The following is a 72,089-nucleotide window of genomic DNA, read 5'->3' as shown; positions in this document are numbered from 1 at the left end:
GGAGAGAGTCAGACATATAACTCCAGGCCAGAGGGAAGCACTGCAGTGGCATGCTATTCACTTCCATCCAGGCATTCTTCTCAACTACCCAACAGTAGGCCATACTCTTCTAATATAGGAAATAAGCATTTGATTTGGATTAGTTGTGGCACCTCTGAGAGTAACAGATATATTGGAGAATGAGCTTTCGTGGGCAAAGATTCACTTCATCAAATGCATCTGATTAAGTTGGTCTTTGCCTACGAAGGCTTATGCGCCATCTATAAGGAACTACAAGTCTTCTAGTTGTTTTTGCAGATACAGACTAATATGGCTGCCCCTCTGATACTGATTTGGATTATTGACTTGAACCCAGAACTTTTACCTCTCTAGACACTATCCTACCCCCAAAACTATGGGTGTAGTATTCTGGGGTGGGCCTTCTCAGTCTGTCTTGTTGACACAATTCCACATGATTTAAAAAGCTGGTGGAGGAAGGACTGGAACAAAAATTCCCAATTGAGTTCTGAACCACCAAGCTATCAAGTCACATTTTGCATTCTGACTCCAAAAATACCACCAATATCTCATCTTCGGTGCAGGCAAGATATGATCCGAGAATGCCTTTTGGATCAGATGAAATACAAAGAGAAACGGGTAGTTTGTGAATTTCCCTGGGGTTTGGGTGCCACATAATGTAGCAGTGTCAGATTTAGGCAGTTTGGGCATGCCCATTGGCAGAAATCTGAGTACCTTGGGAACTATATTTGTAGAATTTCAGGTACGTCAGGAATAGAAGCTGAACAGGGGCTTTGAGGATCTCAGTGTTACCTACAAGTTTAATTTAGGTTCATTTGTGGGTCTAGATTTTCATCTTTAGCTGAGACTCAGGACCCAGGTTGCCAGACCAGCCCCTCTGTACTGTACTTGACTCTACAAGAAACTGAATGGGGATAGAAGGAAAGCTAAGAAAGTATCACAATGGATGATGTAACCAGCAAGGACACTTAAAATTCACAGGAAAAAAATAGTTTAAGTCCCCAAAATTTACATGTCTGACGAGGGTCCCCAACAGCCTTTCTTAATAGATATATTTTGGTTTTCAGTAGATTTGTTTAATTTTTTCACCCAAAAGTCACACCTTTGCAAAGAAAGCAAATTTTACACACAAATTCCCCTTGTCCCCATTTTCTTTTATTTACCAATCCATTCAATATAGTGCATATTCTTGCTTAGCAAAACTGAGGGCCAGTTGTGAGTGAATTCTCTTAGCATTCTTGGCATGCTAACAGTAAATCATGGTGGTGATTTACAAATTATTTCTAAGTCTTCAGGTTTAATAATTCTGTAATGAAAAAGGACATGAAAAACAGTAAGACCACTGCTTATGTTATATATTTTAAGTGAAAACTCAGAAGAAAACTTCAAAATATCTTTTATGTAACTATGGTAATATGCCTTGCCTTTATTGGCTACGTCTACACAAGCCAAAAAATTTGAAATGGCCATGCAAATGGCCATTTCAAAGTTTACTAATGAAGCGATGAAATACATATTCAGCACTTCATTAGCATGCGGGAGGCCGCGACACTTCAAAATTGACGCGGCTTACTGCCGCATGGCTCGTCCAGACAGGGATCCTTTTCAAAAGGACCCCAGCTACTTTGAAGTCCCCTTATTCCCATCTGCTCATAGGAATAAGGAGACTTAGAGGTAGCTGGGGTCCTTTCAAAAAGAAGCCCCGTCTGGACGAGCCGTGCGGCAGTGAGCCATGTCAATTTTGAAGTGCTGTGGCCACCCGCATGCTAATGAGGCACTGAATATGTATTTCAGCGCTTCATTAGTAAACTTCAAAACGGCCATTTGCATGGCCATTTCGAAGTTTTTGGCTAGTGTAGAAATGGTCATTTACGCCGTGTCTACATGTGCCCCAAACTTCGAAATGGCCATTTGCATGGCCATTTCGAAGTTTACTAATGAAGCGCTGAAATGCATATTCAGCGCTTCATTAGCATGCGGGCGGCAGCAGCGCTTCGAAATTGACACGCCTTGCCGCCGCGCGGCGCATCCAGATGGGGCTCCTTTTCGAAAGGAAGCCACCTACTTCAAAGTCCCCTTATTCCCATGAGCTCATGGAATAGGCGGGGCCCTTTCGAAAAGGAGCCCCGTCTGGACGCGACATGCGGCGGCAAGGCGCATCAATTTCGAAGCGCTGCATTTGCATGGCCATTTCGAAGTTTGGGGCACGTGTAGACGTAGCCTTAAAGAAATACAGTCCACAGGTGTTTAATATAACCTAATGTGTTGAGTTTTGCGCTGGACAAATAATGAGATAATAACTAGAATGGTGTCTACATTACCATTTTTAATATGAATATTTTTGTTCATGATCACAGTAATAACTATGTTTACTCATGTACTTTGTCTCTTAGATATGACTGAAAATATAACCTGTCTCACTGACAGTCCGCTGTAAATTTTCCACAGAAGTGTTGTGTTTCCTGACAATTGATTTTACATTGTAATACAACTTTTTGTGAATTTTTAATTATTTTGTGTATTGAATCTCTTTTTTGTTATCCTTGATCTTTCAAATTTCTTATCTTTTCTCAGTGCTTACAGATCTTTCTGATCTTTTCAGGTTTTTTTTTACAATACTTCTGTTCTTCTCTGTTTTTTTTCTTCTCACTTTACACCCACAGTGGATCCTAATGTGTTCTTTGATGACTTCTACTTTTGTTTCAAGGCTTCCTCTTGACTGAAAGGGCTTCTTTCCCTCCTTTCATTATTCAGGTCTGCAGTAAAGTGACAAGTGAAAACAAAAGGGTACCTTTCAAAAACATAAGGTTCTGATTGCAAATATTTCCCCCTCTACCAGGGAAACACAAAGTAGCATAAAAATCCTGAGTGAATACAATAAATATTTTATTCTAAATTAAATTATTTCCAAAATATGGGGATTTGTCATGAAAACTCCAAGTTCTGGAGCAAGGCACGTACATCCACTTTGACAACGCAGATGGTGTAGAAATATGATGGAAGACTTTATAGAAAGCACCAGTTAGTCAGTCTATTTGTAATTCAGTTGCAGCATCTCTAGCGATTGCTGTGTTACTGAATAGTCACTTTATTTTTAGAAGTATGAAGTCCTCTTGTGTTATTGCCTGGGATCCTGCTTGAATGTGATAACTCTTACCCCAAATTCTCCAATTACAAAAGATATAAAAATCTGCATTTTCCCATGATTAAAACTAAGTGCTCAACTTTAGTTTTCCTAGCTTTCTCTGTTTCTTTCATACACCTGTATATATCAATTGGACACAATGTTTTACATATGTATCATAGAATAACATTTATCTGAGTCTCCATTATGAGCCCCAGATAGACAGTGACTCTGTTATTATGGAACACCAGAGAATGGAGGCTCACAAAAGGGGTTCTACTGAATATGTTTGTATTTTCTCACAAAATGTAAAACTAAAAATTCCCAGTAAAAGTGCAAATTCCACATTTTTTCCATGGCAAAGAGATTTCTAGGATCCCTGATGATCAGCTAGTGTGAAGTGTCTGAAACTTCACTATAGAACTGGTCACCCTAGTGAAACTCAGAGAAAGGAGGAGTGTAATTAACAGTTAAATGAAGCAGTGCCTAAAAACTAACACAAAAAAACAGTATGGAGGGACCTAAGTATGGAAACAAGAACTGAGTCTGTACACAGGCTTGACCATAGTGGAGTGTCTGCTGAAGCCCAGGGTAGGAATGATGGCCAGGACAGAGAAACATTTAGAATGGCATCCTAATCAAGTAGCCCACCACAACAAAAGAGATGATGACCTGAGGCCACTATGCACTGGTCAGGGGGTGTAAATATTTTAGCTGCTCAGAGTTGTGGTAAACCAAACCTCTAAGGAATCAGTAGCATGCCAGATGTACCATAACTTAGAGGCAAGTGTTAAAGACAATCGGCTACTCAGCCCTTTGGGTATTAGCTGTGGTTTTCTCCTACCAGCTGTCAGACACATAGCTAAAGGAACAAGGTGTTTTATTAGTTACAATGGCTTAACCAATTACAACTCAAAGTGGAAGTATGACAGCTTTTATTTGCAACCCTGGGGATAGTCCAGTCAAGCTTAAGCATTTCCAGGCCTGCTACCTGGGGTAACATATCAGTCCTGGGTTTAGTCAAAGCACAGAAGACCTTGTATGTTTCCCATACAGGCCATGTAGGAGTTTTCCTTTTCGGGGGGACCCTCTTCCCTTGCTCCCTTCCCTGCTTCCCCACAGATCTCACACAGACATGATCAGAGCAGTAGTGTCTGAGAGTGCATATTCCATACACACTGCTCCCTGATTTCTGCTGAAGATTCTTGTGATTTTTTGAGAATATGTCTGTACAGCTTTTGAACTGTGAACTCCACATATCTCTGTCCAGCTGTAAATTCTTTTTGGTCTGTACAGCTTTTTGCCCAGTCATAATCTGTTCAGCTTTCTGCAGCTCCCATCATGCCAGGGGTTAACCCATGCCAGGGGTTAACCTCCTCTGGATTATTGCCCACCCTGCCTTAAAATGATCCTCTTCTCTCCCCCTGCCCCACTTTAGGGCTTTAATGTGTTCCTTATTTCTAGCTCATAGTGAGGACCAGTGAAAATAAAAATGGCCCATATGATGTCAAACCAATACTCCAAGTAGACCGGCATCCTGTCTTCTGACAGCGATCAGTGCCACATGCTTCACAGGGGATAAACAGGACAGTTATTAAGTAATCCATTTCCTCTCTATCATCCTGCCCCACCTCTGGCAGTCAGAGGTTAAGTAAACTTGAAGCAGGAGGTTGCATCAGTGACCATTTTCACTGATACCCATTGGTGGATTTATCATCCAGAACAGTGTTGGGCAACCTGTGTTAGGCAGGGTAAGCCAAAAGGAGTTCAAAATAACCATGCAATGAGTGTGCATAAGCAAAGTTAATGAAAAATATGAGTGGAAACAGTGACTGGTAAAATGATTTTGTTATAACATACTAGCCATTATAGAGTAATAAAAATTACCTTCTGGGATCTTTCTGTAATATCGTAAGTGAAAAACAATATTCCAAAATGTTCCAGTCTTTGTCTTCAGAGTTTTTCAGTTAAGAAGATCTATTGGCTAGTCGTAATAAAATAGATTTTAGGCAGCAGTAAACTTTCCTTCATGACAGTGAGCTCACAGCAGTGTCTAAGTCATGTTCACAGTTACCTTCCATCTTGAAGGAGTTTGAAGTTTTAGTCTTCTAGGCAACTTTCACGCAAAGATATACATCACTTCATTCAAATCCACTTTGGCAACTCTCCACGCCCAACAAGTGCTGTACAGGGATCTCCCAGCTTCCCTCATTCCCTTCTCTTTCCTGTTACTAGGGGCAAGGACATGCTGAGAAATGTAGTCTGTTCCCTGCTCCAGGACTAGTTGTCTAGGCAGGGATCTGGCCAAGGAACTATAGCTCACAGGGTGTACTGGTTTTCCCCATCACGCTCTGCAGGCTCCCCTTACACAGCACAGCAGGGAGTGAATAAAACTAGTCATGTGGGGTGTGTTTGCACCCTTCACAGCCTCCTGTGCATAGGCCTGTTCTTCTAAGGTATCTGTATCTCCCCATGCCTTGCGTAGGGAGCCCAGGTGCCTTACTCAGGCTTTGTGGTTGTCATTCCAGTTACTTTCTAGGGTTACACATTAAGGGTGTGTCTACACGGGCACAAATCTTCAAAATAGCCATGCTAATGGCTATTTCAATGATTACTAATGAGGTGCTGAACTGAATATTCAGCGCCTCATTAGCATTAGGACGCATCCAGCCACGGACCTTTGAAAATGCCATTTTCAAAAGCGCGTGGCTGGGCGCAGCACACGGGGCTCCTTTTAGAAAGGACCCCACACCTTTCGAAATCTCCTTATCCCAGTTCAGCACCTCATTAGTAATCTTCAAAATATGGCTATTTCGAAGATTTGTGCCCGTGTAGACACAATCTAAGTATTGCAATATTTAAATCACGTTGGCTACGTCTACACTAGCACACTACGGCCGTGTCTACACTATCCCCAAACTTCGAAATGGCCATGCAAATGGTCATTTCGAAGTTTACTAATGAAGCGCTGAAATACATATTCAGCGCTTCATTAGCATGCGGGCAGCTGCAGCACTTCGAAATTGATGTGCCTCGCTGCCGCGCAGCTTGTCCACATGGGGCTCCTTTTCGAAAGGACCCTGCCTACTTTGAAGTCCCCTTATTCCCATGAGCAGATGGGAATAAGGGGACTTTGAAGTAGCCAGGGTCCTTTCGAAAAGGAGCCCCATCGAGATGAGCCACGCGGTGGCAAGCCACGTCAATTTCGAAGGGCCGCGGCCGCCCGCATGCTAATGAAGCATTGAATATGCATTTCAGCGCTTCATTAGTAAACTTCGAAATGGCCATTCAAATGGCCATTTCAAAGTTTGGGGCTAGTGTAGACATAGCCTACGTCAGAATAGCCTATTTCGAAGTAAGGACATTGAAATAGGCTACTTGGACGTGGATCGTCTACACGTCCTCCAGGGCTGGTGCCGTCGATGTTCCATGTTGAAGTAGTGATGGGGAACATCGAAAGGAGACGCCCTGGAAGGAAATGTGAAGTGTCCACACACACAAGCCCTCCCCGTCGAAATAACGGGCCAGCAAAGCCCCAAGCTGCTCCCTTAAAGGGTCCCTCCCCGACACACTTGCCCTGCACAGCATGAGATCCACAGAGTCGACAACTGGTTGCAGACACTGTGCATGCAGCATGGACCCCCAGCTGCAGCAGCAGCAGCCAGAAGCCTTGGGCTAAGGGCTGCTGCACGCGGTGACCATAGAGCCCCGCAGGGGCTGGACAGAGCATCTCTCAACCCCTCAGCTGATGGCTGCCATGGAAGACCCCCCTATTTGGAAGAAACGGGACGCGGATTGTCTACACATGCCCTGCTTTGACGTTGAACATCGAAGTAGGGCACTATTCCCATCTTCGGATGGGAATAGCGATTTCGACGTCTCACCGCCTAACGTCGATTTCAACGTCGAAATAGCACACAGCGCATGTAGATGCGACACATGCTATTTCGACGTTGTGCCAGCTATTTCGAAGTAGCTGGCTAGTGTAGACGCACCCATTGTGGATTTGGGACAACCTTCCTTCTGCCCATCCCACAATTCACCCAGAGAAAGATCAGATAGAATCTGACTTTTGTTTATGTATAGATCAAAGTGCTTTGTGGAGACAGCTAGTTACTCCAGAATTTTCCAGCTAGAATCACATACAAATCAGCAGCCAAATATCTTTTTTAGTGCCTAAGTATCATCTGGCTGGACTTCAAAGGAATGTAAGAACTCATTCCCTCTTTGAGAGCTCAAGGATAGAAATTGTAAACCTTGATTCTGTGTTCAATCAAGACTTTCTGCTGATTCAATCAGGAAGAATAATCTCAACCAACACAAACTGGCAATTCCTAAGCAGCAGAACATGGTTCACAACTTTCTCAAAGAGAAAAATTGCATCCCATGATACTAGTAAGGGCATTGATAGGCTGTACAGTACGAGTTGAAAAATGCCCTACAACAATAAATTCAGGTGGCCTATAAATAAGGAATTAGATTTTTTTTTGATAAATCAAGGAGTGAGTAGCATTAAACAGCTCACCATGAAACATTTTCATTATCGGCTATATGGTAACATCTAACGCATAGGAGAAATAAGGGACTGTTCAGTTACACCTCCAAAGTAAAAGAAAAAAAAAACACCTGCCTTGTCTGTGAAGTCTCTGTGACCTCAAGGTATGCTGTCTTCAGGCTCACAAGAAATCCTTGGATGTTCACATGCCATAACACAAACAGTAATAAATGAATTTCTCACAAGCAAAGCCTTCTACTGAACTCTTATCTTTCTGTCTAGGATAAATTAAAATAGTCTTGTAACCTTTAGCTGTACAAATCTTTGCAAACCTTTGTTTAATCTTCCACTACTTTGTTTAAGACATACTGCAAAACTATAGGGACCTATAGTCAGTCCTGGATTAATGGGAGCTGAATTTTAACTGAAAACATATAAAAGAAGCAGGACTGGGACTTGACAGTGCTTGAAGACTTCCTGTGTCATTCATCTTCTCAATTGCTGGCTAAGGATGTGTGGCTCAGGGAAAGGAAACGTAACCAGGAGATTCTTATGTCTTGGTGCTTCCTAACTACAGGAGTTACTAGCAGCTGAATAGCGTTAGCAAAGCCCTAAGACAGGGACTAGCCCAGTACAAGGACACCATTAGAACTAGGGTAGCACAAAGAAGTTATGAAGCCACATTCATATCCCTTTTCTCCTGAGCTATTCTAAACAGTCAACTGTCATGTATCAGATTCTGGATTGAAGATTTTAACTGAAATGTCTGAATGCATCACCAAGACAGGAATTGGTCCACTCTCTGAGAGATATCTCTAAGAAATTAATGGTCTATTTTCTGAGGAAAATGTGTCTGCCATTTCTGTAAACAAGAGGTTAGCATTTTTTAATTTGTTTAGATTCACGTCATCTCTGACTAGGTTTTAAAATAGGCTTTCATTTGTTATTTATCCTTCAGTCTGCATAGACTATGGATCGCGCCCTTTATAGTTTAAATTGAGGACTTCATTTACAGCGTCTACTGTGACTATGAAGACCCACATGAGAGTGACAGTCCTTGCTGCATCTCTTGCAGATGTGGTGGGTGTCTGGCAAGTATTTGGTATTTGGTATGAATTTAATTGTTTTCCTACTTTAGAGTGTTCAGTACTTCAAGTGTTCATGAATGTCAAGTCAGGGAAGAACATTTTGCTTGCTCAAGAAAGTAATACACAGGGTCATCTTGCTCTGGGGCTAGTGAGTACACTTAATTATCCCTGTTATTAATTCTGATGTTACAGTGGTAATTACCATGTAACATCCATCAAATTTAGAGCATGAAAACAATTTCATACTGAACTGATTACCACCTGGACTCACCTGATTGTAATTGGTTAAGTGTTAGGCAAGGAAAGAAAGGACCAATAAGACAGTAAATAGCTTGCATCAGATTAGAGTCCCCAGTCACTGAGTAAACACAGAAAGTTTACTGTTATACTCTAGCAATCAATACACAGGTGTTTTGCTTTTCATTCTGAAGATACCTTTATTTGTTCAAAATATACTTAACAATGATCAGGAAGAGAAAGAGAAAACAGTGCAAAGCAATAGAGGTGAACTGTTAAAGGTGGCACAAAATCATGTGGGGCTATGCTCAGTCTCTCTTATTCATATTAAGGAATGCACTGTTCCTGAAATACTATCACAGGTGTCAATAGAATGTTCATGAAATAAGCCACCAACTACTCTATGGCCATGATTACACTACACAAATAAATTAGAAGTTGCTTACTTTGAAGTACAACTTTGAAGTAACAGACTTCAAAGTTGAGTGTCTACACACACCCTACTTCGAAGTTAGACTTTGAAGTAGGGCACTACTCCGTTCCTGGGAATGTAGTAAGGACTTCAAAGTTGGGCTCCTTTACTTCAAAGTTAACTTCAAACTAAGGTAAAAGGTGTGTAGACTCTCTGCAGGCTACTTTGAAGTAGCACCTAACTTTGAAGTTAACTTCAAAGTTAGTTCCTAGCATAGATGCACTCCATGTGAGTATGGGCTTTGGGCCAGATTTTGAAAACATTATGCAAGTTGATAAACACTTGCTCATGTAAATAGACCCACTGACGTCAATAGGATTGCTTGAATGAGTAAATTCCTCACAGACCTGTTCATTATATCTCTTTGACCTTTGGGTTAGTCTGATCCAAGGGTCTACAACCTGTGGCTCAAGCCACATGTGGCTCTTTAAGGACTTCTTTGTGGCTTCTGATTCTATAATTGCAAAGTAAAAAAAAAAAAAAGAATACAAAAAAAACCCCTACTGATTATCTTCAATAAACGGTAATCAACTAAATGCCCAAAAAATAACAACTCATATGTAAATACATAATCTCAAAATATTGAATAACTACCCTTAGCGTCCTGCAGAGAAAGAGACGGTAGTCATGAAAATCAGGAAGACAATGGTACAAACACACATGTAAAGTGTGAGGAATGAATTAGAATATGTAAAAAGTTTGTGAACATCCCGAAGTTTACTTGTGCTGCATTACAAATCATTATGGTTGTATCCACACTTGCATTTCTCTTTCAAAAGAGGCATGCAAATAAGGGAAATTGAAAATGCAAATGAAGTGCAGTTTTACCTATCTGGTGATGTATTTGCATATTCTTTTGAAATAGCCTCTTTGAAAAGAAGAAAAGCAGAGTAGATATGGCTCTTTCAAAAATAAATTCCATCTTCAAAGGAACCCTACTTCCCCACCACTTTTTTGGGGGGTGGGAATTATTTTTGATAAATTATGAATGTCTAAAAGTCCAAAAATGAACAACTCATATCTAAACAGCAAACAATATATGATCTCAAAATGTTGGATAACGCCCCCTAGAATCCTCCAGAGAGAGAGAGAAGCTTCAGGAATGAAAGTTGGGAAGACAGTGGTATAAAAACACATGTAAACTGTGAGGGAGTAGAATATGTAAAAAGTTTATGAACATCCTCAGTAAATATGTATCTCATTACAAATCGCTGTGTGTGTGCTGTTCTTAAAATAGGGGTTACAAAAGTATGATTTGATGTTATTTATTAAGGACCATCTCATATTTACACTTTTTGAGGCTCTTGAATTAATGATTTTTTTTTTACTAAATTGGAAAAAAGTAGTTCTTGCTATTTTGTTTGCCACCCCCGGTCTAGGCCAATGGTGATTCACAACAGGTGGTAGAGCACCTCAAAATACTCTACGAACTGGAATTAAACTCTGTGATATGTCTTATTACAGCACATTCACTATTTCATAGAAGAATAAATGGAGGGACATAAATGTCTAGGACTCTGCTCTGCTCTATTCTGATTAGGCTGTAAGTGGAGTGCAGTGTCTAGTTCTGGGTATCACATTTCACGAAACGTGGACAAATTGGAGAAGGTCCAGAAAAAAACAACAAAAATTTTTAATGGTTCAGAAAATCTGACCTATGAGGGAAGACTGAAAAAAAAATAGGTTTGATTAGTCTGGAAAAGAGAAGACTTCAGATGGGATGTGATAACAGCTTTCAAGTACCAACAAGCTTATTACAAGGAAGAGGCAGAAAAATCATTCTACTTAACCTCAGATGATAGGACAAGAAACAATGGGCTCAAACAGTAGCAAAGAAAGTTTATTTAGATATTAGAAAATACTTCCTAACTGTCAGGTATTTAAGCTCTGGAATAATTGTTTAGGTATGTTGTGGAATCTCAGTAACTGGAGATTTTAAGAGCAAGTTAGACAAACACCTCTCAGGGGTAGTTCTTGGTCCTCACTGGAGTGCAGAGGATGGGACTTGATGACCACTTGAGGTTCCTTCCAGTTCTATCATTCTATTATTCCAACTGATTTATTTCATAATTATATGGAAAAATGCCAGTATTTTATTTTGATGGTAATGCTCTACTCTGAAACTTTTTTAAAATATTTTGTAGGCAAGTTGTTTTTAAGTGAGGTGAAGCTTGGGAGTACTCAAGATAAATCAGGTTCCTGAAAAGGATACAACTGTCTGGAAAGATTCAAGGTCACTGATCTGGACTTCACCTGCAGAAAGGCAAATGTTTTGGTTTATGTTGTGTTTAGGAATTGTTTACAGAACATGGGCCCTTTCTGTGTTTAGTCTACTCATTGCAGTCCTTGTTTAATGGCTTTAAGTAGTAAAGTAGTAGAAATAGATTGCTTGCAGTGAGAAATAGGTTTCTATAAAGGCACAGACAATATTTTCCATGATTTGATATGTGCATCATCTGCCTTGTATTACCAAAGGTAAACTCTTTTAACAGTTAATTCTGTACTCTGTTTTTGCTACAGTTGAAGCTGCCCCTTCTTTTCCTTTTCAAAAGAGATGAGTACTGAAAGAATAAATATTTCTGTCTTGTATAATTAGAGCTAACATGCTCAAAGTTAATTAATTCAAATATAATAATGAATTGTCTCAGTGGTAACAAAGCTGACTCCTTTTTCCTACATCTGTCACTTGAAAACAATCTGCAGTCCAAGTTGAATCATAGGCTTTCATCTCTCATCTCTGCCGAAGTTCTCTGCAGCCTTCTTTCTGACGTGGCAAAAAGAAGTAGAAGGAAAAATCTTCCCTTGAGCCTAACATTTTAGGAGCAACAGATTGCAATTTTATTTCTCTTTGGGGGCGCAAGACATTAATTATTAGATACATAGCAGGAAAGTGGTCATAATGAGCAAGAATTTCGGAGCAGATTGGGACATGAGAGCTTCTGAAAGGTAATACTGAATGCCAAAAACCAAATACTGTCTTTGTTTTCATTTCATTTCATGTAAATTTGGTACAGACTTCTCCAGGGAAATCATAGAAGTGAAATTTAATGTTGATCTATTTTCTTAATCCCTTCTACTCAATCCTAACTAGTTTCTTGCAACCTTAAATTTGATAGTAATTAAGTCATTTGTTTGTTTTCTTAAAAAGAACTGTACAGTTTTTATTAGTTTCTTCTTTGTTTAAGTCATACTGTTGGGCCCCTACTACTTCCCATTCAGGTCAACAGAAGCAATTAGATATTTTGTGTTTCTAAATATCAGGCCACACAGCTCTCTATTGAGCACGTATTTGCATCAGTCAGTTTAGTTTTATAACTAAGTCCTGTAATCAGATTTCTAGGGTTCATTCACCCTCCTTTAGTTGATACTGTATCAAAATTCTTACAACAGTGGTTTGTGAGTGAAGGTCGTTATTAGAACTTGCTCTTTCAAATTTCAGTTTGTCAATGATTTTTGATTTTTAAATTATGATTCGTCACTAACCCCCAGAAGAGACTGCTGATGGAAAAGAAAGTGTTGACCTTTTCCTTTTGATTCAGCTGTAGAATGCAAAATATCTTATTTGAATTTAAAAAATCAACATTTTGAAATATATCATGGAAACTAGCTGCAAAAATGGTAAATAATGTTATCACACTATATATATATGGTGTGTATATATATGAGGTTGTTCATCATTTTTGCAACTGTGCCATTAAACTATTACTGTAACTGTATCTAGACCCTTCTATTACCAGGAAAAGTAGTGAAATGGCAATGACTGCTAATGAAAGGGTTGCTGTTGGAGATTACTAAGTATGCCTTCAACAGTCCAGTAGTTATATTTGCCTAATGTAAATAGAGCTCAGATAATGGGTGCAAGTATGTGTGAGTCCTGTCAATTAAAGCTCCCAAACCTTCAAGTGAATGTTTGTATCTATATTAAAGACTACTTTTCAAATGATAGTAAAGTTTGTAAATCCTATGGGAAATTTATTAAACCCCAAATTTTTAGAGGTAATTAATCAGGGCAACCATATATCCCTGTCCCAAATATGGGACAGGGAGATACGGGGGAGGGGCAGCTCCTCCCAGCTCAATCAAGCCCCGGGGTGCTGGGAAGGAGGCAGCAGCTGCCAGCACTTCCCGGGAGCACCAGAAAAGCAGCAGCTGCCGGCCTCCCCCGGACCCTGGGGAAGTCTCAGCTTCCAGCTTCCTTGCAGCTTCCCGGGAGCCCCAGAGAAGCAGCAGCCCCCAGCACTCCCTGGGAGCCCAGGGAAGTGGCAGCTGCCAGCAATCTTCAGGAGCCCTGGGGAAATGGCAGCCACCAGCCCTGCACTGGAGCCTCAGGAAAACCACGGCTGCTAGCCTCTCGGAGAGCCCTGGAGAAGCAACAGGTCCCAGCACTCCCCAAGAGCCTCAGGGAAGTGGCAGCCACCGGCCCTGCCTTGGAGCCCCAAGGAAGCAGCAGCTGCCTATGTTCTCCCTGCTTCTCCAAGGCTCAGGAAAGAGAGGAAAGGCTGTTCCTGCTCAGCTGCTTGTGGAAAACATTGGGGGTGAGGGCCCAAATACAGGACAATTAATTCCTTTTAAGAAATAAGTCAGGCTGCCTTTTTGGTGTCCCAAATATGGGACTGTCCCACCTAATACAGGATAGATGATCACCCTATAACTGATGATTGAAATGCTTCACTTTTTAGTTGACTAACCTGTGGCTCCTTTATCTCAACACAGGCCACTTTAAAATATTTCTTCATAGCCACCCAAAAATCCCAAATAACTAGTCACTTTAGAAAATTTAAATCCAAATCTGCACTATGGTCAAACATTGAAAATAACTGTCCACTTGTACTTTGGTAATCTTGAATGGCCACATGGTAACATAGGTAATGACATCAAAATTCCAGCGGACATTTGGTTGGATAAATCCCAGACTTGTTCACTTTGCAGCCAGGCTATAAAGTCCATGTTTATTCTTAGGTTTCTTGGCCAGTCAGATGGGGGCTGAAAGGTGCAGGGGTTTCTTATAAGGGTTATGACATTTCTTGCATATATAACTGTTTATTTTTACATATTTCTGTAATGACCGCACAGAGTGCAAGATGGTTGCTTATAGAATTCTATAAATTGAAATGAATGATTCATTTAAATGCAATAAACATTGTGATGGATTTTCTAGTACCAGGAGCTTGTCACCCTAATCAGGTGAAAAGTCTACCTGTATTGCAGCAAACTGTAATCACCATATAAGCTATGTATGGAGCTTAATTAAAAAAGAGAAATTAAAAACTGGGGGGTGAGATTAGTGCTTATAAAAATAAATGACTTTTGTAAGAGTATTAACTAATATTAGATATTGTTGCAGTATTAGCTAGAATCAGGCATGCTGGAAGCAGTGCTCTGCAAGTTTCCACAATTCACCTCTGTGTTGACCTGCAACACCCTGGCTTTTCCATTCTTGCTCATCCCTTAAGAAAAGATTGACAACCATGCCAAATTATGACAGATTGTGTTGTTGATTTGAAATGTGCACTTTTCTTCCCCCAGGGAGTGTATAATTATAAGCATAACATAGCAATAACAGAAATGAATTGGCAACCAAATCCTAAGGATGAAGGGTATTTTAAGAGTATTGGAGTTCTAAATAGAAAGTAAGGGTTTATAAATACAAAATGAGTTTAAAGAATTAACCCAAAATATGAAGGCTCTCCAGCTTTAAATGATTTAGCACAAGTAATCAAAATAAAATTCACCATTACTCTATTATAAAAGCTAAATTAACAAAAATGTATTAGTCTCACTTGCCCGAGTTTGTTTATTTTGTGTGTGTAGTTTTCTAGTGTTTTAGCTTCCTGTAATTGTCTCCTAACGTCTGTTTGTCTCTATGTGTCACCTAATGCAAGTTAAATCTGTCTTTACATGCACTGTTTCATTTTAGCTTTCATATTTGCTTCTTAGTCTCTCTTTTTCACTCTGTACAATTCTTTTTCATTCTCTACATTAGTGATTCATTTCCTTTTCATGGCTCCCGTGCCTCTCACCTCCCACCCCCTTTTTTTTGTGCGTGTGTCTCTCTGCTATGGTCTTTGACAACTGTATCTTTCTGCTCTCTGTCACTCCTACCTATTTTAGTCTCTTCTGCTTTTCTTTTCTCCATTGTGCTCTCATGTTCATTTCCAGTCATTTTTCTCGTATATCCTGTTTTTCCCCTTGCTCCCACCTCCTTCAGTTTCTACCTCCCTTCATCTTTCAATCTCTTCATTTTCCTTCACTCATGGTTTGTTTTTCCTAATGGAAAACATCTAGCAAACTAGTTCTGAATATATCATAGTGTCTTCAGAACATAAAAGGTGTCTCATTAAACTGTTTTTGTCCTAATACAGTTTTGCCAAACCAAGTAGAATTCTTATTGAAAGGACTGTCACATGCTGTTTACAAGAAACTATAGTGAAAAACACACAATGTGAATATTTTCCATTTTACTTTAATGTGAGATGCGTGTGTGTATCATAGGAGTAATAAAAGCCAAAACACCATTGCTCAGTGAAATCAGATGATTGCCAGTTCATGAGTTTGAGCATAAGTAGAAGAGCCAGATAACAGGAACAGGGCTGGTTCAAGACAATCAGTCAGCACAAATTCTTCAAACTTGGCCAACTGACTGCTAACCACTGAGACAAAGGATTCACTCTGTGACCTCCTGCAATTACATCTGCTCCAACTTCTTTTGCTCAGATGATTATAGACTTAGGCCTTTGCCTATATTCCTTCATGGCAGCATTATGAGAAGAAAAAAAAATATATATATATATTGGGAAAGGCCAACAGGGGAGCAATGGATGGAGGTTTTTTTTTTTTTTTGGTTAAAAAAAGAAGATGGAAGAAAATTGGCCTCAGGCAGGAATGAGATAAAAGGGAAATACACCCTAATTAGCAACCACCAAGTTTGACCTTAACACTGTGCAGCACCACAACATGATTAGGAAACCAAACACTAGAACTGCAGCCTTCCCTGATCTCCATGATACTATGGATTTGACTTCATTGTCGGAACCATCCATGAGTAGGAAAGTCTGTTTTTGTTTGTTTGTTTGTCTTTTAATTCAAGTAAAAGAGTTGCATAGACTGTACAGCTGCAAACACATCTGTGGCTCAGAAGATAATGTTAGCAAAAGTAATCACCCCATTTAGTTAAATAGAATGAAATTAAGAAAATCTAACTTAGGCCCAAAACCGAGAGTAAAATTACATGCTGGTAGGTGCTGTTTGTTTCTTGGAATGCAGTTGACCTTTTGCATAATAGATATAGGAGGGTAGCTTGGTATTTTCTCTATGGCATAATTTAAGATGCTTTATTGACACCTGGGTACTTTCATTCTTTGCCTTTGATGGGCGTTACTGATAACTAGACTATAAGAAATGCTAAACTATTTCCTTCAGGAAATTTGAAAGTACAGATCATTGAGAACACGTGCTCCACACAGTCAAAGTACTGACCTCTAGGAATGATTAATAAAGATGATTGGCACTTAACAAGGAAGATAAGGTAACTGTCTGGTTATCACGCTGTAGGATTTCTCCAGCAATGGGGAAGACTACTAGATCTGGTCTCTCATCTAGTCCACAAACATATATTTTCCCTTTGGTACCAATTATGTCATATGTCATGTCGTGATATTGTTGCTTCATAAGTGTGCAAGATAAAATTTCTATATAGGCATCCTGCTCTTCTGGCTCTAACCCATTGTTTGCTCCTCAGCAACTCCAATATTAAATATAACCCCCCATTCTTGTCTAACCCCCTTCCGTCCAGCTGAACTAGTTTAAGCTCCTTCCATGAGGAAAAAAAAAAAGTTTAACATCTTTACAGTAATTTCCATGAGAAAGAAATAATCTCTCTCAGATGTACACTATGAAATCGTTTGCGGTGCATTAAGTGATTTTCTAACTAAACACTTTCTCTATTTCTCAAGTATAGTGTATTGCCAAAGAAAGAGCATGTATGAAAAATCACACTGAACAGATCAGCAGCAAAAGCAGAAGAGTGACCACATGGAATGGCTTTAGCCATTCTCTGTGATCACTCACCTTCTTGCTGTGCACCTCTTATGATTACATTAATGCATTGAAGTGTATTACCAGAAAAGCTTGTGGTTTATCATGAGTGATAAAGGGATATAAAAATTACTTTGTGAGGGACCTGATAATGAAACAATTTCACCCCAATATAAGCTCCCCTTTTGGAGGATTAAATGCAATCCCCACAAGATGGCTCCCCAGCTTCTCCAAATATGTTTTTTTTTTTTTTTATTTTTGAGCTACTCTACAGTGAAGTCATTGATTATCTTTAAAAGTCTGGAGTACAACTGAGCATATTGTGGATGAGAGCCTTGTCTAATGAAATAATAGCTATTTTTATATTAAAGCCCATGGGATCTCTTTGAAAAGTAATTCTCATACTTTAATTTCTATACCCCATAAAAGGCTGTCATCTAGTTTGTGCCTCTGTTCATATTTTTTATAACATACAAAGATTGCTTTAGAGAACTCAAACTGATTTGGAGTTTAAAGCTTCCTGCTTTTAAAGGCTAAAGCAGATTATTCTCATAAGATTTCTAAATTTTTAAAATACTGGGAATTTGAATGTCATTTTTTTATTATTTTAACTTATCCTAAATTTGTGGAAAGTAGATAAAAAAGGGCATGAGTCATGTTGTATGATAAGCTTTGGGTAGGATACAAACAATCAGAAAGCAAAATAGATATTTGCTATTCTAAAGAAAAAACAATACGATATGCATATTTTATCTATCTTGAGAAAGTAGGGTTTTGCAATCAAAACAGATTAAGATTATGTCATTATTGACTTCATTACAAAAGTGTATATACTTTTAAAAACTAGATAGCAGTTCTATGTAAAATAGGTTCGGAGTATCTCTATAGCTCTCCTTCCTGTTTGGCAGAATAAGAACTAGAAAATTTATCATTGCATAAGAAGTTGATAACAGCAAAATATCATAGTTTTGCTTCTCATTAGAAAAAGACAGATTTTATTTATTCAGTATAACACTTTGTTTTCCTTAGACAGTGAAGAACAACAAAAAGATCTTACAAATCAAGATGACTGGCCACAAAATGGCAGATGTAATTGTTAGCCGATGGCCAGGTAATGAGTGGTCTGTGAACCTTATTACATCTGAGTCTTTAACTGCTAGGACCAACAGTCCCTTTGCAGCGGGCAGCCAGGGTGGCTGATGGATGCCCCAAAGGTTGGTGCAGAGAGCTTATTCCACCCGAGTCTTTAACTGCTAGGAAAGACTGTCCCTTCGCAGCGGGCAGCCAGGGTGGCTGATGGGTGCTCCAGGAATCTGTCCCGTGGAGGCAACATGACTCAGCACCCAGCTCTCACTGCACCTTACCACTGACCAAGCTTATATAGCCAAACCAGCTAGGGTTCTTTGTTTGTGTTCGGCCGAGTTACAGTAACTGGAAGGAGTTGGGCTGAAGCTTAAATGGTTACTATTTATTAAAAGGCAGAAATAAGAATCTTAGCAGTTACAAGGTTATTGCTCTGTCTTCTTAACTACGAGTAGGATGATACATATGGCGTACCAATTAGGTTACAAGTTACACGTATAAGGACAAAACACCTTAGCTTACAGAGCTCTTACTATTAAATGTGCACAAAAGTACATTGCAGGTATAATTCTCGCCCCTGCGTCCTCCGACTCCAGTGTAGTCAATGTCGTTTACTCAATCCCTCGGGAAGAAGAGCACAAGGGTCCCCTGGGTCCTCGGGAGGCAATGACCTTACCCGACCAGCAGGTATAGGTAATTGGAGCTCAGTTAGAGTGGTCTGCCAGACCCTTCTTTATACCCCTTGGGTCACGTACACTCTTCCTTATCTAAAGGTGCCAATTGTACTGGTTCACCTTTGTGATGCCAGTTTTTACAAGGGAGTTGAGACTTAATTAACACTTGTAAAACAGAGAGAACTAAATCGTTAAGACAGAACATTCTTTTCGAATGGGTGTGAGATTCCTCTCCTGGGATGATGTGTGGGCGTTGCCCAGAGACTTTCTAGCAATGCTGAGAAATTGACGGCAATGCTGGGCCTCCAACAGGTGGTGGGAAGACGCTAAAGAGCAACCCTTCACCAACTTTTAGGTCCCGGAACCCGCCCCCACGGCCTTTGTCGGGGTGCACCTCCAGGAGATATGCTGGTAACCCCTTGGGAGGACTAGGGCCGAGGAGAACAATAAGGCAGGCAACAGAATTTTATGAACCACAAACAATTAATTTATTAATACTCAGGGAAGGAACAGGGATATTATTGCTAGTTCTTATTTTAGTAACAGTACACACTTACTTGTATTAAGAGAAAGATGATCATATTTAACACAAGGCTGTAACAAGGTCTCAGATAAGTTTGGGACAGAGTTAAGTTTAAAGGAAAGAAATATATGTGTGTGTGTGTGTGTGTGTGTGTGTGTGTGTTTGAATTAAAAGGAGGGAGATGGCACTACTCCTCTTACTGTTACCGGGATCAGGTCGCTACTCTGATCAAAATAGTTTTATAAAAGGCTGATGGAGAGTTTACCTCTCTGTCAAGCCTAGAAGGAAAATGAGGAAAAAGGGAGGCCACGCCTTCACCTTGGTATGTATTTCTCCAATAAGTTGCTAACAAGTTACTAACAATTCCTCTCTAACTAAGTATTAATAACTAACAATTATTATCTATAATTAACTACTAAATAATTTAACAATCTTATCTATTACTAACAATCCTACTTATTTCTAACAACTCAACTATTAGCTAACATTAAAGACACTATTTATGAAAACAGATCAATTAAAGTAATAACAGTTCCAGATTATAATTATAAATAGTCTTAGTAAATGTCTTTTTGGATTAGAGCTCAGCCAGAGGCCAGCAAGGCCCGGCCTAAGGTCGGTCCTTGGGGTGCTGCACCTGCCCTGCCAGGCAGGCACACAGCAGGGGGATCGGCCCTGCTCCCCCACTAGGGGTCCCTTAGCTACTGGCTGAAGCGGTGATGCTTTGTCTGTAGGCCCTGCGCAAAGCACAGGTCTGCCGGTGAGTTAGGATACTTCTCTGGAATCTGCGTCAGGTCCGGTGTTTAGGCTGCTCTTGGCAGGCCCTGGGGTTCACTACGCCAGGGACGCAGTACCTGCGCGGACGCAGGCCAGTTCGACCCCTGGTGAGCTTCCCCACAGAGATACCGCCTTGCTGCTGAAGACACTGCCTCAGGGACGCTGGGTGGTGACAGTCTTGCGCGTCACTGGATGGTGACAGTCTTGCGCCTTGAGTCTTCAATCTTCGCCCAAAGGGTTGGCCTAGGGACTTGGCAGATGCTCTTTCAGCCGTGCCTTCCTATCCAGGGACAGCCAGAATGGGCTGCGAGCCCTGCTTATATAGAAGGCCCTCATAAATAAATTCATGAGACCATTACCATACAGGTAAAGTCCTCAACTAGGTCCACCCTCTGGTGGAAAGTTCTGGAAAACATCCACTCTCACCCAATCAGATTGCCCCTATGCAAATCTGGATACCCCTGATTCATGAATATGGATGAGCACATGGAACAATTCAAATTCCCAGGGGAGCTACCGGTCAAAAAGAACCATTACAGTGCTGCCAACGGGCAAGCAATAACAATTTAAAGCTTCATGTATCTGTGGGGATTTTTATCATACAGCCCCTTCCCACAAAAATCATGCTGTCTCTGACTCACGGGGGCGATAATGCCTGTACAGATGGTTTTTACACGACAGGCGTATTAATTATCAGTACCAGCCAAGAGCAGTTTAAGGCAGTTTAAGGCTGGCCTGTTAGCCCTCTTATCTGTGTTCTTCCGTCCAGGGTCATCATGAGGCAGCACATCTGTGCTCTGAGGCATCAAAGACTGTGCTTGAGATTAGCACATCTGTGTTCTCAGGCATTCTAAGACTGTGTTGTTTTCTTTGTCCTTTGTACTCTGGGGCACCTGAGAGGGGCAAGATGGAGCAGAGCAGGGGGATTCTGTCTGGCTACAGTAATTCAGGGTTGATAGATGTAAATGTAAAATAATGCACATTGGAAAACATAATCCCAGCTATGCATTTAAAATGATGGGATGAAAATTGGCTGTTACGATACAAAAAAGAGATCTTGGAGTCATTGCTGATAATTGTCTGAAAACTTCCACTCCATGTACAGTGGCAGTCGAAACACCAAACAGAATGTTGGGCATCACTAAGAAAACAAAAAATAACACAAAATGTCATATTGTTATGATGGGGTGTAGTCACAGAAGTCCCTTTAGATTTGTTCCGCAGTGTGATGATCATGCGCCTGCCTTCTTGCTTTCTGGGGCTCCCCACCACCCTGTCTTGCTAGGCTCAATCCTCTGGTCTCCCCTAGACAAGGCACAGAGTTTGAGTTATCACCCCCAGGCTACTGACACTGTTGAAAAAACTCCACATTATTCTGAGATGCATTAACAGGAGTGTCATAAGCAGGCGGAGAAGTAATTCTTCCATTCTACTCTGCACTGATTAGACCTCTACTCGAGCACTGTGTGCAGATTTAGGCACCAAATTTCAGGAACAATGTGGAGAAATTAGAGAAGGTCCAGAGAACAGCACCAAAAATGATTAATGCTTTAGAAAGCATGATTTGTGAGGGAAAAGTGAAATAATTGAGGTTTTTTGCTTTTTGTTTTATTTTGGAAAAGAGAAGACTGAGAAAGAACATGATAACTGCTTTCAAGTACCAAAAGGAGCATCACAAAGAGGAGGGAGAAAAAATAACCTCCTTCACCTCTAATGATAGGACAAGAAGCCATGGTCTTAAACTGCAGCAAGGGAGATTTAGGACATTAGGAAAAACTTCCTGTCAGGATGATTAAGCATTGAGATATATTGTCTAAGGCGGTTGTGAGATCTCCATAATTGGAGATATTTAAAAGCAAATTAGTTAAACATCTGCCAGGGATAACCTAGATGGTGCTTGGTCCTGCTGTGACTGCAGGGAACTGGACTTGATGGTTTTGTGAGTTCCCTTCTAGTTCTAGCATTGTAATATTCTATGATTCATTCAAATGTGCTAGAGGAAGGGTGTCCAGTTACTTCTTTGTGAACATGGAAGGGTTCCCATGCATGCCCAAAGACTGTAAAAAATGCAAATTATTATTAGATTACTATATCACCTGGTATGAGTCCAGAAAGACCTCAAAGGTGAATTAGATGTGCATTCCAAGATCTTTCCCAGTTTTGGGGAGGAGTCTAAAAATATTTGTAACAAAATTACCTATAGCAAAACAGAGTGATGTCATATATTTTTAATTAAAAAAAAACATCAACTTTGTGATTACACTAAGTTATGGTATATCCTAAGTAACTAATAATGTGCCAGCTTTTTAAATGTGGATGCAGTGGATGCATGAAGTGAAACAGATAGACCAGAGTTAGTATATAGACGTGTATATGTGACTGTGCATTTATGAAATTTGTAACTCTTGTATTTAAAAATTTTGAGGAATAAAGGGACTTCAAAGTAGTGCAGGCACGTTGAAGTGCCTGTGGCTACTTGTATGCTGGCACTTCAAAGTTTGAAACTTCGAAGTTGCTGTGTGGGAAAATTAGCTTAATGAAGAACTACGTATTCACCGCAGCACTTCATTAGTAATCTCCAGTGGCCCTGATTACCGTGCCCCCTTCACACTTGGGGGCAAGTATAGATACAGCCATTTATATACTAAGCAGTAGAACTGGGAAAGAAACAGGTTTTCCATCTCATGAACATTTTCAAGATATCAAAAAAATGTTCCTAGCCCACATCAGCAGAAAGATGTTTTTTATGCATTTTTTTTTATTATTCTGGAACAGAAGAAGGCTTGGTTTTTATGGTGCACCATAGCTCCTATAGGTTGAACTTCTCTCCTGACTGGTGCCAGACAAGAGAATTTGCTGGACGACAGCAGGTAAATATTTTCTAGCACATTACGAACATTTTCACTGCTTACTGGGCTCTTAGAAAACATTAGGGGTAAATTATAGCTAAATAATAACACAGAACACTGACAGCCAGGACTGATGGCTGTAAACATACTTTATGAGACCATGGGAAAGTAGGCCACACTCATAAGTGGTCATCCAGCTAACTAAAATCATGTAAGATTACAGAGTTTGCCGGATGAGAGAGTTCCGAATTAGATAGGTTCAATCTGTACTACATTCCAATCTATGCAGAAATATGCTTAGTCAAGCTTGACTAAGTATTAATACTAAATGATTTATCTAACACACTTGGCTTCTAGTCTATTAATTAACTTTGAAGAGATGCTGATCTGAAGGAATTCATTTATTGTAATTTTTCAATGGGCTTTTTATGTGAACACATTTCTGCAGTTGGTTGTCAGTGAACAGACAAAATTAAAGTTCGCAATTAATTCTTCATGTTTTATTATTGGTCACTTATATCACGTTGCATTTTTCTTTTCCCTCACTGACTGAATGAAGTTTGTTAACTGTCTGAAAAATGAATAGTATAGCATAAGTTTTGAAAAGTGAATACCAAATGATTTATTGTATGCAGTATTTCTGTCACCATATCAGAGTCAGAGATTGAGGACATTAATGAGTCATGGGGAGACAGTGAGGTATAGTTGATTATTGGACCAACTTCTTTTGGTGAGAGAGGCAAGCTTTCCAGCTTACTTAGACCTCAGGTCCTAAAGAAAAGCTCTATGTAAGCCTGAAGCTTTATCTCTTCACAAGCAGAAGCTGGTCAAATAAAAGGTATTGGCTACGTCTACACTAGCCCCAAACTTCGAAATGGCCACACAAATGGCCATTTTGAAGTTTACTAATGAAGCGCTGAAATGCATATTGAGCGCTTCATTAGCATGCGGGCAGCCAGGGCACTTCGAAATTGACGCGCCTCGCCGCCACACGGCTCATCCCAATGCGGCTCCTTTTCGAAAGGACCCTGCCTACTTCGAAGTCCCCTTATTCCCAGATTTGACTTCTATTTCTACTGAAAGTGGATTTCTCTTTGCATGAGTCATGGAAATTTACAGGAATTCCTACAAATCTGTTTCAAGTCGCGTCTACACTAGCCGGCTATTTCGAAGTAGCTGTGCCAACGCTACACGTGGCGAGTGCTATTTCGAAGTTGAAATCGATGTAAGGCGGCAAGACGTCGAAGTCGCTATCCTCATCAGAAGATGGGAACAGCGCCCTTCTTCGACGTTGAATGTCGAAGTAGGGTACATGTAGACGATCCGCATCCCGCACAATTGAAATAGCAGGGTCCTCCATGGCGGCCATCAGCTGAGGGGTTGAGAGACGCTTTCTCCAGCCCCTGAGCTCTATGGTCGCCGCATGTAGCAGCCCCTTAAAGCTCCCCGCCCCCTTATTTCCTGTGCAGAAAGCTGAGAGCTCGTGCAGGCAGCAGCACAGCCACGTGCCCAGCCTGCACGTCCCTCCACAGCCCCAAGCCACCATCCTACACCCCATGGCAGCCAGCCAGCCAGCCACCCAAGCACCCACAGGACACCCCCCCAAGGGGAACCAGGGCTCCCAGCCTGCCAGCCAGAGGGGGAAGAGGCAGCGGGGCCCCTCCTGGACGGAGGCTGAGATCCGGGACCTGCTGGGGCTCCAGGGCAAGGAGGAGGTGCTCCAGGTAATGGGGAGCAAGAGGCAGAATGCGGATGCGTTCACTCGGCTGGCCGAGGGCCTGGCTGCCCGGGGTCACCCTGCCCGCACTCCTGACCACATCAGGAGTAAGGTAAAGGAGCTGCAGCAGGGTTACGCACGGGCCCGGGACACGGCCAGCCGATCTGGGGCCGCCCCTGCCACTTGCCCCTTTTACAGGGAGCTCAGGGAAATCCTAGGCCCCTGGTACACCTCCTCCCCCCGCCACTATTGACACATCGGCTGATGAGCCCCAGCAGGCCCCGGAGACGGAGTCCGCCCGGAGGCCAGCCCTGCACCCCAGGGCCCCCCCCAGGAGCCCACCCCTGGGACACCGGAGGAGGAGGAGGAGGGGGCCTCCAGCAACAGGGGGCTCCAGATCGCCCTCCCCTCTCGCAGCTCCAGCAGGGAGTCCACCTGATGGCTGTCACCTGACCGTGGGAGCAGAGCATCAGGTATGTACCCCCCTGGTGCACACCCCCGGGGTTAAGGGGACAAGAGACATGACCAGGGCCCACCACACACCCAGATGACCATGGCCCCGAGGACAGCAGTGGCACATCCCTCAGAAGAGTCCATCAGCCCCTGCCCCGCAGCAGGACAGTGCCATGACCCATCCCTGGGGATGGGGGGAGCAGAACCTAGGGTCCCCCGGCGGGGGGGTTGGACACCCATCATCATCTGTAGCAGCATCTCTGGGGGATGGGGATGCTGAACCAGCAGCAGAGGGGTGGGGGGACAAGGGCCACGGGTCAGGGCCCAGACTAACGGTTGTCTCCACTCTTATTCCCCCCTCTGTTCCACAGCTGCACCATCGGAGGACCCAGAGAGCACCAGCACGCCGTCTGTGGTCCCGGAGAGCCCACCGGGGCCATCCCACCAGGCCAGCCCCTCAGTGGAGCACGGACCAGCCCCAGGACGAGGCCGACAGTGGTGGGGCCATCTGCGGTTATCCATGGACCCCCAGCTGCTCGCCACCCTCCGGCGTCAGCTGGAAGTGTCCGAGCTGAGCCTGCAGGTGGAGGAGTGGAGGCTCCATCTCCAGGAGCGAGCACTGGCCTGGTGCCAGGAGGCTTGGGGGGCCTTCATGCACATGTTCCAGGACATAGTGCAGCACTTGGCCCCCACTGGCACTCCGTCCGCCGCTCCACCCGCCGCTCCACCCGCCATCCCTCAACCATCAGCCGTCCTGGGTCCTGCCACCGAGGGGGACCATGGGCCTGTGGACACCGCATGGATGTATCTGCCGGTTCTCCGGGCCCCCACGCAGCCTCGACCAGGCCTCTGGCCGAGACGTGGGTCGCACCCTCCCCAACATCAGGCGCAGGACAATAGGGGTGTGTGGCCGAGGACGTTGTCCCCCGTGGCCCCCTCCTTTGGACTCATTCCCCCATGTTGGTGTAAATAGTTTTTGTTCTACCCCTGTTTTGTAACTGCCCCCCCATGTACATAGTTCCCACCTTATTCTTTTGTTTTCATATTATTAATACAAAGGGTTGCAGGGTTTTGTTTAAAAAAATTCCATTTTTTATTGTACAGAAGTGTGGGGGGGGTGTGCTTTCGGGTTCTCTGTGGTGTGGGTGTGGGGGCAGGGAGTGTTGTGGAGGATGGGGGGCTGCAGTGGGTGGCTCACCCGCAGCTGGCCCTGCCAGTGTTCACTCCGCAGCCTGGTCAAAATGGGCCCTCAGGGCCTCCCGGACCGGATCCCCTCAGGGTTGACCTGGCGACTGGGGGCAGCGGGTGGCTGGACGTCAGCCCAGCCAGCCTTCACAGCCCAGCCCTGGAAGAAGGCCTCTCCCTTGCTCTCCACTAGGTTGTGGAGTGCGCTGCATGCGCCCACAACCTGGGGGATGTTGGTGAGGCCTGCATCCAGGCGGGTGAGGAGACACCTCCAGCGCCCTTTGAGGTGGTCGAAATTGCACTCGACCACCTGGCGGCATGGTTCAAGCGCATGTTGAACAGCTCCTGGCTGGCTGTGACATGGCCCGTGTAAGGGTGCATGAGCCAGGGCCGGAGGGGGTATGCTGCGTCTGCAACGATGCAGAGGGACATGATGGTGTCCCCCCACAGGGATCTCCCGCTGGGGGATGTAGGTCCCCGCCTCCAGCCGGCAGCACAGGCCCGAATTTCTGAACACCTGGGCGTCATGAGTGCTGCCAGGCCAGCCAACATAAATGTCCAAGAGGTGGCCCCGGCTGTCCACCAAGGCCTGGAGGACCACGGAATGGTATCCCTTCCTACTGAGGAAGCGTCCTCCACTGTGCTCTGGGGCACGGATGGGGATATGGGTCCCATCCAGAGCCCCAAAGCAATTTGGGAAGCCCGGGCTGGCAAACCCCACGATGGCAGCATCCGGGTCCTCAAGCTGCACGAGCCTGTGGAGGAGCAGGGCATTGATTGCGTGGATGACCTGCAGGGGAAGGACATGAGAGAGCACCGGTGAGGGGTGTGCAGGGTGTGTCTGGCCCTCCCCCCAGGGCTCCCCCCCAGGGCTCCCCACCGGGCTCCCCCCTTCACCCCAGGCTCTACCCTGGGCTCCCCCCAGGCTCTCCCCCACTCCCTGTGGGTCCTCTTACCTCCATGAGGACAGCCCCGACGGTGGCCTTGCCCACGCCGAACTGCTGCCCTACGGATCAGTAGCTGTCTGGAGTGGCCAGCTTCCAGACAGCGATGCCAACCCGTTTCTCTATGGTGAGGTCACGTCGCATGGGGGTGTCCTGGTGCCATAAGGCAGGGGTGAGCCACTGGCAGAGCTCCAGGAATGTCTGCCAGCTCATTCTGAAGTTCCGGAGCCAGCGGTCATTGTCCCATTCGCCAACCACCAGCCGCTCCCACCACTCCGTGCTCGTGGGGTATCTCCACAGCCAGCGGCATGTGCGGCGGGGAGGGCTGGGAGGGCAGCAAGGTCTGGGGCTGCTTCCTCATCCCCTGGGGCCAGCTCATCTTCCTGAAATAAAAGATGGTCAGCTGCCTCCTGCATGGCACTGAGCAGGGCAAGCACTGCTCCTACAGGGGCAGGTGTGTGGGCCTCTGGCTGCTGCTGCTGCTGCTGCTGGGGGTCCATGCTGCTTCCGCGGGGTGTGCATGCCTGTGGCTCTGCAGACAGCGTGCAATGCAGGCTGGGTGTGTCTGGGAGGGGCCCTTTAAGGGAGCGGCTTGCTGTTGCCCCGGAAGTGCTAGTCCGCCCTGTGACCCTGTCTGCAGCTGTTCCTGGCACCCTTATTTCAATTTGGGCCACTTTGGTGTGTAGATGCTCCCCTGCAGCGCCTACTTCGAAGTAGTGCTGTCCAACATCGACGTTGAACGTTGACGACGCCAGCCCTGGAGAATGTGTAGACGCTATTCATTGAAATATCTTATTTCGATTTCGCTACATCGAAATAAGGGATTTTGATGTACCATACCAGTGTAGACGTAGCTTCGGAGAGGTAGCTGTGTTTGTCTGTCTCCGAAAAACAATGAGGAGTCCAGTGGCACCTTGAAGACTAAAAACATTAGGTATCAACTTTTGTGACTGCAACTCACTTTATCAGATGCACAAAATGAAAGAAAAAGAAACAGGTAGTATGGATACGTAAATTGGAGCATTACATCAGAGCTAGCTCTATTATATTGGATATGGATGAGAAGGCAAGAATACCTAGAGCGAAAAATTTCTTCCAATTAAGGGATTCTCACCTTCTTATCCACATCCATCCTGATTGAATTAGCTGTGATGTAACCCTCCCATCTCTGCATCCCCTCTATCTATTTCTTTTTTCTTTCACTTCCTGCATCTGACAAAGTGAGTGGCAACTCATGGAAACTTATAACTGTTGTTTCTCTACCCCTGTTCCTATAGAAACAGAGTACTGAGTATGGAAGCTGGTGCTTTAAAATAATCACCGTCTCATAAAAGGGAAACAGGTGTTTGTAAAATGATAATTATCTTAAGGCACCTTATCCTATTCCAGGGACTCTGACAGCAGTTTCCATCAATATGGGAAGAAGAGTGCAAGCAGGCAGCAAGACAGCTTGATTTTTTTTTTAATATATTCCACGCCTAAAGTTCAGTACTTCAGTCCTAGTTTCCAAGGGGTTCCTGAAGGCTTCACAATCCAATAAGCTCCTCAAATTTCAGCCTTTGTCGTAATGCTTTCCTCTGCAGCCACAAAGTGTTTTGGCATTCATCTCGAGTACAATGCTCCCTCAGAATTTTCACTCATCTATGTGACATACGCTGAACATATGGTAGTACTGAAAATAAGTTTTGATGAATTCACCTAACACCTCATGCTGTTTGCAGTTGGTTAACTTTGGTTAAAAACAATATTGGGCCTGAACATTCTTTGTTATTTTAAAATTCTCATTTGGCTTATATATTTATATAGAATTTGTTCATCCTGTATGAACTGAGGAACAGCGAGTACAAATCAAACTCCAGATAAAGCTAAACATTAACTCTTAACATTCTTATTCTAATTAAGAATGTGGTTGATAGATGTCTGGAAGATATATGTACATTGATGGCGAAATAAGAGCTTTTGTATTTTATCTCCATGTCACTAGATTCAAACTACAAAAAGTCATATCTGCATGAGCAGATAGGAATAAGGGGACTTCGAAGTAGCTGGGGTGCTTTTGAAAAAGAGCCCCATCAGGACGAGCCATGCGGTAGTGAGCCGCGTCAATTTCGAAGTGCCGCGGCCACCCACATGCTAATGAGGCACTGGCCATTTCGAAGTTTTTGGCTAGTGTAGATGTAGCCGGTATGTAATACATGTTTAAAACTATATCCTTTTACCTGTGCATTGTGGGCAAAATTTACTACCCATCCTGCATTTTACAGGAAATTCACTCAGCCTGCTAAAACTGCCTGCAGACCCGTGTTATCAACGTGCCTATTCCCAGCTCATGTCTCCAGCTCTCAGAGTCAGCAACAAGGCGGAGGAGACTTTTGTGGAAGTTCTTTTGCTTCTTTCATTCCTCTGTCAGGAAACTGGAAGAATGTCCATGAGGTGCTGGTGGACATTTCACTGGGATTTTTTGTACCACCAAAGATATCTAAAGTATTTTGTGATGGAACAGGAGGGAGAGCAGAAGTAAGAGGCAGAGGAGAAGGAGCTACAGTGGTAGAATACTGGTTAGTAAAATTGCTATAACCACTGATGTAGTCTGGCATTGCTGATGCAGGGCCACAAGCACTGAATGGTGGAGTCACATCACCCTATAGAGCTGTACTGGCCAGCAGTGGGTCCAGAACATTTCTGGATCTTTGAGCAGGTCTCCTCGCCATGCATAAAGTGACAAAACTGAGGTCAGCCTTGCTATTCAAGAAGCAGTTTGCTGTAGCCTCCTGGTTGCTGGGTAAGCCAGAGTGCTAAATAGTCTCAGAGGGGTAGCCATGTTAGTCTCTGTTTTCACAACAAACAAACAGTCCTGTAGCACCTTAAAGACTAACATATTTATTTAGTAGATAATGATCTTTTGTGGGTAAGACCCACTTCATCAGATTTCTTTTTCCAGACTGTTGAAAACAGTTTGGCTTTGGAAAGTTGATTTTGGGTAAAGTGTTTGCAGAGGTTTCGGAGGTAATGTGGTTTACCCCAAGTTGGCAGGCACTAAATATATAAAACCACTGGTTTTTGCAAATTTACCATCCTAAATCTCTTATTGGGACAGTCTGTATCTGAAGCTTCAGAGAAAGGTAATCTTTACTCCCACAAGCTGGCAAAACATACCAGACTGATTAGCACAATGCTGTCATGAGGCAAAATTACTAAAGGATCTTTGCATCATTCAGCTTATGCCCTGATGAATGGAACTGTTAATCCCCTTTTCAGTAAGTACAATTAAAAATGTTGCTATCAATTTTAGAATAAATCCAGTATTATAAATTCAGTTAGTCAATTTGAATCTATGCTGGTGAGTTTTCCAGACTGACTATATATTTGCTTCTTTTTCTTTAATTTGTTATTTCCATCTAGTGATCCATTATTTCATTGCATGACCTCATATCAGTATTACATATGCATATGTAATGTGTTTATATATGCATACCCACAAATGGGATGCGAGACTGGTTTTATTAGTTTCAGATACCAGTGACCACCTCACCTGTACAAATCTTTCTCCCCTGGAACTTCTTCCAAATTTTGACGTCACTGATCAGATCCCAGCAGCTACCAATTTTGTTTTTACATCAACAAACAGAATTGGTTTATTCTGTTTTTCTCTTCAAATGGAAAAAAATTGGGCATGGACTGTATGGTGCAAAAGTTAAAAGCATGTGTGTAAAGAAAGTTAGTATTGATCTTCCTTATGAAACATCATTTATGGGATTTTCAGGATCTGGCCATGTTAATTTCCATGAATGTGTCTCTGATAAATGAACATAATGTTCCTTATGTATAAGATAATGATCATCACGTATATCAATGATACAACTGTCTCATCTATATGAGACTCCTGAACTGTTTTTTATAATGCATTTCTGGGGGGAAAACATACCTCTTCCATGGTATGCCTAGTATATTAGTACTCTCAATCCTCAGTAGCTTTTGGAAGTAGTTGACTAATATCCTATTGGTCTTTGAATAATTGTTCTGACTCTTATTCAGGAAAGCAGTTCTTAAATTTAAGAATGTGCCATGGTCCTGGTGACTTCAAGTTAAGTAAATAAGCTTAAGTGCTTTCCTATATAGGGATGTTCTGCTGAATTGGACTGAGAAGTTATATGGCAGAGACTGAGTTCCAGTTCACTCATTCATGTCATATTCCTCATCAGGAAGCTAATGATCCAACCAATGGACTAAATTTGGTGATGTATTCTAGTCATGTGTCACCTGAGACACATAGTACATATGTTAAGAAGAGGAAAGTACTATGATCACATATGCCTTTAAAATTCTGTTCCCTGTACCTGTTTTTTATTCCTCATTTCTCAGCCTTGTGACCTATTCTAGTTCTGGAACAAAATGAGAAAAAAAAAATCATAAATCTTGAGTTACGGATGAGAATTCTTGTCCTATTGGTAGGGTTGGTTGAAAGTACTGATACTTAGATCTCAGTGGTTCAGCAGCCAAATTAGCAATCAATATCATCCAAAAGATCCACAGTAGTGTGAATTATTTGATTAATTTACTTCAATACAGTGGATTCATATTTAAACAGTCTGATGGAGAAAATATTTAGTGTTATATATTATTTTTACAGAAAAAAGTTTTTTTTTAAAATTTAATCAGCTACAAATGGTTAATAACATAGTGAACACATCCTGATTAGTTAATAGTTGAATTACATTGTTTTGTGTATCACATGCTGCAAACAGCCACAGGAGAACCTTAACTGGTGGCTCACATTCCTCAGTCTGATGATCAATGGTTTAAAGTATAACTGTAGCAGAACTGCAGTGCCTAATGAAATACTGAGAAGACATGCACAATGTGCTGCCTCAAGTGGTACCAAGATGCCAGACTATCATTTGGAAATAATGATGACCTAGTCTATATACTGTTATAAAAGGAGAGGTGTCTGTCTGTTTGTCCATCTATCTATCCAATTCCAGTCGGGTCCCTGGGGCTGGAGCTGCTAGTGGCTCTCCACATCATGGCTGGCTCTTGACCCCAGGGGCTGCCAGGGTTTTGCTGTCTTCCCACCTGGGGTCCCTGGGGATGGGGCTGCTGGGGTTCTCTCGGCCCTGGCTGGATACTCAGGGCTGGAGCTACCAGTGGAGGTACACACCCCTGCAGGTTCCCATCCCCAGGGCTGCCGGAGTTCCTCCAGCCCTACCTGGATGCCAGTGGCTGGAGCTCCTGGCAGGGATCTATGCCCCAGCCAGCTCCCAGCCCTGAGGCTGCTGGGCTTCCCCTGGCCCTGGCCAGATCCTCAGGGCTAGAGCTGCCAGTGAGCTCCTGCCTTGGTAACCATCACAGAGGCACAGACCCTGTTCGTAATGAAAATAGGTGTTGCTGTGGGAGAACTGTTCTTCCATTATTCTGTGAAGACACTGGCTATGTCTACACTCGCCCCCCCAGTTTCGAAAGGAGGATGCTAATGAGACACTTCAAGATATGCTAGCGAGGTGCTGCAATGAATATGCAGTGATTCATTAGCATAATGGGGCTGCAGCACTTCAAAAGTGCTGCTTTCAATCGTGTGTGGCTCTTCTACATGGGGTTCTTTACGAAAGGGACCCCACACACTTCAAAGTCCCCTTATACCTTATACACACTTTTAAAGTGCTGTGGCTGCCATTATGCTAATTCTCTTCAAAAGAACAGGCCAGAAAATTGCACAGACAGGGTCGCATGGCTGGCAAGCCTTCCCAGGATCTCCAGCCACAAGCTCCCTTAAAGGGCCCCTCCGAAAAACCCCTTCCCTGCACACACTGAGGCCTGTCCTGCTGCACACAATACACACCATAAACAGTCCTGAAGCTCAAAGCCAAGAGCCATGGACTGACAGCAATCATGGACCCACCATCCAGCTTCTCAGGTGGCTGAGACCTGGCCCCAGGGCCTCCAACCCACCACAGCCGCACCCTCCCCCACTGGCCATCCAGCACCTCTGGAGCTACCCAATCAGCTCTGACTGATGGCACCAGCTGGTCCTGAGTGAGTGGGACAACGTGTGTGAGGGAAAAGTGGGGGTAAGGGAGCTCACCAGGGCCAGGGCACCCCTTCACACACTCACAATTGTGCTCACTCTCCATCCCCTGCAGGTCGTGATGATGATCAATGCAGTACTGCTCCAGAGGTTTGTCCATGTCGGGGAACTGGATGTGACCATTACCAGGATTGCTGTGCTCGGCTTCCCTTACTGCTTCAGCACCATTGGTGGCACACACATCACCATCCAAGCCTTGGATCACCGTGCAGGCTGCTACGTTAATTGCAATGGTTACTATTCAGTTGTGCTATGAGCACTGGTGGACCATTGGGTATACTTTATGGACATTTAGGTGGGCTAGCCAGGCCAGGCCCATAACACTCAGGTCTTCCAGAACTCCAGCCTCTGCTGGAGGATGGTGAGGGGGGCTTCATCCCCCAGCGGTAGCTTGTACTCAGGGATGTCACCATGCCCCTATGTAGCCAAGAAGGCTAACGGCATACTGGGGTGCATTAGGAGGAGCATTTTGAGCAGATCTAGAGAAGTAGTTATTCCTCTTTATTCAGCACTGGTGAGGCCACATCTGGAATATTGTGTCCAGTTTTGGGCCCCCCAGTATAAAAAGTATGTGGATTTGCTAGAGCAGGTTCAGCGAAGGGCAACAAAAATGATTAGGAGGCTGGAGCACAATATCTATGAGGATAGGCTGAGGGATTTGGGCTTGTTTAGTTTACAGAAGAGAAGACTTAGAGGTGATTTAATAGCAGCCTTCAACTTCCTGAAGGGGAGCTCTAAAGAGGAGGGTGAGAAACTGTTCTCAGTGGTGTCAGATGGCAGAATAAGGAGTAATGGTCAGAAGTTGAAGAGGGAGAGGTGTAGGTTAGATATTAGGAAAAACTTCTTCACCAGGCGGGTGGTGAAGCATTGGAATGTGTTGCCTAGAGAGGTGGTGGATTCTTCATCCCTTGAGGTTTTTAAGTCCCGGCCGGACAAGGTCCTGGCTGGGATGACTTAGTACGGGTTGATCCTGTTTGAAGCAGGGGGCTGGACTAGATGACCTCCTGAGGTCCCTTCCAGCCCTATGATTCTGTGATTCTGTATGGTGGGTGAGGTCGCCTACCCCCTGCAGCCCTGACACAGGCAAACCTGATCCCACTCAGGAGCTGTTCAACGGTGACCTTGGCTGGGCACTCTATCCAGTTGATTGTGCCTTTGGCTGCCTGAAGGTGTGGGTCTTCTGTCTGCTCATGCGCTTGGATATCCAGGTGCACAGGGTGCACATCCCACAGATGATGGGGACATGGTGTGCCCTCCACAACCTCATGGAAGCCAAGGACAAGAGCTTCCTCACAGGGTGGATGCCCAAATCTGGCCCCAGGGACAGCCAGCCCACCACAGCCTCAGATCATCAGACCCACTGCAACAGATCCAGAGAGTCCCCTGGGGGAGTTTCTCCCATAGTCCCCAGTGACCATCCCTTGGGCACACCACCCCGCCCTCCCACACAACCTTTTCTGCGCATCCACCCCTTACCCCATCCACCCTAATAATAAGGGACATGGGGGTGTTGAAAAAATAAATGATTTACTTAAAAATAAACTTTTGAAACAAGCAAAATAACCCTATAACTATTTACAGGTGGGAACTATATACATCAAGGGAGCCTTGGCCAGGGAGTGGGGGAACCTGAACTTGGAGGGGGGCTGGGGACAGAGGGTGGGGTTTCACATTCCTCCAAGGTGGGGGGCATGACATAAAATGGTGATGATTGCCCCTCCCACCTCAGTCCCAGGGTCTCTATCTGAGCTGGGATGGGACTGGGACCACTGGGAGGTAGGGGTGTGGGAGGGATGCAGTAGGCTCAGGGTCAGTGGGGGTCAGAGGGATGGGGGCAAGGCCCACCTCATGGCCAGTATCCACAGGGTGGGGGCCCATAATATGGCAGTGGGGACCTCAGCTGGAAGCAGGGCGGTGAGGGCAGCAGGGGAGCAGTGGAGGGTCAGTGGGGGAGAGGGGAGGCAGCTGGAGAGTAGGGAAGTAGTGGGGATGGACTGGCTGCTCCGTGAGAGCTCTCCAGATTGTACGGATGCTGACCAGCAGCTTAGCCCAGGCCTCCTGATGCCAGGCCAGGTTATCCTCACCCAGCCTCAGCTGCTGCTCTGCCAGTTCATTCTCGTAGTGGAGGGTAGCTGTGTATGCTGTGGCTTCATTGTCCCTCAGGTAGCCATGTGCCCAGCAGCCACAGGCCTGGCCGGGCATTGATGGTGGGGGTGCCTCAGCCCCCCTCCACCGCCACTCCCTGACTTTCTACCTCCAGTCTCTGGATGGGATTGGCCAGCTCCAGGGGTGTGCTGTGTCTTGCCCAACCCTTGGATGGTGCAGCTGTAATGATCGAAGGGGTGAGAGAGATGGGACCTTAGACACACCACCCATCCCCAAGGGCCATGCCCCACCAGTCATTATGGGCAGCAGCCCTCACCCCCAGGGCAAGGGACAAGGATGTCCCAGGAGCAGTGGCATATGTGTCCTGCATGGAAGACCTTGCTGCACAAGGACTCCACAGTGTCTTTGGGGTGGGGCTGACTGTTGTCGGCCCATCTGTGCCCCCTCAAGGAATGGGCTAGTGGGCAAGGGGTGTGTATCAGGGCACAGAGATTAAGAAGGGCCCCCAGAGAGTCTACACATGCTTCTGAAAAAGCCATTGTTCCTGATCTGGAAATGGAAGACAGCCCCCAGAAGAATAGCCTCATTCTTTTGATTTCTGATCAAAACAGTGCATTTTGTGTGTAGAAGCTATGCGGTTCTTTCAAAGAAGGCCCACCTTTTTCAAAAGAACTTGCTAGTGTAAACACAACTATAGTCTATTAAGTGGCACAGGACTTTTTGGTGTTTCAACCCATAAAGTTTAAACATGGTAAAGATGGAGAAGTGAAAAGTCCCTCTCTTCAGGAGTTTGATAGGTCACCATAATGGCTTTATTGAAGCAGGGTTGCATCATCCAATCAAGCAACAATGCTGTTAGGGTGAAAAATAGTATAACCTGTTTTTCATGGTAGGGGTACTGAGTTTGATTCTACTGTTTTCATTGAGATTCAGATTTTCTAATTTATCTGTTCTATTTGTATAATATAAATTAATTCAATTTGTGCAGACCAGACCTGTGCAACTGGGGTTTTCCACTGAAAATATTTCAATTTCCCAATAGAGCTGTGGTGCATGACAATGACATTTTTAAAATAAAAGGAAAAATACCTCTTCCCAAAAGATTTGCTATGCACAGAGTTGCTACTCAACCAATCAGCAAATTCATAAAATGGAGATTCTAGGTATGATTATTATTCAGATACATTAAATCTAATACTTCATCAGTTATTTCTTATTTACCCTAGCTTCCCAACCATAAAAAAAAATTGTCACGCTCAAATTTAGGAGTACTCCAATGCAACTTGCGCATCTATATCATAGGTGCTAGGCACATGTAGAAAAATGAGGCATGATGAAAATTTATGTATAAATCAGTAAGTTAGCAAGTGACATACATATATCTTTTAGTTTTTATTTTTAAATATTGGAAAAAATAACTTTGCTTAATTTTCCTTTTGCAAGACAGTTTACATCTAAATTTAAAAAAAGTCTTAAAATACTTTATGACGTCCTTTGGTGGTCATGGAATTAATGCACTTTAATTGTATTCACATTTGATCTCTTTCTATGGCTCAAATTTATTTGGCCACACACATATGACATATTGAAGGACTTTAACAGAATATCCATTTCGGGTTAATAATGGTACACTGACAGATAAATGTGGCTATGTAGAAAATGTTAAGACACTCATAACCTGTGATACTTGTCAGCTGAGCACTTGGGTGGCCACCTCGGGGAATTCAAGTGACACCCAGCTGATTAGCAGAGCACCCACAACCACCCACATCCAGCAGCATCTGTTATTATGGTGGTGCACATCTGTGTATGCCTTGGAGCACATAACAACATTTATTCCACTCATGGATGTAAAAATAAGAGGGTGCTCTGCCCATAATTCTGGTATCTGAGTTGTTGATGCTTTAAGCAGCTGTAAACTATTGTTATAGTTCAAACTTGCTTTTTACTAACGTTGCTATTTTAAAAGAAAATTAATGATATAAAACAGATACTTGGATGATTTCTTTTCAGAATACAATATCATGTTCACCAACGTTGTCTTCATAATTTTAGAACTTTTAAAAGCTAAGCCTTTTGAGGCATAATTAAATGCATGCTTTGTTACTTTCTTAATTACTGATTGGCTGATTTTTTTTAAAGAATGGCTATCCAGCAGCATATTTTAAATTAAATGGAACTGGGTAAATTTGATATTTGGTGGGTGGTCTAAATCATACAAAGTGAGAGTGATTGAATGAAGGATTACATGTATCTAAAAAAACAGATGGATTTCTTTTTGCTTTGTAAAAATGCATTTGGTCACATGCAGTGAAGCTTTGCCAATCTTCATCAGCTGAGGACCTTACTCTTACAGGGGAATTGTCCTTTTAAAAATAGAAGCAAAACATTTACTGGGACTACTAGGCTAAATGTTTTGTGTCTGCAGGGCTAAGATTTTCCGAGTTTGTAACTAAAGTAGATATAGAGTTTTCAGACAGAAGTCTTACTTAAGTACAGAACTCCTCTAAATATGAGTTTCTAATTTCAGAAATGGTGCTATACTAAAAGAAAAGAGGAGATTTGACTAATGTATGTGTTACGTATGCAAATGCTCATTTTCTTTTTTCTATTATCTCTATGTCTGTCAGATTTTTTATCCCTCTGATTTTATCATGCAATGATTTATTTTCAGTCAGTGATTTGTGATGCGAACCACCACTTCAAGAAAGGAAATTACAAGCAGGCGATGAGATCAAACACTCAGGTATTATGCTGATGGGTGCTAATGTGAAAACTGAGAGAGAGAGAGAGAGAGAGAGAGGTAGTCCCCACCTCATCCCCATTCCTACCAAAAATGAAATTGTGTGGAATACATTAAAATATTGAATTGCCAGTTATATATTATTGTAATATACAAAATGAGTGAAATTTGTGCATTCGTTGAGTTATACCAGGGATCCATTTTCTGGTTTCTCTTTCCTCTGTGAGTGTACATAGAGATTTTAGCTGACAAGCAGTCAAAAAAAGGTTTGTCTTGCTACTGATATTTGTGTCAGTGGCTTATGATTTAGTAGTGATTCAGAGGAAAGTTACAACCAAATATTATGAATAGGGCTCTATCAAATTCATAGTCCATTTCGGTCAATTTCATGGTCATAAGATTTTAAAAATTGTAACTTTCCTGATTTCAGCTATTTAAACCTGAAACTTCACATTGTTGTAATTAAAGGGATACTAACCCTAAAAGGAATTGAGGGAGGGAGCTGTGGTGCTCCTACTATTACTTCTGCACTGTTGCTGTTGGTGGTAGTGTCTGCTGACTGGGACTCCAGCACTGAAGGCAGAGCTACCGCAAGCAGCAGCACGGAAGTAAGGATGGTGTGGTATAATATTGCTATCCTTACTTCCGGGGTGCTGCCTGAGGAGTTGGGGCCTTGGTCAGCAGCCAGCACTCTCCAGCCACACCGCTCTTAAGGCAGCAGTTCAGAAATAAGAATGGCAGTACTGTTACCCCACTAAAATGACCTTGTGACCAATGTTCTCTCTATTTATTTCCATCCATGGGTGGCATAAATTGTGTTATCTGCACCAAGACATGTGTGGCTGTGCACAACCAATGGAAACAGATGCTGCCACCCGTGTTTGGCTGTGGGGACTCCACCAGTCTTCTAGGTGGCTGCCCGAGTTCTCAGCTTACGGGGAACGCTGCTTGTGTACCCCACTGCTGCAATTCTTTTTTTGGGGTCAGGTCTCCTAATGTAAGAAACACTGATCCCCTGTGAAATCTGCATCAAACAGGTAAAAGCACACAAAACATCAGATTTCATGGCTGGGGAGATGAGATTTCATGGACTGTGATGCATTTTTCATGGCTATAAATTTGGTAGGTCCTTAATTATGAATCTGATTATGAATTGTGTTGCAAGTGTCATGGGGCAAAGGGAGTGTAAATTAGTTTGGACCATCCTACGAACATTGGTTAGCTAGAAAATATGAAACTGTGTAATTTTGAAAACATGATGACAAAATATCAGTTTATAATACTGACAGACAGAATTTAGATCCTAACTGCAGGTTTAGAAATACCATCCGCGCTCAAAGCAATTTGGGAATGCTTTTCTTTGTGAGGATTTTGTTGCTGTTGTTGTTGTTGATATAGACTCCTCCAGCTCTGTGAATAAATAAGCATTTTAGAGTTCTATAAAAAGGCAGTGAGATTTGACAGGAATTGTTCTTTTATAACCAGCAAAGACGGATACTAATTTTTAGAAGCTTTGAAATTCTTGATTCAGCACATGGCTGAGATAGGGAAGTGCTCTAAAGATTTGTATGCCAGCTAATAAGTAATATTTGAATTGTATGGTTTATAAGCATTTTAGTCAGGAGTAGAAGCTAAGTATAATTGTCCTACTTTCTCTCAGCTAACTGATATATTTTTCAGCTATAATTTCCTACATCTCTTCCAGATGCAATATATAATTTTACTTTTAAAGCAACATAACCCAGTTTGTAACAATGTGTTTGCAAAGCCTCAATACTGTGAAGAATAATGCTTAATGTGGATATTTTGATTCCAGTTATTTTTTTTTAAGGAGATGTGTTTCATTTTTATGTCTGTGAAGCTTAGTTGCCTTTTGCATTGGTCTTTCTTCTTGGGGCCAAGAACACTTAGGCTACGTCTACACATGCACCCAACTTCGAAATAGCTTATTTCGATGTTGCGACATCGAAATAGGCTATTTCGATGAATAACGTCTACACGTCCTCCAGGGCTGGCAACGTCGATGTTCAACTTCGACGTTGCTCAGCCCAACATCGAAATAGGCACAGCGAGGGAACGTCTACACGGCAAAGTAGCACACATCGAAATAAGGGAGCCAGGCACAGCTGCAGACAGGGTCACGGGGCGGACTCAACAGCAAGTCGCTCCCTTAAAGGGCCCCTCCCAGACACACTTTCATTAAACAGTGCAAGATACACAGAGCCAACAACTAGTTGCAGACCCTGTATATGCAGCACGGACCCCCAGCTGCAGCAGCAGCAGCCAGAAGCCCTGGGCTAAGGGCTGCTGCCCACGGTGACCACAGAGCCCCGCAAGGGCTGGAGAGAGAGTATCTCTCAACCCCCCAGCTGATGGCCGCCATGGAGGACCCCGCTATTTCGAAGTTGCGGGACGCGGATCGTCTACACGTCCCTACTTCGATGTTGAACGTCGAAGTAGGGCGCTATTCCCATCCGCTCATGGGGTTAGCGACTTCGACGTCTCGCCGCCTAACGTCGATTTCAACTTCGAAATAGCGCCCAACACGTGTAGACGTGACGGGCGCTATTTCGAAGTTACTGCCGCTACTTCGAAGTAGCGTGCACGTGTAGACGCAGCCTTAATGAGATAGTGTACCCAAATTGCAGTAAAGTTTCTTCTCTCTCTACTTAAAAGGAGAACTGAATGTGAAAAATTAATATTTACATTTACTTTTACTTTTATTAAACATCAGTAGAGAATCTAGCTTTCTTTGGCTTGCTCTACATAACAAACTCGTATAGCCCTGTTTGTTTAGGGATGGAGCAGTGGGGGCTTTAGCAGACATGGATCACAAAACTGAAAAACTTGAAATCTGGATGGTTTGTCTATGTTCTGACTATCATGTTAGAATGATAAGGTTTTAATAAACTAAAGTGCTACTTGACCGCTTTTTGTTTTAGTAAACTGTTCTTCTTTGTCTCTCTCTGGAAGGTGTATAAATAATCTTTTACCATTCCACAGAGATTTCCATTCTCTTATACTATGTCTAGATTAGAGGGTTTTGTTGGCAAAACATCCATTTTGTCAAGAACACACACAGAGTGTCCAGACTCCCAATCAGGTTATGTTGACAGTAAGTCGACAGATTGCAGCACTTTTGTTGACAGCAGCACCCCATTTGCCATGAGGAAGAATGCTGCTGTCAACAGACATATGTCGACAAAACACAAATACAAGTCTGGACATTACAACATGGGAAAGTTATGTGTATATCGACCAACATACAACTGTGATAGTCTTTTGGATTTCTAATAAAACAACAACTAACCAAAGCTCTATTTTATTATTCCTCAAGTTCCATTGATGTGTATTTGGGTGAGAATGTATTAACTGGACGAAACAGTTCTTTTTGCTGTCCTATTTCTGAAAATAGCAGACACTGCAATATATGTGTAAAGCTCATGCCCCTGGATGGGTTGCCATCAAAGTCTGGACCTTGGGCTCTGACTGAATGAGACTGTATCTGTGTGAGCTAAAACCCCAAGGCCGTGTCTACAGTAGCCCCAAACTTCGAAATGGCCACACAAATGGCCACTTTGAAGTTTACTAATGAAGCGCTGAAATGCATATTCAGCGCTTCATTAGCATGTGGGCGGCTGCGGCGCTTCAAGATTGATGCGCCTCGCCGCCGCACGTCTCGTCCCGACTGGGCTCCTTTTTGAAAGGACCCCGCCTACTTTGAAGTCCCCTTATTCCTATGAGCAGATGGGAATAAGGGGACTTCAAAGTAGGCGGTCCTTTCGAAAAGGAGCCCTGTCAGGACGAGCCACGCGGCGGTGAACCACGTCAATTTCGAAGCGCTGCGGCCGCCCGCATGCTAATGAAGTGCTGAATATGCATTTCAGCGCTTCATTAGTAAACGTCGAAATGGCCATTTGTGTGGCCTTTTTGAAGTTTGGGGCTAGTGTAGACATAAGAACATAAGAACATAAGAATGGCCATACTGGGTCAGACCAAAGGTCCATCCAGCCCAGCATCCCATCTGCCGATGGTGGCCAATGCCAGGTGCCCCAGAGAAGGAGAACAGAAGACAATGATCAAGTGATTTATCTCCTGCCATCCATCTCTTGCCCTTGTTCTGAAGGCTAGGGGCACCATACTTTATCCCTGGCTAATAGCCATTTATGGACCTAACCTGCAAAAATGTATCAAGCTCTTTTTTAAACCCTAATAGAGTCCTGGCCTTCACAGCCTTCTCGGGCAAGGAGTTCCACAGGTTGACTGTGCGCTGTGTGAAGAAAAATTTCCTTTTATTAGTTTTGAACCTACTACCCATCAATTTCATTTGGTGTCCCCTAGTTCTTGTATTATGGGAAAAGGTAAATAATTTTTCTATATTCACTTTCTCCACACCATTCATGATTTTATATACCTCTATCATATCGCCCCTCAATTGCCTCTTTTCCAAACTGAAAAGTCCCAGTCTCTCTAGCCTCTCCCCATATGGGACCCGTTCCAAGCCCCTAATCATCTTAGTTGCCCTTTTCTGAACCTTTTCTAATGCCAATATATCTTTTTTGAGGTGAGGAGACCACATCTGCACGCAGTACTCAAGATGTGGGCGTACCATAGTTTTATATAGGGGAAGTATGATATCTTTTGTCTTATTATCGATCCCTTTTTTAATAATTCCTAACATCCTATTTGCCTTACTAACTGCCGCTGCACACTGCGTGGATGTCTTCAGAGAACTATCCACTATAACTCCAAGATCCCTTTCCTGATCTGTCGTAGCTAAATTTGACCCCATCACGTAGTACGTGTAATTTGGGTTATTTTTTCCAACATGCATTACCTTACACTTACCCACATTAAATTTCATTTGCCATTTTGCTGCCCAATCACTCAGTTTGCTGAGATCTTTTTGTAGTTCTTCACAATCCCTTTTGGTTTTGACTGTCCTGAACAACTTGGTGTCATCTGCAAACTTGGCCACCTCACTGCTTACCTCATTTTCTAGATCATTGATGAACAAGTTGAACAGGATCGGTCCCAGGACTGACCCCTGGGGAACACCACTAGTTACCCCCCTCCATTGTGAAAATTTACCATTTATTCCCACCCTTTGTTTTCTGTCTTTTAACCAATTCCCGATCCATGAAAGGATCTTTCCTCCTATCCCATGACCACCTAATTTACATAAAAGCCTTTGGTGTGGGACCGTGTCAAAGGCTTTCTGGAAATCTAGGTATATTATGTCCACTGGGTGCCCCTTGTCCGCATGTTTATTAACCCCTTCAAAGAATTCTAATAGATTAGTTAGACACGACTTCCCTCTGCAGAAACCATGCTGACTTTTGCCCAACAATTCGTGCTCTTCTACGTGCCTTGCAATTTTATTCTTTACTAGTGTTTCTACTAATTTGCCTGGTACTGATGTTAAACTTATTGGTCTATAATTGCCAGGGTCTCCTCTAGAGCCTTTTTTAAATATTGGTGTTATATTGGCCGTCTTCCAGTCATTTGGTACCAAAGTGGATTTAAAGGATAGGTTACAAACCACTGTTAATAACTCCGCAATTTCACATTTGAGTTCTTTCAGAACCCTTGGGTGAATGCCGTCTGGTCCTGGAGACTTGTTACTATTCAGCTTATAGTATAAGCCCAAAAGTATAAGAAAGGGGGATTTTATTCCAAAAAGACAATAGGATTTGGAGGAGGAAAGGGTTAGTGTTTACTAATAAGTACTCATCATTAATACAAAAACCAATTCCCCTCCTCTCAAATTATCAGTCTTTCTTTTTATCTTTGAAGCCTTGTAGTCTGGGTGGAACATGTGTCACCTATAAGTCTCCTCCACTTCACTCTGTCCCTGGACAAAACTTCTAGCTGACCTCAGGAGCACCCCAATTCTTGTCTTTCACTGTCAGTAGACCTTCATGTTGTAAAAGGTCTTTCTCTTTTTCATTTTCCTTCTCAGTTCCATTTGAGAGCTTGACAGACTATGCTGAATGATGGTTTTCTGAAAGTGTGGCCTTGCCATCCCCCCTTACGTCTCTTAATTTGAATGCCAAGTGGTTCTTGTCCTGTTCCGTTCCAAAGCGCTCCATTTGTAACCAAGTCTTGTCATTTGATGTGAAGGATGTATTTTAGGCATCTGTTTATGAATATTTGTAGCTTGTGATTTGAGGAGTTTTTAGTACGCCAGGTCGCTCATCCATAAAAGAGCACACTCTTCACATTTGTATTGAAGATCCACAGTTTTGTCTTCAGAGATATTACCTGTGAACTCCATATGCGATGGAGAGTCTTGAATGCAGCTGTAGCTTTCTGTATCCTGGCAATGATATCTTTATCTGTTCTTCCATGTAGGTCCATAATACTCCCCAAGCAGGTGAACTGCTCAACATCTTCCAGGTCATCTTCTCTTTGTTTTAAATCCCTGGCCTCAGTGTTTGCAGTGGAGAAGCAGGTGCCAGAAGTATATGTACTTCTGCCAGTTTTTGGTGTTCTTGGTCCAGCTGGGTTTTGGTTTCAGAAGAAGCCTCAAGAACATTGAACAGCGATTAAGCAAATGGGCTGAATTAATATTAATTAAATTGTAATTAGCAAATTACAGGAAAAAGCAAAGGTCATCAAGTGGAGGGGTTAATTAACTAGGAAAACTAAAGATGATATGACTAAAAATGCTGAAAGCTAGATTCACAAAAAGACTTAGGCACCTAAATATGACTTAAGATGGCTAAACATTATTGAAAGGGCCTACTGGGATTCACAATTACCTCTCTCACATTCAGCTGTTTTGGAATGCTGTGGGTGGCTAAACTATATATTACCCGAAATTTTGCAGTAAAACTTCCCTGGGTGCCTACATTTCTGCTTCTGTGCAGGCATGCTGCTGTGCCACTCTAGAAATCTGGCCCTTAATGAAAGCATGGGCTATCCAAAGGTAGAAGCAGAAACGGTGAAAGCAATGAGCAAGATGCATTATTTATTTCAAAATAACATGCTAGTACAGTCATATAGCAATAGAGTGAATAATTGCTTAACTTAACCAGATGATTTCATAAAGCCAAAATAAAAAAAAAGATCCTCTACGTTTATTCCTCAACTACCAATTCCTAATAAAGAAATCAGCATTCTGTATGGAAATCTAGATTGAGTTATAAAAAAAGGATAATATATTTAGCATCTGTATGGTCAAGAAATAGCAAAACAACAAAAATGTATAGAATAGTTAACTACAGAGCTGCATGATTAAAAAAGGAACTTTCTGGAATTTGTTGAAAACAAAGACTGTGTTCTTCATTAAAAAATCAAGGAGTTAGAGGTGATGAACCCCTCAAATATGAATGGCACCATTTATACTGCATCTAAGTTCCACAGTGTAAATATTAGAAGTGATCATAAGAAGTTAAAAGTCAAACAACAGTTCGGACATTAAAACAGAATAGCAGAAACGTATAAGAGGAAATAATTAGCATGTATCTCAATGAGAAAAATATTATGAGTTAGTGCTCCATAAAGAAATAATATGTGTGAATTAAACAAGAGCCAATACTAAGGAAGAAAGAATAGAAGCCATATGCAAAGCTGATAAAAAGTGAGTGAGATGAGAAAAAAAATAAGGTCCTCCCTGAAAGAGCAAACAATCAAAAACTGTAACGCATGGAAACTTATGAAGATAGCCAGTGCAAGATTTGCTCACTGTGTATTGATTGATACCATAGGGCCCATCTTTGATTCTGTAAACTAGTTCTGAGTGTTCATTTGTGTCAACTATGTTTACTCACTTTCAGAGGTCCCTCCCAACCTCTGAGCTAAAGATAAGCAGAAAAATGGAAAACAGGCTCGATGAAATCAGCATAGAATCCTAGTATGTAGGTTCTTTAGAGGTAGGGATTAGCCTTTGCATGGGGCTGTTCAGAGCCTCAAAGAATGGTACTTCATAAATAATTAGGCTCTCTTGGAACATCTGGAATATAATTATTTAATAATAACAATCTTAGCTATTAGAGATAGAAAATGCATTGAACTATGACAGAAGAAACTAATAGTGGGGAAATTTATGCTGAATATCCTGTGACTGTGAAAAGTTATCTGCAGCATGTCAGAAACAGACATTTTCTCTGTTATCTTTTTTTTTCCCCCTAAAGAGAACATATATAAAATGGCTGCTGATGTCCTATTACATTAAAGATAGAAACACACATCAATTCTATGTTTTGGTACAAAACAACACTAATTACAAAACATACGATAATATTTCCTCCAAAGCGGTTTAACTTAATTTTTCATACAAGATTTTGTGATAAACTGTATGAAACACACATACAATATATCAAAGTATGTAATTTCTGAAGCAGAATAGAGAAAGATTAAAGGAGTTACACCTAGTACAAGACATAGGTATTAATTAATTGACAGGGCAAAGAAAAAAATAGAGAAAAAGAGTTACTCAGCAGTGTATCTGAAGATATGTCCAGTATCTCCTCTAAAGTAGTCCACTAAGTATTATTTTGTACACCAAAAGAAAAAAATATTTTTAAAAGTCAGTAGACAGTGTGTATTGTTGAAGGTCTGAGAGGTAGTCAGCGTGACAGTGAGAACATGCTGCATTATAGGACAAGTTAGTATTCAACAGAGAGAGACTATCGCAAGGCAGTTGCTAGAAAAGTACTTGCAAATGTAGGTAAGTTAGTTTTTTTGTTTGCTTGCTTGTTTGACTTTATAGATTTCAATTTTATGGGATTTAGCCATATGTCTGGATCCACTATGGAAAAAATAATCTCTCTTGAGAAATGTATTTTTCTTAATATTTGGGTAAATGGGAAAAGGAGGAAGGAGAAATAGAAACACATGGAAATCAGCTTGTGTGCCACTCTTGCACCCACGCAGAGGGTTGCTGACCCCTGTAATAATCTATCGGTAAATGAAACTGAATTATACTCAATTACCTTTAAGGGGTTTGTTCTAGGGTTTGCAGCCATAAAATGCTAATGCTAGGAAAGTGTGGATGTGCAAATCCTGAGCGTCAATGGCAGAAGAAATTTACACCTGGATTGTGAAGGCTGGCATAATGCCCCCATTGGAGCTGATGAGGAATTTGGTCAGTATGGGTTCTTATGCTTTCTTATTACTAGGCACTTCCCACAAGCATTGGTTTCTGAAAACTAATCAGTGCACTGGTGAGCCCTTACCCTCTTACAGTCCATCTTCTTCTTTAGAACATAGCACATAGCCTTAAGTCTGCTATTTCATTCTAACTGGCTGCTATATCAGTCTGAAAATGGGGGAAACCCTGGGCTTTCCGCTTCTCTGTTGCGCACCCCTACAAGGAATGTCAAAATCTAGGCCTATGTTTCCAATCAGAAAGGGAATGATTAATTAGGAGTACAGCATTACATAGGAAAACAAAGGCTCACTAAAATATTTAAGCCCCTACTTTACAGTGGAGTTGGAGACATTTAAAGGTTGCTAAGTGAACCTAAATGATTCAGATACACTCAGAGCTAATTGATGGTAGTGGATAAACTTTGGAATATTGTTTCCAAATGCAATAGGGTAACTAGGTAGCTTTGTGGTCCTTGCTGCCAATCAACATCAATCATTCAAATGTTTTGGAATCTTCATCTCATTCATTTTCCCATCCCTCCCCAAGCCTGTTTTCCACCTCCCTGTCCATCAGCAAGGCCCTTCTGTCCTCTCCAGAACAAGTGAGGAGTTTGTATTGTGTCTCGAAACTGAACGGAGGGTCGGGGCTGGGTTTCTCAACAGATTCCTGCAGAAATGAAAGCAGATACCTGGTAGCTGTTGTGGGCACAAGAGGCTTGTTGATTAAGTATGGGGATGGAGAATATGGAGATATGCAGGGTGGGAGGGAAAGTGTTTGTGGGGATGCGATTAAGCCCAGGGATTGTAGCTGGTTTTAGGTGCTAGTGCCATTTTTTGAGGTTTTGTTTGTTTTTAGAATGTTGTTCTTCTCTTTCCACCAAGTTTTACTATGTGTCTATATCAATTGAAGAGAATGAGAAGCTGAAACTGCATCTTTGTTGCTGGTAAACAGCTTGAACAGCTAGAACTATTGAGATATAACTGTACAGTGATTATGCAAATCAGATAACCACAACCAACCAGTGTGCAGAGAATTGCCTAGCTAAGGGAAAAATATATGGTTATGCATCAATAGCTGTACATCTTCTTTGTGCTCTGATTGGCTAAAACAATTCTATTTCTCTATAATATACTATAACTGGCACACACAAAGATCATTTTCAAACGTGTGCAAAGTTAATTTGATTGCCTGCAGAATTTGGTTGTTTGTTCAACAGGCCAGTTTAGCTATCAAATTTAACCTTTTTAGTGGATTGGTTACAATAATACAGTACTTATTTTAGTCACTAACTTGTGTTTGGTGCTGGACCTTAAAGTCAGTATTACCTTGTAAATGAGACAAAAGTTAGCAATTAATACACAATGAGCTTGTGAAACTTAACCCATTGTTATGTTCACAAAATGGCCACAACCAGTTTCACAAATGTATTCAGCATTTTGAGTTGTTTGAATGTTTAATGTGAGCAAATATCAGCTTATGGAATTCTCGTTAGCTGTTTGGTGTGAGGTTTTCTATTAACATGGGCCTGGCTCTGCTGCTTGGTTGACTTCTCTAAGCCTTTTTCAATCACTTCCATTCAGAACATAATACAATCAATTTGGGAACCTACCTTCCAGTTTCAAAAGTGGTGCAGTTAGAGGCAGATTCCCAATGATACCCTTGGCATTACACCACCTACCTCCTATGGTCCTTGTTGCCCAGTGGAATTCTTCCTTCTCACTTAGGTGCCCAGTTTCCTCACACTATTCATGGGGAGATGTAGATTCCTAAGGAATAGAATCTTACAGAACTGTAATATAAACAAGGAGGTACTTAAATTAATCATTTGGAAATTAGGGATGTTAAAGGTTAACTGGTTAATCAGTATGGGCTAGAGCAACTTCCTGCCCACTATGACCAAGGGGTGGGGCTGGCAGGGGTGCTCCAAGCAGGGCAGAGTACCTTTGTCCATGATGTCCCCAGGGGTGCTTCAGCCTGGATGGAGTATCCCAAACCATGGTACATGTGAGGATACCACTGGTAGGGACACTCCAGCTAGGCCGGAGTAGGCCTTGATCCAGCAAATCATAATTGGGGACACTCCAGCCTGACCAGAGCAGACCCTGTCCACAGCAGGGGGGCTGCTCCAGGCCAGGTGGGCTACAGTGTCCTCCCCAGCTGCCCCTACAACCTTTTTAACTGGTTCACAGGTTTAACCTAGGTTTTAACTGGTTTACTAATTAAACAGGATTTCACATCCCTATTGGAAGTACAAGGAAAGGAGTCCAGTCCCTTACAGTTATTTAGGTGACTAATTCCTGTTGATCTGAGCCCTATGCTCCTAACTGATGGCTTCAAAGTATCTGTATCCCACCACTCAGGATCTACAGCTGCGTGCCCTTTTTTTGGTGTTAGGTACCATAGTCAGGACATCCTTTTCTCATGAAAAACCAGGGAGAGATAAAGACCACCAACCCCTAAATAGCCAATAGCACAGTGGGAGAGGAAGGAGAGTGAGCACGAAAGCCTGACCCGCTTTTACAATAACAACACAGTCTCTGGAGCACCCTCATGTGAGAGACCCACATTTAAATCTCTGATCTGCTTCATTTAAAGCAGGGACTGGAAGCCAGGTTTCTCCTGTCCCATGAGTGTTAGAGAATGGTTTCTAGACTGTTCTGGAATCCATCTCTTAATTTGTTCCACCAGATCTTTTCCACCTTGTATACATAATAAGTTATTGGAAACAGGACTCTCCCACAGTCCAGGTGAGTGCCCTAATCACTGGGTTTTACACATTGCTTCAGCCTGGCTTAATTATAATTTTTGCAAATGTGGTCCTTAGGTTCCTAAGTTCCCCTATGAATTGCATGTGGAACCTAAGCACCTAATGTGGGGCTGAAAAGTCCTGATGGTCTGGGGTGCCCAGAGAATAGGAATTGCAACAATGAGCATTTTAGAAACTTAATTGTTTTTGTGGACTCTCCCTATTTTCTAAAGGGTAGACTTTAAAAGGCATTCAGGCTCCAAAAAGAGACAGATAGGAGCATAAATACCTTGAAAATACCAGTAGGTGCAAAATTCTTATTGAAATCTAATGCATTTAAAAATCTAGTGAAAATGAACTGTCATCAACTTATTGCAGTGGTTTTAAAATGTTTCCCTTTGTGCTTATGTAAATCTTGGACATAGGCAATAATTTGCATGCTGTGAACACTCACGCAAGCAAATGCTTACATGAATATTGAAAAAAGTGAATAAAAGGGACATAAATATATATGAAGTAAAATTCCGTTCAGACCTCTCCAACATGACACAAATTATTTTGCTTGCTACTTGCTAGAGCTTTGTGAAAAAGTTATTTTTCATTTTGATGGCTAAACTAAAAAAGTATTTTGAAATGAGGGCAAGAACGTTGACTCAAAACAATTTTAAAACTCCTTTTAGTAAACCAAATATTTTGTTTTGTTTTTATTTTCCCGCCACAGCTTAAACATGAGTCTGCACAGGTAAGTTAAAAAGTCAACTTCTCCATAGCTTGAAACTATAAATCATACATTGACACACAGGTTGTATTTTCTTCTAGTTTTATTTTTATAAAGTTACTACTATAGACCATTGAGCTGTTCACTTTTCCTAGCTTCCTCCTTCCCACACTGATGTCATGGTTTATTGTTTTTGTGTTGATTAGAGTTTGTCATGTATTTTCTGATAAAACAATTTTTATCAAAAATGTTGATTCAAGATAACCAAAACTATTCATGGGAGGAGGTGGTTTTGATGAATTACCTATTTTTTTCAAAAAAATGCAAAATTTCAAATTTCAGAACAAAGAGTACCATTTCTGGATTAACACAATTTTTGTGTGCAAAAAACACAGTTGCTTTATAGTTAAAAGGTAGAAAAAATAAAAGGCCAAAATGAATCACTCTGAAATTAGTTCAAATGTTTTGATTGACCTAATCTGATTGTTTTGCCATGAATACTTTTGAGATTATGACTTTATGAAATGATTCGGACCAGAAATTATTCTAAAATTTCCAAAAAATCTTGTACGAAGCCATTTTCTGTCCAATTTTAGTAGTAAGGGCATGTCACCAACACCATTTTCTTTGCTACTAAAACGATCATGACATTTCATAACCAAAGACATTCTAGTTGCTCAAATATATTTATACGTATAATAGCAGAAATGATGACTAGGCAGTTTTACCAGCCATAAACTGTCAGCTGGCAATGGCGTATGATAAAGAATACTGGATTTATTGTGGGAAAAAAATAATTCTTTCAAACATACATCATAAAGTCCATTGACTTTATGAACTGCCCTAGCAGGATTCTGCTGTAAGTCTGAATATCCTGAAGAATAGCTGTAATTTATCTCATTATTCTTTACCTTATCAATTACTTAGGGTTAGACCACGGCTAGCTTTCATGTGACCACATGTGGATGGAATGTACCTTCATGTGTCTGTGGAAGGGGGATTAAGTCTTATGGTCAGAATAAATCCTAATGTGATTTTGTTTTGTTAACAAAAGAATTTCCCATATCCGTATTCTGATCCTTTCACTTGCTTTGATATGCCTATACCTTTTGTAAGCCAGAAACACTGATAACTAACATCAAGGATGTATTGCTCAAAGAGTTAGTGGAGACTATACCAGATCATATACCAGAGAGATGTAGGAACACCACATTTAAATGAATGACCTTCAAAGTAACTTTAGGAAGCTCTACAAGATACCAAAAAAAAAAAAAAAAAAAAAAAAAAAGAAAATCCAAACATTTTATTGTAGGAGTATTGGTATGAAGATTGATATATTGGGTACATGGCCTTTATCCAGACAAGAAATTTGGCAACAATATTTTTTTTCCTATTAATTCTCCAGAATGAGATGCTTTAACATACAAAGTGTTAACCCTTCGTAGGTAAAAAGCAATAAGGAAATTCTACTTATCCTTATACTCCCTGCGCTGGATTCAGGGTTTCGTTCTTCTCTCACAGCAGAAAAATGTGATTTTTGCCTGTGATTACAGAGAGAGAAGAGCTTTATGGTATGAACTCCTAAGAGCCAAAGTTAGAATTCTATCCATATTTGTTTTGTATATTGCTGCAGGCACCCATGGCATCCCATAAATAACTAGAGATAATGAAATTGGTAATTTATTAATGAGAGTTGAGGGTGTTCTCAGTGGGATAACTCCTGTCCCATTATGGTATGACTGATTTTTTTTTATCATTTTCTTATTGATTGATTGATTGATTGATTTTGGTAAACTATTTAATAATAGAAGAGTCTTAGAAGGTTAGCTGTATTAATGTTTATTTTCACAAAACAAAGCAAGCAGTCCTGTAGCACCTTGAAGACTAACAATTTTATGTATTAGGTAATGAGCTTTCCTGGGGAAGACCCACTTCTTCAGATTCAGGAGCAGAACTATGAAAGAACTGAGGAATCAGCTAAATATAAAAGGCAAAAAGTAAGGAGTGAGGGGGAAGAGCAAGGAGGGGGAGAGTCAAAAAAAGAGAACCTCTGTGAAGAGTAAATTAAGTTAATTCATGCTATTGGAATGACATAGTATTTTCTGAAACTTGTGTGGCAATGGTGTATCTCCCACCATAGATTTACCCCTTTACTATAAGAGCGTATGACAACTTAACCAAAATTAATTCACTATAAGGGAGAAAGAAATCACTTGACTGAGCATTTATCTATTCAACTTCCCTGAGGCATCTAAATGTACAGACACTTCTAGAATAACTTGCAAATTATTGCAAAATTTGTTCTGGGTCCTCCTAGATATTAACCTGAATCCTGTGATAATTTCCTGCTTCTTTCTCTTTGAGCCTTGCTAACATATATTGATTATAACAAAATTCTCTTTTATGTCTCCAGAGCTGGAACACTACTTTATGGGTTTGTTTTATTTTCCCTTCCTAGAATGTGATGCATTTTCTTGCTGAGTTGCAGAATATAACAACACGATGCACAGCACATAATAGCAAAATGCAAAATATGCATAGAGGCTGTTTTTGTTTTCTGTATGTGTTTTCTACATGGCTCTTGGAGGACATATTATCAGTGTTCAGGAGGCTGCAATCATAGATGTTTTTCAGTGGAGTTAAAAACCTAAATTAACCTATTTGAAACTGCTGCAAAATCAACAGTAAGCCCATTTCATTTCAATTGATTATGAATTGGAAATGGTTTTACATTTGCCTTCATATCCACTCTATAAATTGTTCCAAAACAGCTAGCTCCAAGATTATAGGCATGGAGTAACTACTCTACTATTTCCAGTAACCTGTGGTAAGCTCCCTTTTTTTACTGCCCAGCTTAACAAACTGGCCCTTAGTGCCTCATGCTAGAGCAGACTGTTGCAGATCTATTATAATACTTCAAAAATTGCTGATGTTGTATAAAGTGTCAATGCAGTACGATGCAGATGTAAGTCCTGTAGCTTTCAGTCATCAGTGGTTCTAAGCCCTGTAGCTTTCTGTAAGTTTGTAAGCTATTACATGGATAAGTTTTGTAACATTCCATTATACAGAAACTTTTGTATTGGTCTTATGTCTTATAGAAATTTTGGGTTGATCTTGTAATGTAACAATTTGTTAGTAGCTTGTTAAGAAGTACCTTGCAAGAATTTGTTACTGTAACTGACACTCCATTTTAAAAAAGTTAGGCGTATCTGCAATTTCATTTAGAAGTATGAATGTGAGTGTTGTGCATGTGTGAAATGGAATCAGTTCCCAAAGCCAGCCTGTCTGGATGACCAGCTATTTCCCCATTTTCCTTTTATCCAATGGTGATATTAAATAAAATACATATCAGTGTAACGCTGGGGTGATCTTTATTGGAAGCTAGGTAAACACATGTGATCATGGTAAACACTGTGGAGAAGAAATGTCATATTTACAGAGAACTCTGCTGACCTAGCCTATATTTTTCTTTATTTCTCATGTGATTTTACAACTGGAGATAATTCCATGAAAATAGGATTCTGGCTACTTGGGTGTTCCTTTATTTTGGCTTCTTAGTGCTTGCTTGGTTTATTAATATTCGGATGATGGAATCACGATGGTAATCAGATCACAGTTAGTTCTGTGAAGATGCTGCGGGTGTCACAAAATGAGGACTATGAATTAAAGTTTCAAAAGCACCTAAGCATCACATCTATAAAGGGGACTCAGAGCTAGCATTGCAATGTCTTGCTTTGAAGAGTCCTACTGTCCAGCGGAATGCACAATGATCTAGGCACCTAGGCTCTCTCTTCAATGGATGGGGAGACAGGACATCTAAGACTGGGAGTCACAAAACCCCACAAACTAATTGGGGCGGTGCCCATGATCTCTGAAGGAAAATGCTAAAGAACGTGAGATTCAACTCTCAAAGGGAATTCAGCATCTAAAAGGAGGCAGCACCCTCCTCTTTGAGCTCACAATCCTCCTTTTGTACCTAATACAAGGCAATCTTCTCTCATGAGGAAAAAAAATAACTGAGAAGAAGTCAACCTCACTAACACAGTAGTCCAGTAGTTAGAGCATTCACCCAGGAAGTAGGACATCTAGGTGTAGACCCCTCTGTATGTGGGAGGCTGTAGCTGTTGCTGTGTGTGGCGACCTGGCTCTAGAGACTACAACTCCCATGAGGCTTTGGGAAAGAAGGGGGCTTTTTGGCCAGGCTGTAATAGAGAAGTTGGTGGTCTCCTGTTGTGGGACAGAGAATGCTGTTTGAACAGACTGCTTCCAGGCAAGAGTGACGTTTTCTCCCAGCCAGGACTTGCACTGGAGAGCTGCAGGCTGCTGATGAGAGACTCTGCAGGAAGGGAACTTGATCTGTGTGTGTTGGAGTGCTGCAGAGGCCAGCTCCAGGCCAGAGGCCCTGCTGAGTTGGTTGCTTTGCCTGGATTGAGACACAGAACCCTGATCAAGCTGTCTGCAAGCTAGTGAACAACAGATGCATGCCACCGCAAGCAAGTAACCAGAACTTTCATAATGAGAGTGTACACTCTTGGGTGGGAGAACTAAGGGCAATGTATATGCCAGTTATGTTTCATCTATTGGTTGTGTATATAGCTAATTTGTTTTATTCATGTTTAGTCTGTAACCCTGTCTCCTCAAGTTGTTAAGTAAAGATGTGTGTTGATTCATATGTGGTCTATTAGACATATGCTATTAATAATGTTTGGGAGTTAAATCCAGATTATAACTGAAATAAGTTTCCTGGAGGCTTCCAAGGCACACACTGAAGTGTGTACAGGGGCTAGTGAGATGGAGGCCCTACTATTTTACACAGCTTTAGAAATCAGGGGTGGAACGGGGATTCCCAACTATCCGATATCACCACTGGGACTCTCAGGATCTCCTTTAATATTGAACTTCTCAGGCACCCTGACACACAACTGAGTGCTGCCTGCTCCCAAATAACCCAAGGAAGAGAGAAAAGGGGTTACATAGATTTAAATTCCCTCGCTGCCTGAGGTTGGGCAGGGCCTTGAACCCAGTTCTTCCCCCACTACAACTGGGCTATGAACTAAACTAGGGTGGATTTTTCTCCGTCTCTTTTTGAATCTGATCCATTAAGATAGCAAAATAGACACAGGAGGTAGGAGTAGAATCTGGGTCTCCTAAGTGAATGTCCTAATGACCAGGCTGGGATGCCATTAAGCTGGCGTCTCTGTCTTATTATGTAAAAATGGAACAGACTGAATGGCTGAGACCCACCAAAGTACCATTTAAAACATGTCTTAAAGGGTCAACTTGACAGCAAGCTCCCTAGGTTAACTGTGCAGTGTGTGAAGTACTTTCATTTGTTTGTTTTAAATGGGCTGCCCATTAACACCATTGGGTATTGTTGGTGCTTGTGCTTCCCATAGCTCCCATTTGGTGAGAAACAGAGAACCGCAGCAGCTGGGAGTTGCAGGGGTTGTGCCTGTGGATGATCAACATCAGCAAAATGTCTCACAGATTAGAACAAGAGTACCCTGATGCAGACTACAAGCTGCAAGGTTGCTGATCACTGTTTTAGCACCTCGAACATTCAGTAGTCCCACTGATTTTTGGCAGGCCTCCTGCTTCTCATATACTTTGAGATACTGTTACTGCTTGTCAAGGTTTTTTTGGCAAGTCTAATTATACTTGACATACCAGAGTGTATGCTCCGTTCTTGTAGGCATCCTTCAGTCTGCATAGACTATGGATTGCGCCCTTTAAAGTTTCAATTGAGGACTTCATTTACAGCGTCTATTGTGACTATAAAGACCCACACGAGAGTGACAGTCCCTGCTGCATCTCTTGCAGATGTAGTGGGTGTCTGGCAAGTCCTTATTGTGCTTTCTGTGCGCTCGCTTCTCCTCTGCTAGCTGTCTGATCTTCAACTCGCCCTTCTGAAGGCCCTTGTGTAACCCCTGCCTCCATCTGCTGCGGTCGTCTGCTAGATCTTCCCAGGTGTCCAGCTCAATGTCCACCTCTCTGAGGTCTGTCTTGCAGACATCTTTGTAACGCAACTGGGGGCGTCCGGGAGGTCTTTTGCCAGAGGCTAGCTCACCATACAGGATGTCTTTTGGAATCCTTCCATCATTCATCCTGTGGACGTGGCCAAGCCAGCGAAGTGGACGCTGCCTGAGGAGGGTGTGCATGGTTGGGATTCCAGCTTGCTCGAGGACGACAGTGTTGGTCACTCTGTCCTTCCATGATATTCCAAGGATGTGCCTGAGGCAGCGCAAGTGGAAGACGTTCAGCCTCTTTTCCTGGCGGGCATACAGGGTCCAAGTCTCACTGCCATAAAGGAGGGTGCTGAGGATGCAGGCTCTGTAGACTTGCATTTTGGTGTGAGTGTACAGCTTGTTGTTATTCCACACTCTCTTGCTGAGTCTGGACAGAGTTGTGGCCGCTTTTCCGATCCTCCTATTTAGCTCAGTGTCCAACGACAGAGTGTCAGTGATGGTCTACCCGAGGTAAACGAACTCGTGGACAACCTCTAACGTATAGTTGTCAATGCTGCTTGATGGGGATTCAGCAACATCCTGACTGAGTACGTTCGTCTTCTTTAGGCTGATGGTAAGCCCAAAGTCCTTCCACGCTTTGGAGAACCGATCCAGCAGTTTTTGAAGCTGGTCTTCTGTGTGAGACACTACAGCAGCATCGTCTGCAAACAGCATGTCTCTGATGAGGACTTCTCGCACCTTAGACTTAGCTTTCAGCCTTGCAAGGTTAAACAGTTTCCCATCAGATCTTGTGTGCAGCAAGATGCCCTCTGTTGAAGATCCAAAGGCATGCTTCAAGAGGAGTGCGAAGAAGATCCCAAACAATGTCGAAGTAAGCACGCATCCTTGTTTGACGCCACTCCTGATTCTGAAAGCATCCAATAATGCACCATCATATTGGATGGTTCCTCTCATGTTTTTGTGGAACGACTGGATCATCTTCAGTAACCGTGGAGGACAGCCTATCTCGTGGAGCAGTTTGGACAGACCATCCCTGCTGACCAAGTCAAAAGCCTTGGTCAAGTTGATGAAGGCTATGTAGAGTGGCTTTCTCTGCTCCCTGCACTTCTCCTGCAGCTGCCTTAGAGAGAAGACCATGTCAACGGTAGACCTCTCTGCACGGAATCTATGCTCCGTTCTATTTTCATCAATAGGATGTGGGTTACAGTGCCTAAAGGATGTCATTTTTTTTTTGTCCCTCACTTCCATTTTTACTTTTTCTTCTTTGTTTATCTATGGTGGCATTGTTTTCATGCTATTACTTTTATACTATAATAATTTTAATTTGGAGAATACATTTAGTTTGACTCTCTCTTATGGTGTGTTTTTTTTAGTGTCCTTGCATCTTGCAGTTCACTCTAGTTCCTTCTGATTTCCATTTAATTAGCCTGCCCACTTTTGCAGTTTTCTCCTTTCTGAGGTTAAATGCTTCTGTGCTCCATTTCTTTGAGATTTTCCCTCCTACAATGATACTAAATTAATTTACTTTATGGTTGCTATTGCTGAGCGGTTCAGCTATAGTCACCTGTTGGACTAGATCCTGCATGCCTGTTCAGACTATATCTAGAGGAGTCTTTTCTCCCCTTGTGGGTTTCAGGACAAGTTGCTCCATTATGCAGTCTTGCCTTGTGTCTAGAAAGAGCACACAAACAAACGTAGCTAAACCTAAGCCTTACAGTGGTAGTCAGAAAAGTTTTTTTTTCAAATACCAGGCAGCGTCATGCAAGCAATGGTGTGACAGTTACAATTTAGAGTGTGGGAGTTCTTTACATAAAAGTGTGGAGAATCTCATACATGAGGGCCTAGAGTATTCAGCTAAAGTTAGGATCGGTGGGTGGAGGTCAGCAATACCAGTGTTGCATGTGTCGGTACAAATCCCTTGCTGTATTTTCAAGTTAGGAAGGGTCTGTGGCCAGCTCTGTTCCACGTAGCTCTGCAACACCAAACTTGTCCCCACTCAGCTATTTGTTCTAAGCTGTTTTTTTTTTAGCATGATCGGTGCAATATCCATCAATAGAAGGCCTGATGACTCACAGCCAGGAAATGCTGGCTTTTATTGCAATAACTATTTCTATGCAATTATTGAATGCCAGATTATTTCATTAGTTGTAAAAAGGACCAAATACAAAGTTGAATAGAGGCTGTGGTGGAGGGAAATGAGTTAACTCTTCAAACATTAATGTGTTCCAGGGAGAAAATCTGGCTGTGGCTCTCTCTTATTTCAAAAATACACTTGTGGCCCTTTGCTTCAAAAGCATTTGATGAGATAAGCTCTAGGATGGAACAGAAAGAAAGTAAAAAGAAAGAGGGAAAGAGAACTAACCTCAGTATGCTGGAACTGCCATTTTCAGAGAGCACCACATAAAATCTACGAATGGAGGCAATCAGTTTGTCAAAACTGCTTCCCTATGGTCTTGTCTACACTAGCCCCTTCCTTCAAAGGGGACATGCTAATCAGCCAGATCGGAGAATAGCAATGAGGTGCTGCGCTACATATGCAGCACCATATTAGCATAATTCCCATCACATGAACTTCGAAGTCGCTAACTTCGAAGCAGCAGCGAGCAATTCCCTAGGAACATCAGAGTGGCATGGGTACTTTGAAGTGCCCATGGCTACACTGCTTGCCAGTGCTTCGAAGTCAGCAACTTCATGGTATGCAGGGCAGGCATTATGCTAATGAGGTGTTACATATGCAGCACAGCACCTCACTGCTATTCTATGATCTGGCTGATTAGCATGCCCCCTTTGAAGGAGGTGGCTAGTGTAGATGAGCCCAAGTTTCTGGAAGTTTGGCAGAGTTCCTCTACTGGTAATCTAAAGTTTCAGGAGAGACAACAGCTCTCCAAGGTGTCAGAATCTTTCCAAAGCAGCAAACATCTTGGCTATGTCTACACTAGCCCCAGAACTTTGAAAGCAACATGACAATGAATCTAATCAAAAGATGCTAATGAAGTGTGGCCATGAATATGCAGCACCTCATTAGCATAATGGTGGCTGGAGCACTTTGAAAGTGCCACTTTCGGTCTTGCGTAGCTCATCTACATGGGGTCCTTTTCGAAAGGACCTTGCACACATCGAAATCCCCTTATTACTATAACCAAATAGAAATAAGGGGGAATACGGGGATTTTGGTGTGTACAAAGTCCTTTTGAAAAGGAACCCATTTACATGAGCCACGTGATTGGAAGCAGCACTTTCGAAGTGCTATGGCCGCCATTATGATAATGAGGCACTGAATATTAATGTCAGCACCTCATTAGCATATTTCGATTAGTGTTCTTATCATGCCCCTTTCGAACTTCTTGGGCTAGTGTAGACATAGCCCTTCAATGGCAGTGGACCATTCCATCTCTGTGTTGACTTAATTAAGAAAAAAAACCTTTGTATATTTCAGATGCTTCTGTAGGAGTAATAGATTCATGTGTCTTCTGCCTTGCTGATGCTTATCTCTGGTCATATGTCATTGATACATGCACAGAATTAAGCACACAGTGATTATGCAAATCAATCACCCACAACCAGATGGGGTTTAGGGAATCACATAAATGAGAATGCACTGTGTAGTTATGGGTCACTAACCATCCAGCAGCCATACATTCAGACTGCCTCTGAGACAATTTAATCTCTACATATTTCCATTGAGTAAAAACTATCTTTCATCTGCTGCATCTGCAAAAAAGTTGTTTCAAAAATACAGCAGGGTCTAGAGAGACCAATTGCTCCAAGATATTTAAAACCTATTTTATTTAATTCCAGAGGACTTGATAGAATAACTTATTTGGTGAAAAAATATTCTACCTACAGCAGACTATATTCTCTCTTTCTGCAGTAAATACGTTCTGATTGTTTTAAAGAAATACAAAGAATTGCAAATACATGCGCACTAATTAAAAGGGAATACAGAAAGGCCCATTTATGCATAAGTACCCCATTTAATATAGCACTTTCCAGCAGTTCTGCACTGTGATATGATGTCTTCCTGCAGGATCAGCAAACACAGCAGCAACTCACATGGCATAGAATAGAATTACAGCTTCAAATGCTTAGCAATTCTCATCTTAACTTCCTTGCTTTTATCATTATTTTAATTTCAAATGGACTGATTAGGATAAAGTAGTAAGGTTTAAGCAGATGGCTGTCAGAATCTTCTTGCCACAATAATGCAATTGAGAGTTTGCAACTTTCTACCATATAAAACATTTCTGCATTAAGATGTCAGATGAAAACAGGCTTGGAGAATATTTTACGATCTTAATTCCATTTTTATCGTTTGTATTTCAGAAATATCAAATACATAAAATACACATACAAAGGGATCTGCAAAAACCTATACATAGTCTAGACACTAAGTACAAGTCAGAAGCTTCAAATCATACATAAACTCTCTAATTAACTTTCTAAACATTCTGGAACAATTGATTCTGCTGAATCAAAAGAATCAAGATTAATTATATTAGAAAAAGCAGAAGAATATCAGGCTAAATACCCAGCCAACTGATGTTTGATTTGTAAGTGTTTTCTGCCAACATACTGTACTATTTCTTTTTCACAATCCCAGGGCTATTGTTTGTGAGTGAGTGACACACTTAACAAACACATTGAATTTGTGTGAATAAATAGTATGTTTTAAGCCCACCAGAATCAGATATTGCACATTTCTAGTACTTGGAAAAGGATTGTCATAAATACAACAAAAGGAAACATATAGGCATTCATATTTCAGAAGTAGATATATTAAAATCATAGACATGTCAATCTTAAAAATGGCACAAAACCCATGCAATAAATGTTAAGTAGAACAGACAATGGGTACGTCTGCACTAGCAGGTTCTTTTGAAAGATATTTCAAAAGAAGGGGGGCTCTTTCAAAAGAGCCCATGGAGCATCTACACACAAAAGGCATTCTTTCTTTCAGTTTACTTTTGAATGTGGTGCTCCTTTCGAAATCACTCTTCCCTTCCTGGTTCAGGAAGAGCAGCCCCTTTCGAAAGTCTCTTTAGAAAGAAAATATGTGTAGATGCTCTGCAGGGCCCTTCTTTCAAAAGAACAGTCTTCATTTTCACTCCCTGGCCCATACTTTCACAAGAGCGGAGAGAAGTGTGGATGCTCTCTTTTGAAAGAGCAGGTCACTCCTTTGACCTCTTTTTGGCCGTTTCTACACAGGCCACTTTCTTTGAAAGTGGCATAGTAATACACAGCCCGAAATATGCTAATGAGGTGCAAATGCAAATTCCCCACACCTTATTAGCATATAGTCACATGATTTGCAGTCTGGAAAACCGTTCTTCCAGGCTCCAAAATGACGTTTAGAAGCACGGCCCCCAGTGGCTCTTCCAGAAGGAAGTCCTTCTTCCGGAGGCCCCTTCTTCCCAAAAAAATTTTAACACTATTATTATTATTATTATTTTATTATCATTATTGCTTTTTAATTGGAGGTAAAATTAAAAATTTTTTGGGAGGAAGGGGCCTCCGGAAGAAAAACTTCCTTCCAGAAGCTCCCCCAGGGCCACGCTTCTACACAGTGTTTTGGAGTCTGGAAGAACGGTCTTCCAGACTCCAAATCACATGACGTTATGCTAATGAGGTGCAGGGAATTTGCATCCATGCCTCATTAGCATATTTTGGGCCCTGTATTACCATGCCACTTTCAAAGAAAGTGGCCTGTGTAGAAACAGCCTTTGTGTGTGTGGATGCCCTCTTTTGGAAGAAATTCTTTCAGAAGAGATCTTCTGGAAGAGCTTATTTTGAAAGATCTCTGTAGTGTAGATTTAGCCCTTGTCTACTTCTGTTCTGATCCCCCCACAAAGAGCTAGGGTTAACTATAAGAATGGTGTGTATATGTGTCCACTCAATAGCCTCTGGCCCACTGGTGCACAGCATAAGCGGACATTCATTAGGAGCTGTGATACCCTAAAATATCTATTTTCAGTGATTGGCAATGGACCCACGACTGAGACTTTTGTCTCCAAGGTGAAGAACCTCCTGACACATGCATACTTGCATTACTTATCCTGACTTTGTTGTTATGGAGGCCTTCTGCTTCTTATCTCCAAGGGCCCCTTCCCCAGTTACCAAATGTCTTCCATCTCCCAAACCAGATCTTTGGTAAGAGTTTCTGTTCTTGCTGCTGGTGGCCACTGCACAGAAAGCAGGGCACATGTGCCACACAAGCTGTGGAATCATTATCTACTCCCTAACTGTTCCCCAGGCATCTCCTATGGATCTGCAGAGACCAGGCAAGAGACATATATTCCTCTTCAGCTGTGGGTTTGATCACAAAAGATACATCTAGGCTACGTCTACACGTGCAGCCAACATCGAAATAGCTTATTTCGATGTTGCGACATCGAAATAGTCTATTTCGATGAATAACGTCTACACGTCCTCCAGGGCCAGCAACGTCGATGTTCAACTTCGACGTTGCTCAGCCCAACATCGAAATAGGCGCAGCGAGGGAACGTCTACACGTCAAAGTAGCACACATCGAAATAGGGATGCCAGGCACAGCTGCAGACAGGGTCACAGGGCGGACTCAACAGCCAGCCGCTCCCTTAAAGGGCCCCTCCCAGACACAGTTGCACTAAACAACACAAGATACACAGAGCTGACAACTGGTTGCAGACCCTGTGCCTGCAGCATAGATCCCCAGCTGCCGCAGAAGCAGCCAGAAGCCCTGGGCTAAGGGCTGCTGCCCACGGTGACCATAGAGCCCCGCAGGGGCTGGAGAGAGAGCATCTCTCAACCCCCCAGCTGATGGCCGCCATGGAGGACCCAGCAATTTCGACGTTGCGGGACGCGGATCGTCTACACGGTCCCTACTTCGACGTTGAACGTCGAAGTAGGGCGCTATTCCTATCTCCTCATGAGGTTAGCGACTTCAACGTCTCGCCGCCTAACGTCGAAGTTAACTTCGAAATAGCGCCCGAGGCGTGTAGACGCGACGGGTACTATTTCGAAGTTGGTGCCGCTACTTCGAAGTAGCGTGCACGTGTAGACGCAGCTCTAGACTGCAGGATTTTGTCAATAAAAAAGTTGTTTTGATAACAAAACCCACAGAGCATCCAAATTGCGAAGCACATTCTATAAACAGTAAGTTGATAGAAGGGAGTATTTTTGTTGGCAGCCGTGCACTACTTGCCATGCAAAAGAACAATGCTGTCAAGAGAGACCTGTTGGTAAAACATGGGTCTGGAAGTTCCAGGGGAGCCTTCTGTCAACAGTGAAGACCTCCAGAACACTGCACAGGTGCCCCACTGGGCACCCTGTCCACAACAATCAGCACTCTATGGTTCCTGCCGCCAGACCTCCTTAAAGCCACAGGGAGCCCGGTGAACCCTGTGGAAGGAAGCTGAGAGTGTGGTAGCAGCAGAGCTACATCTGCAGTCCCCCATGCCCTCATAGCCTCACCTGTCTTAGAGCATTGACTAAGGCTGAGCAGCAGGGAGCCCAAGACCCCAATGGGACCTCATGGGTCTAGCTTCAGGACTCCAAGGACCCTCCCCAGGGCTCAAAGATATGAAGTCCCTCCTGGTCCAGCCCAGAGATCTAGGCCCTCTTGGAGCTCTGGGCCAAGGGGCAGACCCTCCAGGACTCCCCGTGTCAAGTGGCAGAACACTGAGCTCTACCCCCCGCATGGCTGAGGTCCTGGCTGAGTGGGGCCACCCCCGCTGCACCCTCAAGCAAGTGAGGGCTAAAGTAAAGGAACTCAGGTAGGGGTATGTCCAGGCATGGGACACCGCAGGCCAGTGGGGGGCAGAACCACCCCCCAGTCCCTATTACTGGCAGCAACAGTTCAGGTCTGGCAAGCATATGGATCCCAACTAGTGTTCAGGATGGCATGTAAATTTTGTGCACAGTCCCATTGTTAGTACTCTGCATGAGTGTGTATGTAGTTACAGAGACACGGTCATATGGAATATACTTAGAAATACAACCTTGTCTAACATTGTTCACCATAAATTCAGCAGAAGTGATGTTCAGTGAACTCTGTCCTCTCAGGAGTGAGCCAGGGAAGACAAAAATTACATTCCACCTCCCTGCATTAGCTGTATTTTTACCTCCAATTAAAAAGCAATAATAATAATAATAATAATAATAATAGTGTTAAATATTGTTAAAAACAATACTAATAACATTTCTGTATTTGTAGGAGTGAAAAGTTCCATGTCTGAGTGGTGCCCTGAGCCTACTATATTCTTCACTTGCGCAAAACATGATACGGTCACTAAATTCTAAACTTTTACAATGTACAAGACAGTATTTGCCACCCCTTACTGGGACAAGTCATAGAATAAATTGCTACTCAGCATGAAAGAAAATGGCAATATAGTAAAAGTTGTGTTTTTCAGCAGTTTGGAGGAATGGGAAGTGCCCGTTAATTGAATATTCTGCCTAATTGAGAATTGTGCTTTACCAATGGAATACCAATTTTTGAAGAATTAGATACCATAAAATTAATAAAGTATAAAATAGTTTGCAGATACCCACCAATTCATTGCAGGTTGCACCTCCTAAAACTGGCACTTCTCCTAGCAGCCCTGTTGTGCCATTGGGCAGCCACAGAGGGCTGGTGCTGCATCCCTGTCAGCCCTGCCAGGCCAGTGCTGGAGCCACTATCCTCTAGCAGCCATAGCAGCATGATTAGGGACCCCTGCAACAGCCTAGGCCAGGGCACCCACACAGTGCCAGATGTGTGAGCAGCCCAGTGGGGAGATGGGAGTGGGGTTGGTGGCTTAGGGGCTGGTGAAAGGAAACTTTCTCTGGTCCAGCAAATTCTCATGTTCAGGACTGGTCTGGTTGTACTTCCCTGGTCACCTCCATGACAGACCAGGCATGTGCAACCTGTAGGAGTGTTGCACTGAAAAGTGATTGTTTTCTTGAAGCACTTTAGTATATACATGTAAAGTTTTCTATACAGTAGGTTATCACATGACACTGAATATCACTGTGGGCAGTGCATGGTGTACACACAGATCAATTAAATTCATTTAGAACTGAAACTATACTGAACATAATTTAATCTTTCTCTGATGATTCAAAGGCACTTGCAGTACTTCAGGATCATCATCATCATCATCATCATCATCATCACCATACTAAATTGTCATTGTAGATGTAGGAAGTGTAGGGGATTTGGGTGAAATTATGAGGACTCTGCTGTTTTGAATAAATTCCTGATTTCACCTTCCTTGCTTGTCTTCTTCCTCTTTTGCACAAAAGTAAAGAACAGAATATGCAATTGCATAATGTGGTGGGTAGTAAACCAGTCCTTGTTAGTAGACTGAAGATTCGTATTGGAATATATCAGAAACCAGTTAATTAAGCTCTGTAGTAAGTTGAGTGCTGGATAACAGAGCTTGCAATGTCTCTGGCCCTAAGAAATGTGGAAAAGGTGCAGATTTTTTCACTGCTTCCCCTCCCCCGTGGTCTAGAGTTTATTTCTGTTGTTCGTTGCCTAGGAAATGACTGTAGAATGGAATTTGTTTAACTGTGTCGTCAGGCTGATTGTCAGAGTTTTGAGCTGGGTTATAAGTGTAGGACAGTGATGATGCTGAAAAAAAGTGAACACAATCTGAGTTTTTTTTTTATTTAATGTATCAAAGAAAAATCATAGTTTGCCGAGCATTAAGTAGTTTTACTTTTAAAAATCTTGCTTGGAAATAGATTATGTCCTGGTGGCTTAATTTGGTTGTATGAAAAGAAATATTTTCCTTTGCTGCAAAAACATGTCATAAATGAATATTTTCCTTTGCTGCAGTAACATGTCATAATGAAAAGCACCTCATCTAAATCTGTCTAATGTCTATAACTTGTAATTTTTGTCCCTGAAAGGGCTTGTCTACGTTTCTTATAAATATGCTCAGAGTAGGAAAGTCTATTTTTGTTTATAGTCCAGCCTACAAATTATTTACCTTCTGCCTAGATACACTTTCCCAAACTAAATTAATACCCTGCCCTTTCCCTACCTCAGGATATAATGCCCGTCTTGTTTCGAGCTTATTACCAATTCGAATGTTTCTGTCACATTTAGCTCCTTTATTTCCATCGTATGCTCTCGGTCTTATACACTTTAGTCCTATTTTCCCTTTTCTTTTAATAGAGTCAGTTTACATGAATTAGAAAAAAAAGTTCTTTTTTCATTCGTGTAGACGATTTCAGTTTAAGTGCCAATCACAATTTCCAGGCACATTGTAAAAATTAAGGGCCTGATTTTCCCCTGCCTTACACTTTGTGTCATCATTTATACGTGTGCAAAGTGAGCATAAATTGCTACCAAATCAGAATGCTGTCATTTTATGTCAGTCTAGCAGAGGTGTGCTTGGCAATAAACGGTGTATAGCAGAGGGCACTCAAGCCATAAAACAATGCTATTATGTGGAGGGAAGGAATCATTAAAATCTCTTCCAAATCACAACACAATAAAACAAAATCAATAAAGTGAAACCTCTTTTAGATGTCCTCTAAAATGCCTGGAAATAAAATAACCTACAACATTACCTGCAGCTTAGCAAGTTTAGGCTTTATTGGGAAATTAGGGAAGTGATTTTCAGAAAAGAAGGCATTCCATTGATAATTCCAGTCTTCTCTGTGATAGATGGATAGATAGATCAAAGCCTGTTAGTTCAAGCATGTCAGTAAATCCTGAATTGTCAGAGGCTGGAATAGATAGCAGGAGAGGAATCATTCAGTGACTACCTGTTCTGTTCAGCAGACAGTATATTGGTCTAGAAGGACCTTTGGTCTGACTCAGTAGTAGTAGGTAGTCCATCGTGTCTGACGATGTCTTGAGCTTGCACAGGCTCATCGGTTGTGGACTCGCATGTGGCTGAGGAGTCCAAGCTTTGAATGGCATGGGCGTTCACAGTGGGGGCAAGGGAATTGTCCTGGCTCTGTTGGTGTGGCTGCTGCTGTTGCTTTCTTCCTCTCACGAGCATCAATGAGGTGTACGCACCACTGCTCTTCAAAATTGTCATACATGTGTCGTACGAGAGCACGCCAGCCTGTTCAGTCTTTTGCATGCTGCTCTAGCTGATCTGGTTTTAAACCATCAGGAACAATGTTGGCCTTCACACAGTCTTTATACCTCTTGCAAGGCCTACCTTGACTCCTTTTGCCCTGGGAGAGTTCACTGTAGAGGAGTTGCTTAGGGTTTCTTGATTCTTCCATTTGTATGACGTGCCCTGTCCAGCGAATCTGGGCTTTCAGAATCGTGGCTTCATTGCTCGTGGTTCCTGCTCTGTCCAGGACTTCCAGGTTCGTAATTCTGTCCTGCCATCGAATGTGCGGTATTGACCTCAGGCTGCATGTGTGGAAGCGCTCCAGCAGTTTTATATGTTTTCTATACAAGATCCAGGTTTCACAGCTGTATAGGAGACTGATCAGGACTACAGCCTTGTACACTGTTAGTTTAGTGGACTGTCGGATATTGTGCTGATTCAACACTTGCACTTTCAGACGTCCTAGTGGCCGGCTGGCCTGGCAGATTCTGGCATTGATTTCTTTGTCAAGGGAGCCATCACTGACTATCACACTGCCAAGGTACTTGAACTCCTCTACTGTTTTTAACTCTGTTCCTTCAATAAAGATTGAAGCAGGGAGAGCAGCAGATCCTGGAGCAGGTTGAGACGGTACCTTGGTCTTTTCTAGGCTGATGGTCAAACCAAAGAGGTGAGTGGGATCAGCAAACTTGTTGACGATGATCTGGAGATCAGATTCCTTGTGTGCCATAAGTGCACAGTCATCAGCAAAAAGGGCTTCAAGGATGAGCCTCTCAATCATCTTAGTTATAGCATTCAGACGACAAAGGTCGAAAAGTGACCCATCAAATCTCTGTTTTATGTAGACTCCATGGTCCAGGTCCCTAACTGCGTGGCTGAGAACACACGTGAAAAAGAGGTTGAATAACACTGGGGCCAGCACGCACCCTTGTTTCACGCCATTGGATATCTCAAATGGATCTGAGGACTCACCATTTCAAAGAACAAAGCCAGTCATGTCATCGTGGAACAGGCGTATGAGGTTAACGAATCTTCTCGGGCAGCCAAGCTTTGACAGGGTACTCCATTGGGCTTCTCTGTTGACGGTGTCAAATGCCTTGGTGAGGTCTATAAAGACAATGTACAGATTCAAGTTCAGCTCTGTGCACTTTTCCTGGACCTGACGAACAGCAAATTATGACCCAGTATGGTTGTTCTTATGTTCATGCTGGGGTAAATTACAGAAAATTGAGAAAAGTCTTTTAGATGCCCAGGACACACACAGGGTTGAATAGATCAACTTCACATTATATCCCAAAATGATAAGGAAGCCTGTGCAAAGTACTTGTAACACAGGCATATGCTCTGTACATGCAGATCTGCAGTTCTAGCTGAAGTTGTCAAATTGTATTTTCCAAAGGAAATTTGATTGTTGTTTTCTTTGCTTCCAAATCTATGGGACATGTTAAAGTTACTCAGGAAGATATACTATATTCAGGATCTCATATGTTCTGTGATTCTGTTGTGGAATTGTGCTCCAGAAACAAAATTTTCAATATGCTTGCAGGTCTTATGTTTTTGAACAACCTCTTCAAAAATATTGTGACCCTAAATACTACCATTTCTTGAGTCTGCAGAGAAGATGAAAGAGTATCTCTGTGAGGTGAGAACTACCTCGTTCACCTCTGTGATTCTGACATGTAAAGGTTATGATTCAAATGTTAGCACAGTTGTTCCACTGCTGATATTGTGTAAAATCCAGCTACTTTCCTGATTTAAAGTAAAACGACAAAAAGCTGTCCTTTATTTAGTTACTGAAATCTGCATCTTCCCTTCTTGTCACTTGCAATGAAACAGTCAACAAAAATACTAGTGAACCACCAGCAACTGAAAATATGACATCATAAAACATACTGATTTTATTAAGCTCAGCTTAACAAAGGGATAAATAGGTGTGTTATGCTGATCACTATTAAAATTTATTCAGTCATTGTTTGTTTTTAAAATATATCTGAAGCAAGTGTAGAATGCTCTATCTACAGCAGCAGAGCGCTTCCCAACCTGACACATGAAACAGAATTAAATCAAGTCAATCAATTCTACACAGCTCCTGATTACAGAAAATATCACCCTTTGTTTACTGTAGCTTGGTGTAGCCTCATATCTTTGGTGAAACACTGAAACTTTTGGAGGGCCAAATAATGTATTTCACTACTTTATCAAGGTTCTTGTTACTAAGGAGGTTTAGTTGGGGACAAAGCTAAAGAGTGCAACTCAGATTTTGACCATTAGTTAGAGAGCAACTGACATTGTAAAGAGGTTGTGTACTGCAAAGAGCCAGAAGTCAAATGTAAACAGCAGCACAGATGTAAGATTACAAATGTTTCAATTGTGAGGGGACCTACACAGGGCAAGATGATGAGGTTTTAGGGAGGATTTGAAGGGGAGAGAAGGAAGGTACCTGAAGGTAATTTAGAAGGCTATTCTAAGCAGAGAGTTCAGCATGGAAGGATGAGATAGAGGGATCAGCTCTGACACTGGGGGGGGGCTAATTCTGCAATGTTCACACCTTGACAGCTGAAAAAATTAAGTATGTAAAAACTGCAGGATGACATGCAGCCAAGAGCTGCAGGAGCCAAGAGGAGATGAAACATGAAACCAGCAGAGAGATATCAGCATAGGTAAAGAAGGCTAAGCAGTCATACTGTATGTGCTAAAAGTACAGACAATACTCACTCTAGAGGGATGCCCTTAATGCATAGACACAAAGGGCTTATGCACATTACCACAAAAGATGCCCCTGCTCAGGGCCAATGTTCTGGGTTTGATTTCACGTATTTAGTCTGGACTTACGAAATTGAGTTCTCAGGGGTCGCAGCCAACCTCTGTACCCCTCACAAGATGTGAGGAATAAGTGAGGTCAAAGGGAGAAACTCTCCCATCGACCTTTCCCTGTACAGACAGAAAAGTTAGCTGAGTGCAGATATGTCAGTTTTAGCTACACAATTGGCACAGCTAGAATTGCGTATCTGCAGTTGACTTTCTTGGTCTAGTATAGACGTAGCCTAAGACTCAATGGGGGGTAACAAAGGAGGCAAAAATAAGAAAAAAAAATTGTAAATCCTCTCCCAGCTGTGACACTTCCTTTTTCTTATCTGGCGCTTCTTTGCTCTTCATCATATTTGCCCATCCTGTGCTTTAGTTAGCGAAATACACAATCAATGAACATAAATTAGAGGTGAAAACTGGGAGATGCAAAGAAAAATGGAAATTGAGAGAAAAATGCTGGGAGGCTAGTGTGATGGAGCAGAGATTAAAATAGAGCTTTACTACTGCAGGATCCAAAATATAAAGGAAATTTCTCATACTATCAGAAATGATCAAGCATTGTCCTTCACAAAACAGAGGAGGAGAAGATGTGTATAACCCTGTGTAAAGAGAAAGAGACTCCTGAGAGCACACCAGTGCTATAAAACCAGCAATGGACCTGAAAGAAAAATAGAAAGAAAGCATAAAACCCCAAGCACACTATCCTGAGGAGATGCTTAATGTCTGTGTCAGAGACCTGAAGGGTTCTGTCATTTTCGCAACTGGAAACACCTGTGCACTTCATCATGCCAATACTCTATTATTGAAATGAATTGAGTTGACAGTGTGTGTCAATATAATGGAAAGGCTCAGTGTGTCTGCAGGAGGAGAGGCAGTAGTGCATAGATGGAGGGTAGAGAATAGAAAGTTTGAATGATGGGATCTGTGTGTGCAGGCACTGAGAGTAGGTGATGGGATGAATGGGGAACTCTGAGAGGAAATGGAGGGAGAAGAAAGATACAAGAGAAACAGCTGAAGGGCAGGACTGAGATGGAAGCAGCACATAACAGAAATCAGGGAGGAAGAAGAGGGTCCGTTTACATACTGATGTGATATCCGGTTTTAAAGTAAC

Source organism: Carettochelys insculpta, chromosome 1, assembly GCF_033958435.1.
Source record: "Carettochelys insculpta isolate YL-2023 chromosome 1, ASM3395843v1, whole genome shotgun sequence".
Lineage (NCBI taxonomy): Eukaryota > Metazoa > Chordata > Testudines > Carettochelyidae > Carettochelys > Carettochelys insculpta.
The sequence above is the reverse complement of the archived record's forward strand: the minus strand, read 5'-3'. Positions refer to the sequence as shown.